The sequence below is a fragment of the Pteropus alecto genome, unplaced genomic scaffold (assembly GCF_000325575.1).
Source record: "Pteropus alecto unplaced genomic scaffold, ASM32557v1 scaffold237, whole genome shotgun sequence".
Lineage (NCBI taxonomy): Eukaryota > Metazoa > Chordata > Mammalia > Chiroptera > Pteropodidae > Pteropus > Pteropus alecto.
This window is the reverse complement of record NW_006440624.1, coordinates 1,320,647-1,392,735: the sequence shown is the minus strand read 5'-3', so window position 1 is coordinate 1,392,735 and position 72,089 is coordinate 1,320,647. Positions and strand designations below refer to the sequence as shown.

Genomic DNA, 72,089 nt, shown 5'->3' with positions numbered 1-72,089 from the left:
AGATGTAGAAATAGTAGTACTAAGGAAGTGGCCCTGAAGGGCATAACCTAAGGCCTGCTCTGGAAGTTACTCTTCAATCAGGGAAGCAGGTGATGTTTTCCATGCAAAATCCATGCATAATTGTTGAGGAAATCCTTAGTTTTCTAAAATTTCTCTTTAGAGGAATGCATCCACTTTGTCCTGTTCCTGTTCTCCCTTATCTATAGAATTGTTTAGAATTATTATTGTTTCTTCTCCTTCAAAATCAAGATTAGTTTTTTCTCCAAAGGATACAGGGGCTTTAGCTCAGAGATTTAGGTTTGTAAACTATTTCTACCAGACTGGATGTTTTTGAGACAATGTCAAGTTTTATGAGAATTGCAAGGATATATGTGCAGAATGCCAGGCTGTACTATCACTCTGAATTATACTTTCCTCACAACTTCTAACACCTCCACCCCCACCCATAATCATGCAGTTTGAAGACACTGTAAAGATTCCCTGGTGTTTGTCTTTATTACATCTCCCCAACCCCATGTATTAAAAGTTACAGTATGTTCACAAACTACTTTAAGACATATGGAAAAGCCCAATAATTTTGGAAATAGAGCATAAATATAATCCTAGACCAATGAAAATTCACTCTGTTAATGAAAACATCTTATTTTTTATCCTAATTGAGGAAAATTCAGTATTGGAGAGATTTCATTTAACTTAAATAATTTTTGTTGCAATTTTAAAGATTTTTATTATTTTCTAGCCTTAAAGTCTGCCATAGAATTTAAACTCTGGACAGATTATTAGATCTATCAATAGTTCATAATCCATTATTCCAGTGCCTCTAAGCCTTTACTTATCAACTACAAGGTCTACGTTCTTCATGATATTTTGCAAACTAGGATTTTTTTTTAAAAAGGAGCTATGCTTGGTGCTGTCTAAGCTTCCTTCAGATTTCTATATTCTGTGTCTCTTTTTCTACATTTAAACAAAGGGCGGTACTGATTATATACAATATGGCAAATATCCTAGGGGGACTGGGTAATATGTCGAAAGTCATACAACATATATCAATGGTAAAGCTAGGATTTAAACTCATAGTTTCACTACAGTATATATTTTTCTACCCTTAACATTATATCACTGTTTTCATTAAAATTTCCATATTTGAACTATTTTACTCCACTTTTTTTGTTTGCTCTGGACCATGGTAAATGTCATAATTTTATATACATATTATATATGAATGAATGTTTACACACATAAATCTGACATTTAAAATGATATATTCCGCCACTACTAGTAGTATTTATTTGGAAAAAACACACATAAAATACTTGACCAAAATTAAATAATGTTACCAAATTTCATTATTCTAAAATCATACAATTTGAATTATTAACAATTAATTCAAAATTCTGAATTCAAATTGTTTTACTTACTACAGAATGATTCCATACTTTCTAGTTTTAAGAACTTGCAATTTTTTCCTTTAAAGAGACTAGGTATTTCTTTTTAGTATTTTAAATCTCAGAATTACAATAATTATATATAGTTTTATTTCTGATAGTTTGAGATATTATTTCCATGCCTTAAAATTTGTATTAAAATGGTTCCATAATAGTTTGTTTGCTAAAGAATCTTCATGAAGATGACTTTTAATTGTTTGGTCTCCCTCAAAATTGTCTTCATTGAGTGCTTTAGAATATTTATCTAATGACATATACACTTCCTATAACTCATGAACTGTACCATCACAATGGAAAGTAATACATTTAGTCCAAGAAAAAAAAATCATCTGAAAATACCAAGAATAATTTCCTTTAGAGAACTGAAATTTCTTAAACGAAAAGGTGAAAATAATTTTTGAATATTATAAGATGAGATGTGTTCTAATAGAAACATGATTGATTTTAAGTACTTAAGACTAGAAAACATTTACTTAAGTTCCAGTAAGCCTACTTAAGGCTTTTAAATATTGACAGACTTAATGGACTCTGCACTAATGTCTCTGGTCTTTGGGCAAACATAATAAATTGTTACAGCCTTATGCACATACAAATTCAAATAACTTGAAATAATTTGCTTCTTATATTAACAATAGCCACAATTTTCTATATTTCTCAGATACTATTAGTCTCTATAAATAATGTAATATGTTATTTACTTTTCATCAGTAAGGAAAATGAGTCTTAGAATAGCTTAGTAAATTTCTCATTATTATGCACTAGCAAATTGCAGAGTTAAATCTCCAAAGCTTCAATCTCCAGTCTGTGCTCTTTATCTACACCAAACTACCTTGAATGAACATTAATGTTATTTTTAGTCTAGGAGATTTGTTTACCTGCAAACAAGAATTCTTAAAAGGATTTTAAAAAATAAACTGGTTATTTTCATGGATTTCAGCATTAGACACTCCAGAACTTAAATATTAGTTTCAAAATTATTTGTAGAGTGACTTTATTTGGTCTCTTTGGACTTCACTTTTCTTATATATGAAATACAGATAATATATTGCAGTTATTGTAAAGATTAAATGCAGTGATAAATATAAAGTACTTATCACATTACTTTTCACAGAGTAAGATCTTAATATAAAGTAACTATCCTCTCAGATTGGCCTTTCGGATTTTCTATTAAAAACAGCGTGATTTAGGAACATCTTCCTTCTATTGAATATAATTAAGCATTTAAAAAAATGTTCTTTAAAAATAAAGACTAACTCTCACAGAATACTATTTCTTAAATATTATCCCTAGATTGAAAATCAACTAAGGTAATATAGTTTATTAATTACTTAGAACATACTACCTAGCAATTCAGCCAGTCTAAATAAGTTGAATTGGAATCTTTGGAATAATAACAAGGATTCTGCCTCGTTTGCTTAAGAATTTCTCCCTTTGAAAAGCCAAAAGCATCTCAGTCTAGGTTGCTTTGTCCATTGGCTATGAAATTGGATATTGCCCACCTCATCCTTTTTAGCATTCTTTCAAAATTTCTAATACTTCCTCCCCGCAAATAAATATCCTCTGTAAGGAGGGAGATAGAACTATGCACACTGGTCTAGTAGCATTACAGAAGGGCCTCCGATGCATCTACACTGTCATTACTGATGGAAATATGAAAAATCAAATTTCTATTTCCATTAAATTTTCGTGTTTTATATTCCCATTAAAATAACTGGCTTCTGAGTTTATCCTCATTGGTATAGTACTCAGGAGGAATACTGGATAACGTGTGTATAAATGTGTATATAAGAACAAGAAGTACTATTTTTATATGGTAAATTATTCTTTACCATCTTCACTACCATTGAAGGAATATATTCCTAAGGGGCTTTGAGTATGAAGTTGCACACTGTAGAAGCTATGTGTCATAAGCATTTATTATTTGTGCCTATTCAGCATTAGCATTCATTTCTACTTTTCTAGCGGTAACATCACAAAATTTGGGGGTGTATGTGTAGTAGAAGGCATTCATTTTAAGACCATGTGGTTTGCATGGGAATAATCTCACTATTCAGGGATGCAAATGAAGCTATTGCTGGGGCTTTTAATATGTTTAATCTCCTGAGACAAAATGCTTTATCACAAGAAGAGTATCCCACACAATAAGACCTAATTCTGAGACTTCTGTTAAAACCATTGGAGAAGACACAAAGCTCTCTTTTTATTAATATTCCCAAGTTTTTAAGATATGAGTCTGGTACTGCCAGAATTCAGCTAACTTCTACAAGGAAATTATGTGCCTGAGAATTTGTAAACATGAAAAAAACAAAAGCAAAAACAAAGCCAAGAGACTACATCCCTTGAGCACCTGGATCAAGGTCAAATCTGAGCCTACATCCCTTGAGCACCTGGATCAAGGTCAAATCTGAGTTGCCTACCATTGGATATTCAGGTAATATGAAACAATAAATTTTCTACTTTCTTAAAGCAAGTTTTCAGTTCTGTTTCTATCACTTGAAACTTAAAGAGATCCGACTAATACAGAAACAAATTAGTAGAAGTAGTGCATTGCAAGTGACTCATTAAGCTGTGCTGGGAAAATGGAAAGAACCTATTACTAAAGGACTAAGAACCTTAACTTGAGAAGACCTATGGCTCTGGTCACTAGCCCAGGGAGTTATAAGAATGTAAATAGATTTTTTAAAAAAGTTCTGCCAAATAAACAATGAGCTGAAATTGTGAAACGAGTAACATAATTCCCAGAGTACTCTCTCCAACTCAAATCAATATGAATTAGGCTGTTTTTATCATGTATCTCCTTAATAATGGAAATTCTTCAGATTTGGCCATAGAATATACTATAAACCGGCAATCACTACATGTTTTTTCCTTTACCCAAAAAGTAATTTTATTGTGATTTATACTTTTCCTTTAATAATTCTATACTATATATATTGAATATTGTTGTTTATTAGCCATTGGTTACATGACATGAAGACCTAGGATTAAAAATGAATCAATAGCCTTTGGTGGAGTCTTTAGGGTTTTCTACATATAGAATCATGTCACCTTCAAATAGTGACAGTTTTACTCTTCATTCCCAGCGTGGATGCTTTATATTTATTTTTCTTGCCTGATCTGGCTAGGACTTCTAGTACTATGTTGAATAACAGTGGCAAGAGTGGGCATCCTTGCCTTCTTCCTCACTTTAAAGGAAGAGATTTCTATTTTTCACTATTGAGTATGATATTAGCAGATGGTTTTCATATATGGCATTTATTATAGTGAGGTACTTTCTGTCTATCCCCATTTTGCTGAGTTTTTAATCATAAATGGATGTTGTATCTTGTCAAATGCTTTTTCTGCATATAATCACATGATTTTTATCTTTTGTTAATGTGGTGTATCTCATTGATTATTTTGCATATGTTGAACCATTTTTGCACCCCTGGAATGTACCCCCACTTGATTGTGATGTATTATCTTTCTAATATATTGTTGTACTCAATTTGCTAGTATTTTGTTTTGGATTTTTACATCTGTGTTCATCAGAGATATCAGCCTATAACTTTGCGTGTGTTGTCTTGCCTGGTTTTGGTATGAAGATAATGTTGGCCTCATAAAATGAATTAGGAAGCATTCTCTCTTCTCTAATTTTTTGAGTTTGAGAAAGATAGGTATTAAATTTTTGAATGTTTGGTAGAATTCACCAGGGAAGCCATCTGGTCCTGAATTTTCATAATTGGGGAGGTTTTTAGTTACTGTTTAAATTTCTTTACTAGTGATAGGTCTATTTAGGTTTTTCAATTCTTCATGAAAATCCTAAAGACTCCACCGAAAGACCTCTAGAAACGACAAAGTTGCAGGATACAAATCAAGTATACAAAAATTTATTGTGTTCTTATATAATCACAACAAAATATAAGAAATGAAAAAATTCCATTTGTAATTCTAACAAAAAGGATAAAATACCTAGAAATAAACTTAACAAAGAAGATGAAAGAGCTGTACACTGAAAACTACAAGACATCATTGGAAAAAACTGAAGACACAAAGAAATGGAATGATATTCTTTGTTCGTGGATTAGAAGAATTAACATTGTTAAAATAGTCACATTACCTAAAGCAATATACAGTTTTCATGCAATCCTCATACAAATCCCCATGAGATTTTTCACAGAAATAGAACAAAAAAATCCTCAAATTTGTATGAAACCACAAAAGATCCTTAATAGCCAAAGCAATCATGGGGAAAAGAAAAAAAAAAAAGCTGGAGGTATCATACTCTTTAACTTCACATTATATACAAAGCTATACTAAACAAAACAGTATAGTATTGGCAGAAAAACAGACACGCGGACCAATGGAACAAAATTAAGAGCCCAGAGATAAATCCACATATATATGGGCAAGTAATTTTTGATAAAGGAGTCAAAAATATACAATGCAGAAAAGAAAGTCTCTTCAATAAACGGCATTAGGAAAACTGGAAAGCCACATGCAGAAGAATCAAACTAGACTATCTGACACTATATGCAAAAATTAACTCAAAAGGCATTAAAGACTCAAATATAAGACCTGAAACAATAAGATATATATATATATATCTTATTCAGTAAACTATGAATCTTGGTCTCAGAGTTGTCTTTGTGAACTTGACCCCAAAGGCAAGGGAAGAATAAGCAAAAATAAATGAATAGGCCTACATCAAAATAAAAATCTTCTGTACATAAAAAGAAACTATCAAAAAAACAAAAAGGCAACCAACAGAATGGAAAAAGATAATCTGCCAATGATACGTCTGATAAGGGGCTAATATACAAAATATAAAAAGAACTCATACAAGTCATCAAGGAAAAAACAAACTCATTTAAAAACAGGCAGACAATAATAGACACTTTTCCAAGGAAGATATTCAGATGGCCAAGAGATATATGAAAAAATGCTCAACATCACTAGTTACAAAGAAAATGCAAATCAAAACTATAATGAGATACCAACTCGCACCCATAAGAATGGCTATTATCAATAAGACAAAGAATAATAAGTGTTAGAGAGGATGTGGGAACATATATTGGTACAGTCACTATGGAAAACAGTAATGAGTTTCCTCAAAAGATTAAGAATAGAGCTACCATATGAACTGGCAAACCCAAAATGTTTGAAAACACTTATTTGTTAAGATATATGTACCCCTATGTTCATTGTGGCATTATTTACAATAGCCAAGACATAGAAACAACCCAAGTGTCCTTCAATGGATGATTGGATAAAGATGTAGTACATATATACAATGGAATACTATTCAGCCACAAAGGATAACATATTGCCATTTGCTACAACATGGATGGATCTTGAGAGTATTATGCTAAGTGAAATAAGTCAGACAGAAAAGGACAAGAACTGTATGATTTCACTCACATGTTGTATACAACACAAAAAGCAACAAGTGAACAAACAAAACTAACGACAATAACAAAAACCTCATAGACACAGACAACTGTATAATGGTTACCAGAGGGGAAGGTGGGTGGGAGGAAGTTGAACTGGGTACAGGGGGTCAAATATAAGGGGACAAAAGACTAGATTTTAGGTGGCTAGCATATAATAGAGTATACAGATGTTGTATTATAGAGTGTTCACCTGAAATTTGTTATTAGCCAATGTTAGCCCGATAAATTTAATAAATAAAATCACTCTTAAAAAACAAAGTTCATCACATCACTGTGAAATAAGAACCTAGAGCTAGAGTCAGTAACTGAACATGAATTTGTGTTGACTCATTGTGGAAGCGGTTTAAGGATGACTGTAATTGTACGTGCTAGGGCTGTTTTATTAGGTGGAGGAATTTCCATAATCAAGTGTTTGAGAAGACCGGCTTTGAATGTTGTGAAGCCGTGGCATAAACTGGTCTGCCTCATATCCGTTTCTCTCTTTTGGATAATAATAACTGTTTTCTTTTGAGGGATTCCTTATCTTAGCTCATGTGGTATGTGTAGAACATAAAAAGAAAAATATAGAGAGAGGCTTACCAAGTGGTAAATTGGAATAAGGGAAAGATTTACTCAGAGAAGCTGCATGGGGAAGAAAAGGCAAGCAATGATGAAACTCTGGACAATATGGTGAAACAGCTATCTAATGTTGATTTTTATAAAGTTTTGCTTTATGGCTTATGATGTTATCCCTTTTTCTGATCTATGTTTAAGATTTACATTTCACAGTAAAACCTATGGAGTGGATTTATTTTGCGGAATAAAGAAAAATTCTGAAATCGTCCTAAGGTTGGAATAAGACAAGAATAATGCAACGTTGTAATCAAGATATAACTACAAGGTCTTAATTATATCTGGGTTATAATCATATCAACTAGAACTCTAATAGAAAATCAAACACAGATATTATGTTTGATTCCCTAACATTAGGATCTGGAGGAAAAATCACCTTGAATGATGATGGAGGGAGAAATATTCTTGATAAATATTTGTGCAATGTCAGATGTTTCTAGAAACCTTTCTGATACACTGCTTTATTTGTTCATCACAACACCTGCGGTGCAAATGTCATTATCAAAACTAATCTGTACATGAGACAACTGAGGCTCAGAGAGGTAACCTTCCCAGAGGTGTCTATTTACTATGTGGAATTTGAATTCTGGTCTTTTGACTGAGGTCTGACTCCTTTTAAAAAATAATAATTGGTGTAATAATTATTAAAAAGTTACACATTTGGGAATAAAAACAACTAAAATGTGTAATGTCATTTGGAATTTTATATATTATTTTTAAATTATCTTAATATGTACTTTTACATTGTTGTATTTATTCAACACCTTGTTATTCTGCAATACCATTTCCATTATTTTCCCACTGTTCCTGAAAATATATACTTGAGAACTCTGTTCAAAGTCTTGAGTTCTTCAAAAGAGACTCGATAGATCTCACAGATTATCTACAGTTACCATGGAAAATCTGTGGAAGAAATAGGTATAGAATTTTTATTTTTATAATGAAGTAAGTATTCTTTTGGTAAAAGTACTGCTTGTAGAGGAAAGGTAGCTAGAAATATATTTTTTAAAGCAATGAAGTAAAAGAAAGTCATACTGCATATTTTTACTATCTTCTTTCACAGAGGTCATTTTAAGGTGTCTAATGCAAGCCAAAGACTAGGTAAACTGTAAACTAAGCAATGTATTTCGAGTATGTATATGGTATTCTGGACTTCAAATAGAAACAAATATTAAAAACTTATCATAAAATATTTTATATCTATTATCTTCATGAGTAGTTACCTCATTTTTGTAGAACATGATGCTAAAATAAACCATTTTTGCTTTGATAGTAAGGGTCTCTAACAGGGGAAATGGCTGTTAATCATTAAGTAGACTAAATGTTAGCTAACTAACTAGATCTGGCTGGCAGTTCCCCTTACTCTTTCTTTTGTGACAGCCATCTTTAACCATGAGACAATAAAGTAAATATATCAAGGATGTAAGAGTGTAAAGATACAAGGAACCTTTGATGCATTGTTGAATAGCTGCACCAAATGTTGCAACTATTATCGAAAAAGTAAACTGTGATATCCAGACTGTTTCACTGGTGTTTTTAAGGTGTAAGGGAGAAAAGATCTGTCACTTGCTACTCAGTATTGTTCAGCTCAGTATGGACTTATATGAAGGTTTCTTAATTAATCAGATAGTACCAAATTCCAGTAAAGAAATGAATATTGACATTATCATAAAGCAACAAAACCAGTTTGCCTGTGAAGCTTATGAAATCAGCTGTGTTACTTTAAAGATCATGTCTCTCGTATTACTGGAATAAAATTTTGTTTGTAAAAAGATATTAATTCTCAGGTATTTCTAACCACAAAATTGAAAATGCACCTAAATTTCTATTGTAATGCTACTTCTCTTTCTTTTGATTTTCTTTCATTTTTTTTCACTCTCTTTGTAGTCTTTGACAGATGGGGAATTGGTATATAAAAAAAGTGTTCTAAAAAGTATCTTTCTAAATGAAATGTCTGAATAACCTGAGATTGGTTATGTAGTGTTCTTCATTGTATTTCTCTCCTGAGATTTCGATATGAAAACACATTGCTTTTTTCCTTTTCCTGGTAACTCTGCTGCTGGTGGGTGTTTACAAGAGAAAGTAAGAGTTAAAAAATATGTTTGATGTTGGAACATTTAAGGAAGCTCCATGTAGAAGTACAGTCTGATAAAAGAACACAGGATTTAGAACTGCATGAACTTGTGTCCCATTCAGAGATTACTCAGTTTGGGCTGTACAGTTTTAGATAAGCTGCTTGATGTCTCTGAGTTCTAGTTTTAATATGTATAAAATGGGGATAAACAATACTTATCTAATAGTCTGAGGTCAAATACAAAATTATGTGAAATTTCTGGCACATAAGCTCAATAAAAGATCGAGTTTTTATTATCGTTACTATAATCCACATTATAGGGCATCTACGGACGAGTGAGGCCTAATTCATCATGCCCTTGAAATTTATGTTCTAGTTACAAGGATAAGACAAAAATTACAATACAATTGAGATTATCATATCAGAGGTATGCAATACTTAGAGGAGGGAGTAAACATCTCTGCTGTAAGAATACAAACAGACTTTCTGAGAGAGGTAGCTTTTTAACAGACCTAGGACAAAGGGTAAACGGGCAGAGAGAAGAATGAAGCAGAAGAGCACTCATAAATTAAAAAAACAAAAAACAAAAACAATAATTCAGTCTGACATCTCTGTGTGACTAGTGTTTAAAAATAATTTGTGTAGGAGGTACAACCAGGAGACAAGAGCCAGGCAGTGATGAGCTTTGAGTGTCTATATGTGTTTCAACAGACAGAAAGTTTCTGAAGGAATTTTTATAAAGAAGAACCCTCTGCTTCGGGAAGATGATTTTTCCAACTATAGAAAGAATCGAAAGACAGAAGACTGAGAGCCACGATGGGATTCCATGAAGAGAGTTTTACAACCATTAAAGAAAAGGTAATGAGGGGTTGAAGGTGATAAAAGGTGATAGTTAACAGATAAGGGTGAAAATCTGAGCCAGAATCCCTTCTCCACAACCCCAAACCCCATTTCTGCTTGCAACATATTAGACACAGTTCTTTTTTCTTACATTCACCTAAGTCAACTTTCTCAGACATAAAGCAGGATCTTGGGGCACTAGTTTCCCCTCTAGAATCACCAATAACATATTGGTGTATACCCTGAGTTGTTTTTACAGAAACAAAAAACCTCCACCAGATAAATGCTAACTCTCATTGACCACTGTCACGTAAACTCCAGACTAGCTGGCGTGAACGATTGATGACCAGAACTCCTAAAATATCTCTTTGTAACTCCAACTCCTACTAATCAGAAGATAACCATGAGCTGATCATGCATTGAATACCACTACCCCAAATTTCACCGTTTAAAACCAACTGTCAACAGTGGGTGGAGGGTTCCGGTCTTTCAGTGTTTTCACTGCCCGTTCTCCTCCCATCAGTACCCATGAAATAAAGCTTTTTTTTCTTTCATTGCACCCCCTAATTAGCTGTCTGCAGTGCCCTGAGAACTAACCCTTTATGTGGTAACAAGGGATTTAGTTATGATTTTCTGGTACTGGTTGAATGTGGGGATGCCCATCAGAAAGTCATAGTCTTTAACAAAATAGTCTTCAAAATTTAAATATATCAATTATAAATAGTATTTCAGTAAATCAGGGCAGAGGAATATAAAATCAAATTCTATACCTAAAAATTTCAAAAATTTGTCCACCTTATGGCAGGAAGTAACACTTGCATATTCGAATATCACATAGTTCAATTCAGTTATTTTCTCAAAGGTCTATAATGCTGAAAAACTTTTAGCTTGAACTACATAAATAATTGGAAAAACACAATTGTTCCAAGCCCAAAAATTTATTTGTATTTGCCAAACTTTCCTAATTTTCTAGGGACTTATCTCACCCTAGAACACAAGCTAGCATTTACAACTATTATCATTATGTAATTGTAAAACAGCAGAATCCTGGGGGTTGCAATTCTCTTTATAACAGTAGTGTTAATTTACTAACCGAGTAGCAGTGTTAGATTTAAATGCTGTGCTCAGTAGGAAATTTGGAATAATTGTTCTTGCTTTGTACAAATTTTATGGGAGTTTTATGATGATTGAACATCTCAGACTAAGCACTTCAAAAGAGAGCTGCCATTCTTCTGCCAACTGCTGCATTATTAAAAGATTACCTTTTTATGTCAGAGATTATATTAACAAGGGGTTTATATTGGGGTCCTAAACTACTTCTGTAAGAAACATGGGCTCAGCTAGGACATAAACTTCATTTATGAAAATATTAAATAGCCAGTTCCTATGGAACAATGTTATGATTTTACCAATTTTAACTATACTCTTTAAAAGAAAAAAAAATCAGCATTTAAATACAAAGAAATACAATATCCTTTTATTTGCTATTATAGTTCTTAGTTCTAAGAAAGCTAAATACATTTCAAAAGCATGAACATATAATTAAATCTAAAATTTCCAATTTCTAAAATTTCAGATTTCCAAGAGCAAAGGAGAGTTGATAAAATGTACTCTCATGCAGAGACCTGCCCATTTATCACCATATGGGGACTGTGTGTATCCATAGACATAATACACATGCTTGACTATACACAAATGGGTAAGTTGGAGAAGGTCAGGCTTTGAAATCTGTTACTAGAATATAGATTTATCCAGGTAAACTTGTATATTAGCTACTGTACATATTTTTAATAACGTAAAATTGGTTATGAACATGATTATTTTGTTTATTTTTTTTTTTCCAGAGAGGGCTTTCTATACATTTTTCCCCCTATGGAACATCCTTAAAAGAATTGAAATACGAAGTCATAGAAAGCAACAGTATTTCAATATATGACACATAGTTAAAATCATCACACAAGCTCTTCTTTAATCTCATTGCTATTGGTAGCTCCTCCTAATTCTTCAATCATTACTTCCTGTTTGGGGTTTTCAGCACTTTTTCTTAAGCAGATTTCCTCATGTGGAGTTTGAATTGTAGATTTCAAGGCTAACTGATAAGATGTATTTATGACCACATTGTTTTTAGCTCTTAGAGTGTAGGCTTCCTTGGGCTTTGCTCTTTTTTGGCAGAGCTGGAGGTGAAAAGCATCTTCAAAACCACGGTGAATATTCTCATGGAAGAAACCATAAATGATGGGGTTGATGCTGCTATTGCAAAAGGCCAACCAGTGTGCAAAAGGATAGACGTAGATGTTGATGATCTGCAGTTCATTTGGAGACAGGTCGGCATAGTCTGAAAGCATCATCAGAGTCCAGAGGGGCAGCCAGGAGAGAATAAAAAGCAGGGCCACGATCAGGAGCATCTTAATGACCTTCTGCTTCTTCTTAGATACCACTTGCCACTGCTTCTGGTTCTGTTTGCCCATGTGAGGCACTGTCATTTTGAAGAGTGAAACTCCAATCCTTCCATACATGATGACAATGAGGGACAAGGGAGCCAGGTAGATATTGGCAAACAACACTGTAGTATAAATCTTTCTCATTTCCCTACTTGGGCAATCTTCCCGGCACCAGTAGACTGGAATGGTTTTATTCTGGGAGTTGAGTCTCACTCGGTAATATTTTTCTTCTTGTACATGTAACATGATTGCTGATGGAGATATAATGGCAATGGCCAGGACCCAGATTATTATAATAATGACAAATGCTGTCTTGATAGTGAGCTTTGGTTTAAAAGAGTAAACGACACACCAAAACCTGCAATTAAAGGCAAATATCAGTGAGGCACTGCCTCAAAACTCCTGAATTGTGAATTAAATTCAAGTAATTCCCACATGCCTCTCAGAAACATAGAAAGCTACCATTAGTAGGAGAAAGGCATGCACTCCCACTTTCCATCACCGATATAACTTTTCATTCAAAATATGAATAAGTAGAGTACACCAGACACTATTATTAATAAAAGTAATAATAGTAACTAGTATATGTTGAAACCAAACATTTAATACTCTGTTCTAGGCTCCATTCCACTGGTTTGCATGGATTATCTCTTTAAGCGTCACCATTTAAAAACAGAAAAAAAAAAAACTTAGAAAAGATAAAAATCTTGCCCCTAATTATGTTTTTTTACACGAGTAGTTTGGCTTCAGAGCCCATATTCTTAAGCTCTTCGTCATGCCCTTCTGTGGTCCTCTCCCATATTATCGTGTGCTTGGCTACGTAACTTGCCCTGGCCAATGGGACATTAGCAAGCATGACAAAGAGAACTTTTTATGCACTTGCACATTGGAGCTTGTCTTTTCAGTATGCTTCCTCTTGAAAACCAGCTACCAGGTGGTAAAGAAGCTTGAATTCGATGAGAGGCCATGTGGAGAAAGACCTTGAGGATGAGAGGCTGGCCATCTAGGATGCTCCAGCCCTGTTTAGCTCCCAGGGTAGTGCTGCATGCAGCACGAGTGATGTCAGCTACAATAAGTGAGCAGGAGAAACACCCAGAGGCACTCAACCATCCATAGAATCATGAGAAATATTAAAGCATTATTGTTTTAAGACACTAAGTGTTTTGATGGTTTCTTTCAGAGCTAAGAGTCTAAGAGTTTCCATTATGAATTCTGATAATGTGTGTTCCCACCGGTCTGTGTCCTCTGGAAATTCAACATTAGTATATAGAGTAAGTCTGATTCATTTTACTTCCATCTTGTTATTGTGATTCTTGATGTTATTATTACTGATATTTACTATGTTAATTATAAGATAATCACACCATTATGTAACTGTATAACATTTTATATTTTTCAAATACTATCATCTATTTAATCTTTCTTGATTTTTATGATTACTCTATAAAACTGAAATGTTTTAAAAATTATTACTTTCCAGATCTGCAGGTAAGAAAACTTAGAGCTTCTAAGTGGTCCAGCAGCAACTACAAATTAATTTATCTGACATATCTTCATATAATGACCAGTTAGCTTGAACTCTGTTCTGTTGGCCTTCTTTGAAACTACTTAATTGCATGTATAAGGTCTTCTGTCTTAATTTCCAAGTTTTCATATAGTCTTCTGATCAGTGAATCCTCCCATTTATTCGCCCTTAAATTATGGGTAACTTCATCAGCACAATTCTAGGTATTTTGCTCTTTTTGTAAACCGACTATTAAGGACTCAAATTTTTACAATTTAATCATTCAACAAATATATGTATGTATATTCAGAAAGGCAAAGATGAACAAGATAGAAAATGCTCCCTGCCAGGAAATAGTCAATGGAAATATTATGTAATTATGCTAAAATTATGCTAGAGTTTGGAGTTGGTCAGTGCATTAGTCAGGATTCTCCAGGAAAACAGAACCAACAATATATATCAATATATATTGATATATATAAAAAGACATTTATTATAAGAAATTAACTTGTGCTATTATGGAGGTCGAGAAGTCCCAAGATCTGCAGTTGGCAAAATGGAGACTAAAAGCGGAGACTCAGGAGAACCATTGGTGTAGTTCCTGTTCAAGTCTGAAGGCCTGAGAACTGGCAGAGCCAATGATATAAGCTCTCGTCCGAAAGCCGCATGCTCGAGACCCAAGAAAAACTGATATTTCAGTTCAAGTCCAAAGGCATAAAATGACTGATATCCCAGATCAAAAATCAGGCAGGAGTTTTCTCTTACTTGCAGCTTTTTTGTTCTATTCAGGCCTTCAACTGATTGAATAAGGGCCACCTTTTTAGGGAAGACACTCTTCTTTACTCAGTCTGCTTACTTGATTCTTTTGGTTCAGTCTCATCAAAAACCCCTTCACAAATACCCAACTATAAAGTCTGACCAAAGTAAACCATAAAAACACCCTCACAAATACCCAACCATAAAGTTTGACCAAATATCTGGATATCTCGTGACTCAGTCAAATTCACACATAACATTAATCATCACAGCCAGTTAGGAAAAAAAATCTCAGTATTCTAGCTCAAGAACCAAAGGATGATGGCTGGTTTGGGACCAGTTAGCACCCAGAGCGATAAGATAGAAGTGAAAGAGAGATGGTTTCAAGAATAAATCTCAACATTTTCACTTGAATTGGGTAAGTGATCCTGACATTCACTGACTGGGGAACATGAGAAAAGGAGCTGATTTTTTTGTTCAGATTTTTATACGGGACTGGTAGTGAAGATGGATTCAACTCAGGGCATGTTTAGTTTGAGGTGCTTGTTATTGGATGTACAGATGAAGTCATCTAGCAAGTGTTTTAAACATAATTATGAAATTCAGGAGAAAGACTTAGTCTGGAGAAATAGGTTTGGAAGTTTGTTTGGAGTTTGGCTTCTTCTAAGAGCTGACTCTCAGAAAAGCACTCAAGTACAAGTAGTTTAGACAGAGATGAAGGTGTGGTGGCTTTAAAATATGTCCAAATTCTTTGACAGTCCTTCCAAATTCTAGTGCCTTACACTTGAATATGAACTGGCCTTAATGACTTGCTTCTAATAAATTGAACGTAGAAATGATACTGCATGACTTTCACTGGTGTTCTCTCTTAGGACACAGACATTCAGAGCCTTGGACTGACATGTAAGAAGTCCAGCCACCTTGAAGCTACCATGCCGTAGAGCCCATGTGGAGATATAGTACCTAAGAAGCCCCTATCTCCTAATTGTTCAAGTCTTCCCAGCCTAAACACCAAGAGACTGAGAGAGCCTTCAGCCCCAACCCTGGAGCACCCTTCCCCCTACCTGATGTCAAGTGGAGTAGAGACAAGCTGTATTGCTGAATCTGCCCACATCACAAATTCAAGAGCATAATAAATACCGTTGCCATTTTAAGGTACTAAGTGGTTTGTTTTGAAATGTGACTTGTTATTTAACAATAGATGACTGAAATTATAGACAAGTGATGTATGGGTGGGATGACGGGCAGTAATAGTGTGAATTAAACCATCAGTCACCGCATGGTCCATATTTTCATTAGTTTTTTGAAAACGTAAAATATTATCGATACAGTTAAAATTTTTTTGGTAGATTTATTTAATCCCAGTCATCTTCCTCTTTTCACAGAAATCCTGAAGTTGATGTATATCCCTCCTGTCACATTTTTTAATGCTTTTATAGTACTGGTCTGTATCTATAATATTTTAAATTTTATATAATGGCACTATATTATATTTATCATTATGTAACTTCTTTTTTGAGATTGTATGCTTTTGAGATGCATTTTGATATATTTCAACCTAGCTCACTAATTTTAACCATTTTATAGTTATTCAACAAATAAATATAACACAATTTATTTATTATTATAACCTCATTTACTTTTTAAAATGAAGAGCAATGTTGATTTCTAAATCTCTGTTTGGGAGGCATACTAGAAATAATAAAAAAAGGAATTTAGGGACATTTAATACTAAATGTAATATGGAAGTAAACCTGAAAAGCTCAAGATTCAAGTAGAAAATAAAAAAGGATTTTATAGGTTTTATTCACTGTAAAGATGACATGTATAATTATATGAGGATAAAATTTATTTTAAACATTCACATCAAAAAATGTATAGTTCTACTTACTAAAGTTAGCATAAGTATTATTATAAACAAATTAGTATATAAAAATAATTTAATAATAGTAACAAGATATAATAAATTTGTAAATTTAATGTAAAAATATATCTTTAGCATATAATGATTAGCATATGTTTAAATTCTATTTTTTACCTGTAAACCAAATAAACTAGATCTATATGATAAGTTCTTGGAAATAGATTAAAACATTATAAATAATGATGCAAATAGATTAATATTAAAAATAGAATCTACCAAGTTTTTTTGATGTCAACAATTCTATTACATTTCATATTTTTAATCTCTCTCTCCATATATATATATAAAATTTCAGATATATTTCAGCACATTGACACTTCTACTATTAGAAAATTCAAGATTCCAGTGTCAAAATAATAAAATTATACTGTTTTGGACTGCATATTTGTATCCCCCCCCACAAAAAAATCTATATGTTGAAACCCTAAACTCCACTGGGATGGTATATGGAAGCGGGACATTTGGGAGTAATTAGGTTTTTGATAGGGACATGTAGGTGGAGTCCTCATGATGGGATCGGTACACTTCTAAAAAGAGAGAAGAGGCTAGAGCTCTCTACCATGTGAGGATACAACAAGAAGAGGCTCTCCTGCCCATCCCCCACACCTCCACTGCAAACCAGGAAGAGGTCTCTCACCAGACACTGAATCTACTGGCATCCTGATCTTAGAATTCCCAGCCTTAGAACAGTGAGAAATAAATGTCTGCTGTTTAACCCATGCTATCTATAGTATCCTGGTATAGCAGATTGAATGAAGACACGTATCATTCCTGATTATTTAATTTTAAAATATAGACATTTAGTAATTTTCTTTTTTATTTATAGAAACTTTAGTGTATGTGTGTATGTGTGTCTGTGTGTACATGTGCACACCTTGCTGTGAAAGTAGATATTATGGATACAATAATTTTGGCATATATACCCACAATTTAGTAGATTATACAGTTTTCTCTGGTTAGGTGGATTAGTTGCAGACATGCCCATTTTTCTGGATTCAGATTTTGGTGCTGACTTACCTATCCACTGCTATTGCAACCAAAGTAAAGACTGAAGCTGCAACTGATATTCCCTGGATGAATCCACTGATTTTGCACATTGTGCTTCCAAATGGCCATCCTGACAAAGAAATGGAACAGTAAGTCTTTGAAAAGATTTTTTTAAATTTTACTGAAAATATAAACAGAAAGGCATGAAATCAAGACTGATACAACTTTCCTAAATGATATCCAGGGAATAATCAATGTTTCCCAATTATTTTTATTAATATCTCCAGAGATCTTTTTTCAGTATACTAGTAATAATATCAGAATCACATGGTGGCTACAAAATTCTAGGCTCTGTAATAAGTGCTTTGCATCTATTAACATCTCTAATTTCAATAGGCTTTTGAAGTCTTTATTATTCTCCTTAGGATACAGACTAGGTAACAAATACATATCACATGCCTTGTTAACATCATATTAAGAATTTGAACCCTAGCAGTGTTGTTCCACAGTTCAATAAACCTTATACAATAATGCCCTTTAAATGAATAAAATAGGAAGAAAATTAGAATTCTAATCACATGTTGAAGCTTTAACTTCCAACATGATGGTATTAGGAGATGCACCCTCCGGGAAATAATTTAGATGAGGTCATGAGGGTGTTGCTCACACAATGGGATTTATAAAAGAGGAAGAGAGAAAGATCTCTCTCCCATGCATGCACTGAGAAAAGGCCATGTGAACACACTGTAAGAAGCTGGCTACATACAAACCAGGAAAAGAACCCTCCCCAAGAACTTGACCATGCTGGCACCCTATTCTCAAACTTCTAGTCTCCAGAATGATGAGAACATAAATGCTGTTTAAGGCCCCCAGTCTATGATATTTTGTTATAATAGCCTGAGCTAAGACACTTTGAAAATAAAGAGCACTTTGCATGAACAAAAGTAGTCTATATGAATTACTTCTTAACTGAACCTCAGTTACTAGAATGTTTATGAGAGAAATTACTAAGATTATTATAACAGTTTAATATTCTAAATACTTATCTGCTATTATAGGAAAGTAACAATCTTCCACTGGCAAATATTCTAGTTTCCTAAAAGATGAATGCTGTATATTTCTGATTTTTAAAATTTATCTCTTAAACAATACTCTGCAATTTATTTTAAAAATATTCTTACCTAATTTAAAATATTCCCAGCAATCTAAATAATCCAAATATATGGTTTTTTTTTTAAAAAAAAAACATATTATTGATCCAGACCTTTCTGAAATAGGTGTTTGAGTGAATCTACTGAGTAAACCAAGAGAGCATGTCTTCTCAGTCCTAAAATTAGTTTTAGTATTATTTCAACAAAAATACAAAAAAATAAAATAAAAATTAAAAATAAAAAAATTAATTTAAAAAAAAGAATGTATATAGTCATTGGTTGAAATTGGAAGAAGAATCATACGATTTATCTCATGTCCCTCACCAAACTCCATTTGAAATGACAGCACAGCACTAGGGCAAAGGGAACATAAATCCATAGAAACTGAGGTGCCAGATACCAATGAATGGAAAGTTGGAAAAACAACATAATTCACTGAATTATGTATAAATGCTATCAGATGCCATTAGCTTTTCCCCAGGTGATCATAAGAATGGAAGGTACTCTCTAAGGAGTTGGAGCACAGTGGCTCTTGATTCTGAGTCACCAAATTCAAGTAGAATGAGCATCACAATGCAGAAGCATTAAGTGAAAGTACACGCTCTGTACGCAATATCGCTGGCCCACTTAATCTGGAATGCAACAGCCAGCCTTATATCCCTATGGCAGTAGATCAGAAAATTTCCATCTAGGGAAGGTGATCCTCTCAAGAACAGTGAGATGCAGATTTTAACAGTTATGGATTTCCCAATAAATAACCCAGACTAATGAAGCCAGGAGTAGTCCTAACCTCATCCCCAGGCATGCGGAGGTTCAAGGCAACCGCACAATGCCTCTTTTTGAAACACAAACAGCTAAGTAGCAGTTGATATTAGGGAAACCTCACAGAAAAAAGGAAGAGTTTAAAACAAATAAGAAAAAAGAAATTTAGGAGAAAACCAGTATGAATCATGTAAATGAAAAATGAAAAGCAAACAAAAATTAATACCAATAACCTCAGAGATATAACCAGTTTATTCACGAAATATGTGCATGAGAGTGTAAGAAATAGGGAGAAAATAAAATAGCTCAAAGAACTTAAAATATAATAACAGAAATGAGGAACGCAACATAGAGTCTGGAAGAAAAAGTTAAGAAAACCTCTAAAAGTAGAACAATAAGGAGAAGAAAAATAAAAAAGATTTTAAAAAGTAGCAATTCAGAATCTCCAATATCTAACTGAGTTAAAGAAAGGAAAATGAAAAGAACTCTATAAGAAAATTCCCCAGGATCAGAAGGCATTTATTTATTTTCTTGATTAGAAAAAAAAAATCTACTTTGTGTACAGCACAATAAAAAAAAAAAAACATTTCATAATTGTCTGAAATTCAGGACACTAAGGATAGAGAAAAGCCCTAAGATCTTTCAGGGGTGGGGGGGGAACAAAATGCAAATCATGAATAAATGAAGCAAAGTCAAATGGCATTAGATTTTTCAGGTTTCTAAGGAGTAACAGCAGAGCGATCTCTTTAAATATTTTTAGGGGGAAAGAAGTCCAGCCTAGAATACTTTATACAGCTAACTAATCAAGTGTGAGGACAGGGTAAAGACCTACAAGATCTCAAACATTTTATCTTAATGTACCCTTTCTTTGGCAGCTAACAGAGAAATAAACCAAGAAAAAAAGAAATGGCATTTAGAAAACATGATTGAGAGAAGCGAGATTATTCAGGTCTCAGTGAAGGGCCATCCCAGAGCAGTAACTGAGCTCCATGTCTGGATAGAAACAAGATGACCGAGAGCACCTGGAGGGCAACTTCAGGAAAAAGTTGCAATTTACAGATTACTTGCTATGTTTGAAGGTATTGATGAGAAATTAACACTCCTGGAAGAGAATCTGAGGATACATTACTGATAGATATGCACACAAATCTAAGCAAATCAAAATATAATGTCATTAAATCCAGAAAAACAAACAAAAAAACATTTTATAAGAGAAAATTTGCTGTCATTGCACTCTACTTTGTTCAACAGGAGTAAGAGACATATAATAACAGGGATGCAAACTCTGAATATTGATTTAACCAAAAACCATGATATAATTATTTTGAGAGAATGAGAGGAGGTAAGGAGTCTGAATGTATATTTGTGGCTCTGCATAAATCCATGTGACATCATTTACACTGAATTTCAGCCAATGTTGTTTTCCCAACTTCACATTCAGTAGCATCTGACACTCAGTTTTTATAGATTTATGTTCTTTTGTCCTAGTGTTGTCCTTTCAGTGGAGTTTGGTGAGGAAAACTGCCTCATGTGGTATAAGAAGATTATGAAAACTAAATTATATCTTATACAATTTGATAATAATATGATGAAAACATGTTATTTAGAAATATGATAGTAATTTCCAAAAATAAATGCAAAAAAGCTGCATGTGGCTTCCTCCTGGGAATGGGAATCAGAAGTAAGGAAGAGTAATGTATGTGAAAATGTTTTTCATGATAATTTAATTATAAATGTTTACAGGGAAACATTGAGAGCATTTCTTATTGGTGAAATAGGTTTCCTGAGAACAAGAACAATAATTTTTATTAATTCTTTCACTCTTTGGCTAACATAGTATCTTAAAATTGTACTTTCTTATCATTTTTTAATGCTAAACATTACTAAGACACTGAATCTATGAAGTACATAGTGATAGAACAGGCATTCTGAATTCTCTCTGGTTCTCACACCAGAGAAGGAAGGAAACTGGTAAATTCTATAGAGAAACCTCTTATTCTTCAGTATAGTGATGTTGAATGCTATGAAAGGATAAGAACTATGATATGGCTCACCCTGCTCTAAACATTTTTGAGATGTTGCTATTGCTTCATTTTTTCTTATAGATATGAAATACGATTATCTTAAGTACTGTTCATTAATTAATACAACAAATATTTGTTAAACAGGTACAATGTACCAAAACTTTACTAGGAGATGGACATATACTGTTCTTGTACTTCCAGAATATATAATGTAATGCAAAAGCAGTAGTAATACAGGCCCACAAGCACTCTCTGTTAGTACCGAGTCATTATTTACGCTGTAAGTTACCACTGATGAACTACCACTTTTTGATAAATCATTGGGACTGCTGCTCCACCTTCCATCAAAAACTGCTGGAAATCTCCCCAACTGACCACAAGAGGGCGTAATCATCTATTTATATTAGATTGAAGATACTGCCTCAGTTGAAACCAGACTTACCAGTTCCTGAACTTTATAGTCCATAATATTCTCAATAATATTTCTACCATATTATATGTGCCCTGAGCTGTATTAAGCAAATTCAAAGTCTTTGGTAATATATACTAGACCTCATTCACTGATGACCTTCTGTGAATACTATAAAAAAATAACAGCTTTCATTTCTCATCTCTGCCACTGGCTTTATTTTTCTCCATAATTCTTATTATTCTCTAACTACTTATATATTAGTTTATTTTCTTTCTCCTCCTTTAGATTCCAGACTCTAGGAGGGCAGGTACCTGGAGCAGTTCTTAGAATTCCATAAATATTTGTGAATGAATGGATGTCTGTGCCATGGCTGCAGGGAGAGGTGACATTTTCTCATATCATCTTTGCACCACACACAAATCAACATCTGCACTACACAGTCAACATACCTGCTATAATGTTGTCCAGCAGTGTGAGAGGCATGCAGAATATGCCAACTAGTAAATCACTGATCACCAGGTTCAAGATGAAGAGATTAGTGACTGTGTGCATATGTTTGTTCCTCATTACAATAAAGCAAACCACTGTATTTCCCACCATGCACAGGAAAAAGATCACAAAATAGGAAATAATGAAGATCGCTGCCACTTGAGCCCAGTGAAGATAGTAGGTCACATAGGTAATGTTGATGTCTGTTTACAGATAATGCTTTGTGTCATTGACAGTCCAAATATGATGCCAGTTTTCTGAAAAGTTTGAGTCCTGTTTCTCATTCATGATGGACCTGAACAAAGGAGAGGCCGAAAAGAAAGAGCATAATTAGAAACAAGTAGAACATAAATTCTGTTCCTGAGTTTAAGAGAGATAGTTTTAAAATTTTATACAATTTTGATGGGCCTTCTTTAATAATCCATGTTTTACATGAAAGTGAGCTATAAATAAGACATTTGAATTATTAGGATTTTAACCAAGAGCACTTGAAAATTCCACTTCGTGCCATAAGTAACACTTAGTATTCATTTTATTTTCTCAATATACTCTGTATTTCACTTCTTTATCATACTTTCTATCCATTTGCAGAGTTTCACAGGGAACTTTGGAAGAGAAATCTTCTAAAACTCCCCTTCCTCCTGCCTCCAGATATCATAACCTGCCCAAACTTCCTTGTTCCTTTAAGGCTAACTTACATGTCTTTAGCTTTACTGATAATTTAAACAAGATGAAGTGTCTACATCTTTAAAACACCATTGAAATAAGCATCTTCTGTCTCCTTTATTCTGCTTTGACTCAGTCAATTGAATATTCTTTTTATACACATCTATGTGCAGACAGAGGCGCCACTTGGTAAATTTCTTAAAATAGGTCCAGGCTACTTGTCTTGGTTTCACTGAGCATAATTCTATTCATATAGAATGTATTCAATAAATGTTTTTATTTAGAATCTATGTATCTTAATGTAGACGTTTCAATCCACCCTGTGTGTCAGAGGTCCCCAACAGCCCAGGTGTGGTGATTTACTAGAAGGACTCACAGGACTCAGCATATAGTGTATTTAAAGCTAAATATTTATGATAGCGAAAGGTTACAAAGCAAAATCAACAAATAAAAAGGCACATGATGTAAAATCTGCAGGAAACAGGCACAAGCTTCTGAGAGTTGTCTCCCAGTGGAGTTACACAGGACATGCTTTATTCCTCTAGCAATGAGTCTGACAACATATGCGAAGTGTTGTCTACCAGGGAAACTGCTTAGAGACTCAATGCCCAAGGTTTCTAATTAGAGATTGGCCACGTGGGCACCTTCTTCCTAGTACGTATCAAAATTTCAGACTCTCAGATGGAAAGTATGTGAGCAGCATGACCTATGTTGTTTGTACAAACAGATTAGGAATAGTTGGCCACTCCTATCATCTAAAGAAACTTTATATCAGTATGGGAGCCTGTTTATGGTTTAATTTCTAATCTCTAACCAAGAGTCAGCTTTGCATGCAGGCTTTTCTAAAGATAGCAGTCTGCATAGTAGATTTATACAGGTGAGCTCCCATATTCATTTTTTTGGAGTAGTTTCATCGACTTTAAATAGGTGAAGTTAAACCCAAATGGTTCTTTACATGTAGATAATCAGACCTCAGTTCTGGAGTAGTGCATTTAGTGACCTCATTATCACTTGCATTTTTCAGTCTTTAAATACGTTTTTATACCACCTTAAAGGAACATGATTATTTTTGCAAATACTACATAAGAATTAAGATATATATTATTTACTTCTGATACTTGACTTTGAATAGTTCTCACTTTGTATCATATGTACAGAGAAGAGTAAACAATGTAAATTACTATGATAAAATAAGTCAAAGCCTCTGATATAAAACATGTTGAAACTGACTATCCAGAGGAGGAAGTAAATTTGACTTTAGAAATATTACACATTCAATTAAATGTCTTCATCAAGTCATATAAAAATGTTCAAATAACAGGGCAAGGAAATTCTAGGATCTATCATGTCTAATATTTAATTTTAAACTAACTTCTGTATTACACACAAAACAGTACTCTCTGCCTATAAGCCTAAATTGTCAGCAAGAGTCTATTAAACAAAACTGCCATTGTGGGAGATATTTTTCCAATATCAAGGGAAATGCTCTGTTGTTTGGGTTGATATTGGTCAGAGAGAAAGAGCATTTATAAAAGACAGAAACAAGAATGTGTCATACATATCCAGAGAATTCTTGGTGATACTGTAGTGGAGGAGAATGGTGGATGCTGGATTTTCCAAAGCACGTGTGATGGAGACAATTTTAGTTGTATGTGAGAGCAACATTCAACAAGCATGACTTGTGGAATGTAATGTAAAAGCAACCATATTTTTATTTGAGGCTAACTTCTCCTTTACCCCTGGATGATATTTGGAAGAATTCTTATTAATTAAATCATTTTCTGATAATATGAAACAGTATACTAATTAATGTGTCTAGTCTAGTATAATAAGCAAAATCTTAAATTTCCACCAAGGATGCCCCTTTGCTTTTCTCTTTACTGACTAGCCCTTGCTCTTTGATATCTCTATGCCCATCTTGCCAATTTCAGTTCTGATCCTTGCCAGAGTTGTGGGTGGACAAGGTGGAAAGAGTCAAGACAAGTCCTACTTTTCTTTCTTTATGTTCCTTGGCCTGAACAGAGTTTTATAGCTGACCATTACTGGAACCAGGCCCGAATAGTTTAGTGTCTTACACGAAATAGTGGCAAGCCTCCTCACAGCACTCAGATGATCACCAGACCACTCCATATCAAACAGTTCCCAGGGGCTTAAATAGGCACAGAAATCCAACAAAAGAATTCAACTGACCGTAATGGATAGTCAGAATCAAAATTTGCCTATAGCAGGAAACTTTGTACACAGACCCAGTTCTCATGGACAGTATTCTGAAGTGAGGTATGCTTAATTAATTGCACTTGGCCAAGCACTTTGATCTAACCCAATCAGAAGTTAAAGCAATGTTTTACAAAATTTACTTTCTCTCTCTCTCAAAAGCTCTTTCCTCATCCAAGTTAGGGAGACCTATCTAAGCCTTGTCTCCAAGATCCTTGTCTCACTGCCTCCCAAATAAATCCTTTTCTCTATGAAAAATCTATTGTTTCAGACTTTGGCTTCCCTGTGTGCGATAGGCAATGAGCCCACAGACCCAAGAAGGTGACATCACTTTTGTGGGCACTTTACTGGCCATTTCAGAGACATTAAAACTATTGCTATGGATCTCTCATCTATACTTCTCTTGTGAGGAAATTCATCTCTAGCTGCTGCTGACTCTTTCTTCAGCCTCGAGAATCCTACAGGTCACACCACTATACACGTTCAAAGTTAACCTTCACTTGGGTGTGTCTATCACCTTTGGCCCACAGTTCACATTTGTGCATCTTTTGTCTGGAAAAATTCTAGCAGTGTAAGTTGGCCAATGACACCAACTCTCTGTTGCTTCACTACCAGAAAAACAAACCAGCCAGCCAGGTCCTGGCACTTTAGATGTCTCAGTATGAGGCAGACACGAGTCTACTGTGGTACAATCTTCCTCGTCACCCGAGCTGGGCGCTCTAGGGGTGTCCCTTGTGTGTGCCCTCTTGTTAGTTGAGTAGAAAGGATATAATAAAGATTAGAGTAAAAATAAATGAAACAGAGTCTAAAAATCCAAAAGATCAATAAAACCAGGAGCTGGTTCTTTGACAAGATATAGAAAATTAATAAATCTTTTATCTGACTCATTAAGAAAAAGAGAGAAAGGTCTCATATAAATAAAATCAGAAATAAAAGAGAAATGACAACCAATACCACAGAAATACAAAGGATTGTTAGGAAATACTATGAACAATTATATGCCAACAAGTTGGACAAGCTGAGAGAAATGAATAAAAACCTAGAAACGTACAATCTTCCAAGACTAAACCAGGAAGAAACAGAAAATCTGAGCAGATGGACAACTGCTAAAAAAAATTAAATCATTAATCAAAAAACTCCCAAAAAGTAATAGTCCAGGATCAAATGGTTTCCAAGGAGAATTTTTACCAAAGATTCAAAGAAGAATTAATACATATCTTTCTCAAACTATTCCTTAAAATTGATGAGAAGGGAAGGCTCCCAAACTTACTTCCCAAGTCCAGAATTACTGTGATACAAAAACTAGACAAAGATACTACAAAAAAAGGATGGATGGGGCAGAATTATAGGCCTGGATGGACATAGATGCAACAAATCCTCAACAAAATATTAGCAAACTGAATGCGGCAAAGATCAAGTGGCATTTATTTCCAAGATGCAAGTTTGATTTAACATCAGCAAATCTTTTAATGTGATATACCACATAAATGAAATAAAGAATAAAAATCATATGATCACATCAATAGATGCAGGAAAAGCATTTGACAAAATCCAACATCCATGCATGATAAAACTCAGCCAAGTGGGAATAGCAGGAACATACGTCAACATAATAAAGGCCTTATATGACAAATCCACAGCTAACATCATACTCAGAGGGGAAAAGCTAAAGTGTTTTTTTTTAAGATTAGGAATAAAATGAGGGTGTCCACTCTCACTACTTTTTTTCAACATAGTATTTGGAAGTCCTAGCCCTAGCAATCGGACAAGAAAAAGACATAAAAGGCATCTAAATTGGAAGGGAAAAGGTAAGACTATAATTATTTGCAGATGCCATGATACTATATAGAGAGAACCCTAAAAGTTCCACCAAAAAAAAACATTAGAATTAATAAATGAATTCAGTAAAGTCAGATATGAAATTAACATTCACGAATTGGTTGCATTTTTATACATCAATAATAAACTATCAGAAAAAAATTAAGAAAACAATTTCAATTTTAACTGCATCAAAAAATTAATACCTAGGAAAAAATTAACCAAGGAGATAAAGGATTTGTACTCAGAAAACTATAACACATTGAAAAAAGAAATTGAAAGAGATGGAAAGATATATTGTGCCCACGGATAGGAAGAATTAACACCATTAAAATGTCCATACTACCCCACCCCAGAATCTACAGATTGGATGCAATCTTTATCAAAATATCAATGGCATTTTTCACAGAATTGGAACAAAAAAATCCTAAAATTTATATGGACGCACAAAAGACCCCAAATAGCCAAAGCAATCATGAGAAAGAAGAAGTTTGAAGGTATCACACCACATGATATTCAACTATACAAGGGTATAGTAATCAAAACAGCATGGTACTGGCATAAAAACAGACACAGGAATCAATGAAACAGAATAGAGAACTCAGAAATAAACCTGGATCTATATGATCAATGAATCTATGACAGGAGGCAAGAATATACAAAGGGATAAAGACCGTCTCTTCAATAAATAGTGTTGGGAAAACTGGACAGATGCATGCAAAAGAATGAAACTGGATCTCTTTTATACCATGTACAAGAATAAACTCAGAATGGATTAAAGACTTAAATATAAAATCTGAAAACATAAAACTCATAGAAGAAAACATAGGCAGTAAACTCTTTGACATCACTCAGTAATTTGTTTAGAATATGTCTCCTTGGGAAAGGGGCAAAAGAAAAAATAAACAACACTACGTCAAACTAAAAAGTTTGCACAGCAAAGAGCTATCAACAAAATGAAGACAACTTACTGAATGGGAGAAGATATTCACCAACTATATATCCAATAAGGAGTTAATACTCAAGATCTATAATGAACTCATATAACTTAACACCAAAACAAAACGAAACATAAAAAATGACAAAGGACCTGAATAGACATTTTTCCAAAGAGGACATACAGATGGTTAGTAGAAATAAGATGCTCATTGTCACTAATCATCATATATACTTATTTTATCTTTGAAATCTTAGATTGCATGGACTTAGGTATATCTTGTTCAAGAAGTAATGTACAAAAATCGGTGAATTCTATGGTATGTAAATTATCTTAATAAATTTGTTAAAATGAAGTAACGTTCAGAACAACAGATTCTTGCAACCAAGAATTTATTTTTCTTAATGGAACTTTATTATTTATGTGAAAGTGTGAAAATACTATCATTAACAAAAAATAGAACCATTTCTCTTAATATGAAGCTATGAGAATGGAAAATGCATAGGAAGGTACTTCCCAAACCTCTGAGTTCTGCCTATATGATTTAATGTTACAGACCTAAAATGAACTGTGTTCTTGCCAGTCGTTTTCTAACAACACAGGAAATTTCTGAATTGACATGCTTAATTATAACCTGTGTTCAGATAGTATATTTTACTATAATTGTAAAATAAATTTAAGAAATTATATTAATAGGAAACCTACTTGCCAAAACTCAGTCTACTAATAATGGTACACAAAGGAAAAAAATACCAGCAAACCTTCCTATACTATCTTAGTTTTAAGGTGATTTGATAAGTCCTCAAATTAGAAATATTTTATTATTATCATCATCAGAGACAGGAATTTGCTACTATTAACTAAAATTTTATTAAGTCATATATTAACTATTTATTAACTATTATGTATTGAGTCATATATTAGCTATTTATTTCATTTAATCATCACGGCGACTCTGAAATGCACGTAGTATTATCCCTATTTTATAAATAAAAAGATTGAAAGGAAAATTAAGTAACATATATTGCTATATAGAAATTAAGCAAAAGAACCAAATTTGAATTCAAGTGTGTCTGAATCCAAGCCTATAGTTTTATTTATAATTCTTAAATTATTGACTCAATTCTTGAGTTGCTGACTGATCTTAGCCAGTTTTAAGCGGTTCCCTGAATTGTAAAATATGGAGACAAAATTCTAAGTGCTTTTATTCTGTGTTTCTCTAGTATTGCTTGTTACAGTTGTATTTGGAATGAAAAACTACTAATTATTTGAGGCACAGAATGTTGAATGTGGAAAATACATTCTCTGAGCAGCAGCAGAATTATCAAATTTTAAGTTAAATATCAAATTTATCAAATACAAAATTAGAATTTAATAGTAAATAACCTAAAATTATTAGAAATAAAAATATTTCTAAAGGCACAAATTCAAATATTAGGTTTGTGCTAAGATCATTAATGTTTATTTATGTAATCAAACATTATGTTATCAAAGATTAAGTCTGTGGTAAGATCACTAATGTTTCTTTTTGTGTAGACATGTGTCCATTTGTATGTTTTTGTGTATGTCTCATATATACACAACACACATGTCTGTTCTCTAGGAATAGTAGTATAAAGAGTTATTCCAACAAACCTGGTTAAAGTAATGAACTGTAGAGGTTTTTAAAAAAGGAATAATTCTAATGGTATTTCCTAAAAAGGTAAAATAATGATGAAGTGTATATCTCTCTTTAAATCAATTTTTAACGGATGTATCATGCTGATGCTAACTGATATTGATACAATATTTATAAACAGCAATTTATCAGAAGGTGAATGGAATAAGAGCTCAGCAGTACTAAATGTATGTGATTATTGTGATATGCTTTCTTTCCTGGAGAGAGTTTTTAAACTTGTAGCTTAAAGATACATGAAGAAAATATTTTAGAGTATAGTGATAAGGATAAAATTAAAGAACTGTACAGTAAACTCTTTTTTAAGTTGACTATATGAATTGACTTAATACTTATTATACTTGGCAATTAGCCTAGAGATAATACATTATGCTAATCAGTACAGGAAGGCATCTCTAAGGCTCTTGCATCTAGATAGAGTAATAAGATGAGTTTTGTCCAAATGAATGTGACAGGAAGTGACAAATGTCTCTTCCAAACCATACCCTGAAAAATATTTTTGTGCTATTTCCTGCTTTCTCTCTTTCTTTCATCCATATTTGTAGGTCAGGCCTCTGAGTTGACTGAAATGCATGAAGGAAGAAGCCCAGATCTCTGGGATACAATCTGGAGAAAATTCACCCAGTAAAGTTGCCAGGTCCACCTCTGACGTGGATAAACAAGAAATAAAATCCTACTGTGGTAAGCCACTTAGATTTGAGGATTTATGTGTTACCAGAGCATATTCCACTTTTCCTGAACTGATTAAGTACCATAGTTATTTGTTTACTATTTTATCTCTTTTTCTACATATTTACCTTCTTGACAATAAGGGCTACTTCTACTCTTTGCATGCCCTTCAGCACATACCACGGTGTCTTATATATTATTTGTTTAAATTAATTCCATGAAATTCACAAAACATCATGTAATTTTGATAATTGTTACAAGTAATATTCGTTTATTTAATACACATTCATTGAGCTTCTACATGTTAGCACTTAAATCCTTCTATTTGTCGTCAGAAAAATTACAATCTAGAAAGCAAGATAGGCATGTAAACAAATACGTGCAAGTATATTTGTCCTAGAGATAAATTCAAGAGTGCAGAATAATGGAAGAAATTGTCAGCTTTCTCTGAAAGGTCAGAAACAAGTTCCAAGAAGACAAGTGATTTGAGCCCGATTTTAAGAATATATTGGAGTTCATTAACTGACATCACGAACCAAAAAGTGAAGGATTTGAAAATTTGCTCACTTGGGGATTATATATTATTCACAATCCTATAAATCTAAAAGTCCATTACATACCCCTCAAAGGTATTTTGGTCTTTTCCAGATCTAAGCTTTATTACTCTATGCTTGAGTATGGTTTATACATGTGATTTTTCTTCTAGATGTGGCAATACTGTTAAAATGTAAAATGTCAAAGAACAATTTCAATTCAAGAATCCAGAAGCAAGATAAAAAGAAAATCTTCCAACAGATAAAAAGGCTACAGTAAAGCCTTTATTATAAAGTCCATGTTTTAAGTTCATGCTTTATTAGAATGAGGAAGTTAGCTGAAGATGACAGAATCACTACAGAAGAAAAAGGGCTTCTTGAAAGATTTAGAGTGAAAGAAGAAAGAAAAAAACTACAAAAAACAGTAATATATTTATAAAGGCACAGAAGGTTGGGAAATTTTCATGTTAAGACCATCAACTTCAGATGAACTTCTAAAAATATTAATGTATTATAGTCATAAAATACTTGATGATTCAAATGTTGGCACTGAATTATTAATTTAAAGACAAGCCTGCTCTATTTAAGAAAATTTACAAAATATATTTTAGGAAATTATAAGGTAAATAAGTAATTCTTTTGCTAAATATTAACACTATTTAGAGAAAATTCCAATTATCTGGAAAACTGATATGGAGATTATTAATCTTCTATGACATCTGATAAAAGGGAATATATATATTACTATTAATAGTATTATATTTGTTCTAAGTTTTTTACAGAACAGCTTAAATATTTTACAGTGTGATTTATTATGGCAAAACCCATTAGCATAATATAAAATATATTTGTTCAATAAGTGAATATACAAGTGAATGAACAAAAATACGTAATGTGTATAAAAGTGATGCTAATTAATTCTTGCAGAATTCCCAGAGATTAATAAATTTCATTAAGGGCATACATTTCTAAAGAAAAAAGACTTAGTAAACATTAATGCGGTTCTCTTTCAACAAGATATGGTCAAGAATTTTAATTGTGATGTGTTCTCACAACTGTATATGAATTCACTAATATACAATTCTCAAACTTGTACATTAATTTGACAATATTTATTATCTTTTATTTACTAAACACTATGCTTGATGATGAATATACATCATGAATAGGATGTACAGTATTGTTGTACTAATAGACATAAAGGATTGTACACTCCATGAATGCTAATACAAAAGCAGTAGAAGCCTTACAGTGTTCAGCTTTAGATTTAAAAGGACAAGTGCAGATATCATAGCCTATTCTAAAACCAGAACAGATGCGTACCACAAACTACAAATCGTTTTCTGAAAATTACCAATATTTAGTTGGCACCTTTATTTTATCAAGACTTCACCAACTAATACTTTATTTAATGTCTCAATTATTACTTTAGGAGGTAGAGAATTAATGAAACAATTAGAAATTATGCTAAACTATCTATAGTATCAACATGATTTGAAAAAGATCTATATTTGCATACATATCGTGATGGAATTCCTGCTTCTAGCCAAGATAGAACAACAGAGACCAGATTTACAGTCCCAGCTGACACAACCAAATAATGGACAAAATAGATAGAAACAATGGTTTGAAATACACTGGACATCAGGCAATAAGGGCAGTCATCACTGAGATGGGTAAAATGAGGAGAGTCCTATAATTGCCTGCCCCCAGCTTACTGCTTTGAAGGGATTTTGAGGCTACCAAGCAGAGAATGGAAACTCAGGCAGAACTCTCTGGACTTCCTGAGTTAAAGAAATGGAGTTGAAAAATCCAAGAAGACCATGAATTCTCAAGACAGACTACTGGAAGAACTCTCTCTCCTCTCCTTCCCCAAAGAATAAGAACTCCCTTGGGGTTACATAGGGTCTGGAATAGCACTTCTTCTTGCAAATCAGACTAGAAAGTGTCAGCAATTCCTTCAGTTTCATTTCCATTTCTTTTCCTTCTAAAATTTAATAATAATTTTTGATTGAATACATTTTTAATATTATGTATACCATGAAGTATTTTTTTGTCTGTCTCTATACGGAAACGCCTGTCTGTCTTTCCATATGTGTTTAGTACGATATGTATGTATGTTGTGTGCTGTGTGTATGTTTGTAATTGTTTAATAACTAGCTTTCAAAACAACAACAACCAAAATACAACAGAAGCCCTGGAATGAAGCCTACATCAAAGATGTAAATAATCCCACCTTGGCTGATTTCAGTCTACCAATATAACATTCTGGAATACAGAATTGGGAAGATATGCTCACAGTTAGTTTTTGCGAGCCAGTACAAGCCAGACCCAGCACACCATAGGATATATGAAGCTATAGCTGTCCAGTATTAATAGTTGTTGCTTCTCAGTATTGGAATTTTGGATTTACTTTCTTCTTAGTACCCTTCTGAAAATTAATTTATGGCTTCATTCGTTTTTTATTATTTATTAAAAGAGAAGAAAGGGGAGAGGAAAACCCCTAGAAAAAGAAGGTAGAGATACAATTCTTAAAAATTATAATTGTTTTATCCGCTTTGGTATAAAAGATAAGTAGATGAATAAATTAATGAATAAATATACTGCTTCTAATATATACGAACCAATACATTTATAAGAATACGTCTTCTTAAATTTCCTTAAACTTCATCTTCCCTTAAATGTCAAAAACTAGATATTTTCACTAAAATGTTAAAGACACTTAAAAAATAAAAATAGGATGTTGTAGAAATAAAGACAAATAAATATGCAATTCAGTTTACAAATTAGGCAGGCAATCCAAGAAATTCACTTACTAACTACTTGACTGACTAATAATCAAACAAAAAAACATGTGCTTTATTTTCACCCATACTTTAGAGATAACCCTTTACGTTAATGCTCACTTTAAATGGCTAGAGCCCTGGACCAAGGACTGTGGTAAATCCAGTTCTCCCTCTTGGACTTTTAGGGATGTTAAAAACAAACAGACTTAAATGGAGTTGCTTATGTTAAGTCTCACATCAGCAAAACGAGACTTGATTACATTTTCAGCTCTCCCAGAAATGGAATTTTACACCAATCAATCAGAAATTGTCTAGTCAGCACTAATTAGGTAATCAGCCTGATCTACCCGCTCCATTCTCTAAAGGAAAATAACTTTTCCATAACCAGTCTACTTTTGTTTAGTATAATTTCCTTATTCCTGCTCCCTTCTGCCTAGAACAGTTTCTTGCCATGGATAGCTCTTTGTAATGCCTTTCTGTCTGCTAAATTGGATGCTGCCCTGATTCCTGAATCACTGAATAAAGCCAATAAAATCTTTAAATTTTACTCAGTTGAATTTTGTTTCTAACAGGGGATAAAATGATGAAATGGGCATCTGGTTCCTTTTTGTCCCAGATTCTGGCTTTCATTAAATTCTCCATTCCTTTTGCCTTCTTGGCCTGTCTCCTTTCATTTTTTTTTTTTTTTTAATACTCTTATGTTAGGTTATGTGATTGAGGATGATGTTGGGAAATTGCAGCAGAATCATGAATGGAAACAACCTTAAAATGAACTTTAGACATAGTTTTTCCTGGATTCTCACAGTTATGCCTAACATGAAGAGATGCTTTCCTCTGGGGGAAATTCCTTTGCTTTAACTTCAGTGGGAACAACTCTTACACTCTCATTCAGTCCTTTAATTTTCTCTCTTCCATGAATCTCAACCACCCATTTCCAGAAAGCAAATAAATCACCTTTTATTCTCAGCTTAGGGAAAATTCTCAAATTCTTGCTAATTTATTAGTCAGAAAGTTAGCTTTTCTCTCGGAATCATTTTCTAGATCCTTTAAAGAAGTCTTCACTTGTTCAGCTAAAAAAAAGTTTATGTAAACAAGAGAATCATTTTTACTAATGCTTAAATCCTAGCCACCCAAATAACCAGCAAAATTTCAAGTTTTGGTATAACTTTTCCTAGATTATATTTTTAGCTCAGTCTGTCTGCTTTTGCAATAATCAGTTAGTAGAGGGCAGTAGAAACTGTATTATCCATCTTTCTAGTGAAAACACCAGGCTCATGGATTTCTTTTTGTGTGTTATATTGTTTTGATTTTCTTCCCAGTACATGAGCAACAGCGGCAAATAACAAAGCTTTTAGCAAAGCAATTCACAAAATCTCTAGTGGGTCTTAAACGTATTTCTAGAAAGCTGCTGTGTGAACCATAACTCAGATTTTTCAGTGCTCAGAAGTGAGTGTTAAAAATTGAGTTCAAACAATTTGTCATATACCTTGAGGGCCTAATCTATACATCAAAATACTGGAATAGTTAGCATGACATAGCATTTCAACTCCAGTAGGTATTTCTGGTGGAGTCTAACACTCTTCTAATGCTAAAATTTTTTTTATTGTTTTCTATTTTTCTCCCATTTTTTTTCTAAAAAAGTTTATAAGGAAAATACAGACTTGTAAAAATATTTGCTAATTTTCTTGTCATTAAATATCCATGTCAAAGTTTCCCAACAGTTTAGTCACCTAAAAGACATATTTTCATTTTCTCACAAGATGCATAACTCTTTCTTAAGCACTGTGCCATTTTATACTGTTTATATTTAACTCAGTATCTACTAAAAATTATTTTCTATTTTTTCTTCATTAGCAATAAACTCAATAGTCTTCCAAAATATCTGTCTTTAAGAGGATCTTCTTCTGAAGAACAACATATAATATGAGCAATGTGATTTTAATGTAATCTGAATAATAAACATAACTAATGCAATCCATTAATTTCATTTTTTCTCTGCTAACCAGTTTTAAATATTTAAATAGACGTAAAGTTATTTCCTTATAATCAGTAAGAAAATCAGAAAAAAAAATGTAGACCATTTCTCTGTATCTGAATTTCCAAAATGAACTTAAGACCTAATTTTTAATTGTCAGTTTATCAACTTACATGCAAGAGGCCTAAATAGAACATGACAGGTGGTAAGAAAAGCTTAAAATAATGTGGCCTGCCTAGTTTGACAGAAATACAGAGTTGTTAATGATATCTGTGATCTGGACTATCAGAGCAGTAATTACTTAGAAGACTTAGAGGTCTTCAAAAAGCTGAAACTTTTTCCGTATTGCAAAACAAAAGGAGTCTAAATCTTTGTATCCTGTCTAAGCTAGTTCATGTTTTTTTTTTTTTAATATTACTTTAAACCTCAACAGAGAAAATGATTGATACTTTGATCACCAAGCAAGAACAGGCGATAGATACCAAGAAAAAGATATTTATTTTACACTTACTATGTGCTTGATACTAAATAATCTTATAGGTATTATTTCATATAAAGAATGCTCTCACATTGACCCTGTGAGGGCATATTGATAATTTGCAGTCAATAATGAGCATCTTCTTAGTATATATCAAACAAGTCAGACACAGCCTCTGCCCTCTTCCAGTTTATAAAATGAGGAAATCCACCTTTCCACTCCATTCTTTCCTCACTTAGATTTCAGCTTGCTGTGGCAATATGCATGTATGTCTAAACTAGTACCCTTAGGAATTACCAAAAGGTCATTTGATTTATACCTATGAATTTCATCTTAAAGTTTTAGTTTTCTCAACTAAGAAATCATGTATTGCAGAGTTCAGTGCAAAGGTAGTCAGTGTAAGAGGGTTTTAGAGGCTTTTTAAAAATTAGATAACAATGAACATTTCTTTACATCTGAATTATCTTATGGACCTAATATATTGAACTTGATATAATTCAGTTGCTTTCCTTAATCAGTAATTATGCCAATAAAAAGTGAAAAAAAATGTAATAGAACTATATTTGCCCAGCCAATCATGCAGAAACAATTCTAAAATTGAAAGACATGTTTTACCCTATCATAATCTCAACATAAAATATACATGGTTAAACAAAAGAAGAAAATAGAGTAAAGCATGTAAGGGAAGGGGAAGAGAGGTTAAAAATGCTGGGAGGAAAAACTTGGGCTGAATCTTAAAATGCAAAATATAAAAAAGAAAAAAATCCAAGTTATAAACCCCTTTTCCCACTAGACTTTTTATAGCTGAAGATTATTTAGGATTTATGTAAGTTTGAGATAGCAATGACATAAGAAATAAGCAGGGAGAAAATAATACTAACTTTGTTTAACTGAGAGCCATCTTATGTCAGTTGTAAAAACTGGGGGAAAACTGATAAGGCTGTAGAATGTGGAAAACATTAACATTGTTGGTGTTCCTTTTTTGTCCTGTAGGTTTCTAATTACACTCAGAAAACTTACCGCTGTTATATAACAACTTTGTTTTCTCAACACCTTGCACAACATTCTCAATGAATAATTCTTGAATAAAGGAGTGATCGCCAATTTTGGATTCCACCTAAAGCAGAGTCTAAGACAGAGTAATTTATTTGTAAGTCAAGTCCAATACATAAGAGAGAATGAGCAGGGTGAACAAGAAAGTGAAAGAAGAATAACCAATAGAATTATCAAACTGGTTACCATTGTGGACAAAGAAAGATCTCTGATAAAATGTGTGGAAAGCATAACAGATGGCCAGGACGTTTGTCTACTGATTCCAGATTCTTCCTACTTGAGGGCTGCCTGTCAGGGCATTAAGTGTCCCATGTTCCAGCCTGAGAAACCTGCTGCTTCCAGGAAAGCATGAAGCAGAAAATCCAGAGAGCGGGCTGCAGACTTCAGAGATGGGAAGCTGTCTTGTAAGTGGGAACTGTCCACCTCAACAGTTGCTGAAATTGGAAGAGGGCTGAGAGAATGAGTGAATTACCTAAAACATCTGCAGCAAAGACGAATCAGAACTTTTGTTTAAAATATCATTGTTTAGGATGAGAAAATTTTGGTTAGTGACAGTCTTAAAAATGCCAATGTAATTTTTGGTCTAGTCATGTATTGTTCAAATTCTTCAAAGACTATCTGAACTTCTAAGTTCGTAAGTCCTCCTCAGTTGAACCCTTCGTAATATTTCCAGTGTCATCACCTTCTGAATTTCCACATGTCTACTATTTTCCTCATCCATATTGAACTATTTGCAGTTTCCCAGCTGCAGCATGCCATTTTCTTCTCTTTTGTGGAATTGAGACAAGAGGGCAAAGATAAAATCAGGTAAATCTTTATAAACTCTAATAAAGAGAATAAATTTAATATAATTGAAAGCATTTTAAGCTAATGAAAAAATTATCTAGTTTACATTTTAAAACTATTTTTTTTTCTAGTTGTTACATGTAGAATGCAGAGGAGAGGGGCAAGAGCAGAAGCAGTAAAGAAATAATTCCAGTAGTTCACTTGCAAAATGCTGATAGCTTAGATTAGGTGACAGCAGTGAATATGTAGAAAGGAGGATGGATTGGTTATCTTTGTTGGTGGTAGTACTAACTTTATTTGCCAATGAATTGAATATCAGTTGAGTAGAAAGGAAGAGAAGAAGCAAACAGATTCTGGGTTTGGTTTGAGAACTGAATAGGATGGAATGACATTCATTTAGATTAGGAAGCCTTTCTGTTTTGAACATATATAAGATGCCTTTTAGAAAGCCAAATAAAGATATAAAGTACTTGGTTATATGAGTTGGGAACTCAGAAGAGAGATAATAGCTAATGAGATCAATTTGAGAATTATTAGTATATTGATGGCATTTTAACTTATGGAATCTGGTGAAGTCACATAGGGAAAGCTGGTAAATATGAAAGAGAGGTCAAACTCAAGGTCCTCCATTATTTAGAGTTTGGGCAGAAGAGTTCAAACTAACAAAGCAGGTTGGAAAGGGGCAGTTAGTGAGGTAACAAAAAACCAAGAGACTGTAGTGGTACTGAGAAAAGATAGGAAATTATGTCAAAAAGGAGAAAGTAGTTGACAACGCTGCTAAGAAATTGAGTAAGATGAGAAAAAGAGTGGTCATTAGATTTGTCAAAATAAATATTCTGGATAAACTAGACAAGATCATCTTTGCTAGAGTGGGTAGGAAGAAAGTGTGACTGGGATGAAATAAGAACTGACTCTGAGGGAAGTCACTCTCCTCCTTTGGCTTAGTCATTGGATGAAACACTTCTGATCGTTTTGCAGAGTGCCTTCTACTCCTTGAGGAAAGCTATTTTGGAAGGTGTTATTTCTAAATCGATCCCTCATTGCTGTCTCTATATGTTTCTATATCTGTTCCATGTGAAGCATCCATCCTCACTGAAGTGGCACTGGGAGTGTAGTTACTTCCCAAACACAGTTGCCAATTTACTACCACAAGTAGCATCAGACAGCCTCTTTCTTGCCTATTAAGTCCAAATCAGTTACAAGTCTTTAGTCTCAAAGTCACGGTGGTCTTCTTAAATCTACTCCCATTTTACTCTGCTCCTAAACTAGGCTTGATGTTAATAGAAATATCCCTGTCTCCTGCTTATGAAGTATGTGTATATCTAGTAGTGGAATGCGGGAAGAGTGGGCAAAGAAAAATGCCACAGCCCTTCGCCAGTTTTCTCCAGTGAGATTCTCTCCAATCATTCACTGTACTCTTGGCCTCTCCAAAGGGAGGCAACTAAGAATTACTAAATAAATTATTAGCTACGTGCTTTATATGTCCTGGTTAGATAGTGTAGCATTAAGGGATCAGTCAGGAAGGACCGTATGGGACATGGCATCTATAATAAGAATTATACTTTATACCAGAGGTCAGCAAACTTTTCTTGAAAGAGCCAGATAAAGACTTGACTTTGTGGGCCAAAAGGTCTCTGTCACAACTACTCAAGTTGGCTGTATAACACAGAACAGCCAGAGACTATACATAAACAAATAGGCATGATATGTTCCAATAAAATTTTTTTTAAAAGGTGGTAGGGCTGTAGTTTATCTGTCCCTGCTTTACATAAAAGTGGGAGTTGCTTGGAAGTGAATTTGCAGAGGAGAGTGTTGGAGGATCACAGAAAAAGTCACTAATCAATCATTCTGAAGCTGTGCTGCAGAATGGTAGAGAGGTCTATAAGAAGTTGTTGTCTCCATGTGGCTACTATTTGTTGGTCCTCAAGGTCAGCAGCTGGGAAGAAGAATGTGATGTGGAGCAGAGGGGAGTGAGGAAAAGCTGAGTACCTCTTTATCAACTTGTCACTGCCTCTTATCCATAAGTCCTTCCAAGGGTAATGGCTACGGGTTTCCTTTAACGTCTCTAAGTTCTTAAGATTTCTTCTCTTATCCAAGTGTTTAGGTTAAGGATATTCTAGGAAACATAGTTAGTTCCCAGTTTAATAAAGTTTACACTACAATAAATTGGTACTTTCTATCTTTGGATGACTGATGAAAGTAACATGGAAAGAGTCCTATTTAGCATAAAGTAACTGTGGGAAAACAAATTTTCCCTGAATGTCTCAGTGTTCCTACACACACAAAAAAAAGTCTCAAGTCTCTGAAATATAAAATATATATTTATTTATCTATCTATCATCTATCTGCCTACCTATCTTCTTACCTACCTAGAAACATATTTGAACAAATGGGTAACATCTCAGGTCATTTATAGTTTCTGATATCACAGTAATATATTATGTTTCATCAAATGTGAAATGTCATAAATTATAAGATGCAACCTTATTTTATATACTGCTAAGAAAAAAATGTTGACCATTAAAAACTCAACACTTTTTTTCTTATAATTTTATTTTGAACTTATTAACTGTACACTTTTAGATTTAGACAGAGAAATGACCACAGTATCAATAGCTAAGACTGTCTGTCCAATGTAAATAATCACAACTATGTCACGACTATAACCTTTCTGATGGTGATTGTTAGGTACCACTAATTCTAAGACATGCCCTCAATTATGGATATTCTTAGATATTTATAGTTATTCTTAGAATGGATAAAATAGATTATGGGTGAAAGAAAGTCATCAGTTGAGAATGAAGTATGGAAGAGTTTACTAGAAATTCAAAGGAGAAAGAGGAGTTACAAAATTATTATCTGAAAAAAAGAAAATAGAACTTATCAGAGAAATGTAGAATTAAAGGCAAAGATTGAGTCTACCTGCAGAATCTAGGTTAATGAAATTAAAAGATCAGTTGGTTATATGACTGTGATTTTCTCCAGCACAATCAGGCTACTCCACGCAAGCACAAATTTAAAAGACATTGGGTTTTAGCTCTAGTCAGAGTTTTTCCCAAGAGAATAAGAGAAAACTTCTGCTTCTGGAAGGACAGAGTAGATATCTTCCCCCTAATTTTCCCACTATGTACAGCTAAAAACCCTACACATTACATAAAGCAAATATATGAAGATTCTGAATAATAGAGAGAAGGCAGACAAGCTAAAGATATTGAGACTAGTAATAACATAGTAGAGAGTTCCCTGAATCTTCCTTTTGCTTCACACATTTTAGTCTTATGGCTGAAGGAGGAGGCAATCTGGAAATGTCAATGGGTGCTCAAAATCTGCTCCAAATAAAGAACCAGAAATGGCACAGAATGGTGAAGCAGCAAACTTTTAAACAATAACTACCATACTCCAAAAAAGCACCTCACAAAAAACTGTAGCACCATCTATACCCATGCCAGCAAAGACCAAGAAAATGGATTACACTTCCACTCTCATGATTCTCTGGAAAGGTACCCGAGTCCTCACCACAGTAGTGTCAGAGAAAACCAAGTGGAATTGGGACCTTCATCACTGCAGGGCAGTAACAAGCCCTTTCCCTCCAGTGCCAGTGATGGCTCCTGGGAAGAAGTAATGTCGTATCAATAGCGGGCTACGGAGAACCAGGATCCCACTGCTACTCAGCAATAATCACCACCCATTTACCCGCCTAGATATAAACAGAAGCTGAGAAGCCTGGACTGCTATGTCTACCTGGTAGTAGAGAGTAAATGGTTAAAAAAACTGTAGTACATCTATATCATGGAATACTACCTAGCAACAAAAAGAAAGGAATTATTGATATATACAACATGGATAAATCACAAGGGTATTATGCTGTGTTAAAAAAAAAAAAAGCCAATCCCAAAAGACCATATATTATAGGTTTCCATTTTTTTTTAACATTCTTCAAATACATGGTTATAAAATGAGAACGAATTAGTGAATGCCAGAGGTTGGAGGGGTGCAGATGAGAGCAAAGTGAATGTGGTTACCAAACTGAAAATGAGAGATCTTTTTGGGTGAAAACACTCTGTATCTTGACTCTATCAATTGTACTATAGATATTACAAGAGAAGCTGTGTGAAGGGAATACAGAATGTCTTTGTGGAGCGATCTTAAAACTGCAAGTGAATTTATAACTATCCCAAAATAAGAAGTTTAATTTAAAAAATAGAAGAGATAGTAAATGAGTTAGGAATATTTACAAGGAACTAATGATAACCCATGACATCTCTAATGGAACAAATGTTTAGAGATAACACATCAATAATAGATTGTAAAAGATCAGATACCATTTTTTCCCTACTATTTATGCATATTTTTAAGAATGGTTCTATTATTGAAGAGAGGAAACATCACTACCATACCACCTTAACAACACATACGCACAACATAAATGACCTTCAAAATCTCTATGTGGAGATTGAAAACTAAACTTAATTTACAGTCACTTTGAGTAAAACATCTTCTGAGGCAAATCTAGTTTTTATAAGAAAATGTCAGTTAATGCTGGCTCCCTAAGAGCTAAAATGTGTGAAAGAACTGCCATAGCAAAATAGGCAAATGGAATCAAGTGAAAAATTAAAGCACTATGGAAACTTTGACTTAAAAATTAGAACACATCTGTGCTAGGAGAGTTGATGGTTGCTGATGAAGTTCTTATCTGAGGAGTAAGCTCCTTCAAATGAGGGTTTCAAGTGGGTGCCTTTCAAGATCTGTTGCACTTCCAGTTTTGGTATAAAAGACTGATAAACAACATTTTAGGGATGCTAATCGATAAACTCCTTTTAAAAAAGAAAACTTCATTTACTCCAAGGCTTAAATCTTGGATGAAATACAAGTTATATATTTCCCTCATTGAAGGTCATCTGGAATGAGGGTACCTATGGTGTGCCATTCTGTTCGAGGTACTTGGGATAAGGCGGTAACCAAACAGAAAAGGCCCTGATATTAGAGGTGGGGAGAGAAAACAAACAAGTAAAAGCATAATATAAAAGGAAATAAATCAAGTAGGGTAAGAGGAAATAGGAATTGCAGGGGAGGTGGTGATTGCTATCTCATGTAGGGTGATCAGAGAAGCTTTTAAGCTGATGCTTGAGCAGAGTCCCGAAGACTGTGCAATGGTGAGCCTCCTGGAGATTTGGTAGAGTGATCACAGGGCCAGGTTTGCCTGGGATGATTCCAGTATCCTGATGCTGCCTTGGTATAACAGAGTACTCCCTTTTGCCCTCCAATACAAACCACCTAGCCCATCTATTACTGGAGAAATAATACTCCCAGCAGAAGGAAATGAGACTGTGAATGGTGGCATGATGCATTCAGTGAACAGCAAATACACCACTTTGGCTGGATGGAGTAGAGTGCATTAGAGAAAAGTGTGTAACTTCTTAGATCATTTTTTATTATTTATAATAGGATATTTTTTTATTCAAATTCCATAATTATATTAACACATGACCAGGAGTTTCTTTAAAAAATTAATATTGGAGATATTATTTAAAAAGTACTTAGTACTATTATTGTGCAAATTGCTTCTATCATATCCAGTAGTTTAGTGTTTCTGAGACACCCATGTAGTCATTTTGTTTCAGATTTCTCTTTGCGGCCACTGGCACCTTAGATATATCGATACTGCTCTCTATCATTTGCCTGCTCATATCCCTTTCCTATTTGGTGGGCAGGTGAGGCTGTGAGCCTCTGTGAGCAGCATGCTGTGAGGTATGAGTAGGGAGCAAGAGCCCCACCACTGTGGTTAGTGCTATATACATCTGCCAGCTGTCAGGCCTTTGGGGAGGCATCTGAGGCCATTTTGCTCCTAGATTCCTCTAGTGACAAACATTAGCATTACTTAGTCTCAAGCACAGGGGTCAATGCATCCTCTCCTATGCAAGTTCTCTATTGTTCCACTAGGACACTAAAATGTCTCCCACAATTTGCCACTTGCCTACTTCATCAATTTTATATTTTCCTATCACTCACCTCTTTTGCAGAGTACTGTTATTCCTGGATGGATGGAATTATTTTTCCTATCTTTTGGAGGCTGTTTCTAAAATAGCTCTCAATGATCTCTGCCTCCCAGTATCTATGCCCTTGTATAATCATCTCTCTCCTTAAATGGGGGTGGGATCTAATGACTTGTTTTTAATGAATAGAATGTGACAAAAGTCATGGAAATCACTTCTGAGATTAGGTTATAAAGAACTGTGACTTCCTTCTTGCTCATAGTCTTGGGCTCTTCTTGCTTGCTTACCGTGATGAAGCAAGCTGACAAGTTGTGAGCTGCCTAGGAAGAGTGGCAAGGAACTGAGGGGGACTCCAAGCCAATAGTCCACAAGAAACCATATCTTCCCCACAAGCACAGAAGTAGATCCTTTCCTTGTTGACTCCAGATGAGACTAATATAGGAAAGAGGCATGAGAACTACACAAATTGACTAATTATTAAACTAGGTTGTATTTAGAACTTGCTACATGCTGCCGGACATGGGAACCTGGCTAATCAGCCATATGGCCAGAAAACAGGGACCTACAGGAAGATTCATGCTGAGATGACTAATATCTATTCTCTCATTCCTTTATTGCTACATACCCAGATCATGAAAGGAAAACTAATATAACCCCAGTTCCTCAAACACTCAGGATCTCATTCTCCAATTTTGAGAGGAGACCATGTTTCTGTCTGTGGAGTTATTTCTTCTCTAATAAACTTTCCTTTGTATCTAAGTCTGGCTTGCTCTTGAAATCTTCCCTGGGCCAAGCCAAAGAGCTTCACTCTGCAAATGTAGTGCTTGAGTCCCAACTTGGGAGGATTTGCCCCATCTTGCATCAAGACCATGCCTCTGTTATTTCCCTTTGCTGCAGGATGGTAAGCAGAGGACACAGTTAAACCATGCCCTGAGATAAATGTTTTAAGCAACTAAGTTTTGGGTTAGGTTGTCTACAGCAATAGATAACTAATATATCATCTTGACTATCATATTTTATGTCCATCCTCTTCTGTCCCAGAGCACGTCTATGTTTCTTTCCTGGTGAATGGAGCTTTTCCATTATGACTCACGTATTCACATCTCCATGCCTTTGCATATGCTATTCCTTTTTACTACTGTCACCCCTTTTTTTCTATTTGATAAACTATAAACATAATTCAAGACCCAGTCACTTAGCTCCTCCTCTAGGATTCATTCTCTGACCATGTAGGCAAATTTTATTGCTCACATCTTGTATATACTTTTATTCTGCATTTCACACAGACTAATAGTAACCATTTCCTTTGGCCAAGACTATCTTCAGCACCTAATAGAGCGACTAGCACATCATATGTGAAAGAAGGGGATTTCCTGAACTTGAAATTCCTCTTCTCATAGATTTTTCCATGTCCTGTTTGCCCCAGCTGGAAAACATTGCTTGGTCCTGTGTTAAAGTGGGGTTACTGAGAAATAACCACTCTTGCCTCTTTGAAACAATACTGCAGAATGCTTTTATTTTTATTTATGCCAACTAGTATTTTGTTTTGACAACTTGCATGTCAAATGCTTGAAACTGCATTGCTTTCCACTCATAACATTTTTCTCTTGCTTATCTTCAGAGTATCTCCACACCCCCAAAATACATTTAAAAGTTTTTTTCTCCTTAGTTGTTTCAAAGCAATTATTTTAGATGCTAACTTTCCTGCTTCATAGCAGTATTAAAAATAAACCATTTATTTCTTCAAATTGCCTTGTTTATTTCAACATGGGCAGCAAGTAAGTGTAGAATGTAAAAATGTAAGGAATGAATAAATTCTTCTGGTTTTTATGTGTTGCCTAAAGATTTTTGGAAGAAAAAAAATACAAATATGCTTTTTGTAATAAAAGCAAATGTTCTGAATTTTCCCTAAATTATAATGTTTTTGAAAGCTTTGCACTGTGTATTCAGAAAAAGGATCAAAGACATGGAACACTGCTTTTCTGAATTTGCTAAATAAAAATACTTTTTGAGTTTAAGTATAATTACTATGCAGTTTTTAATTTTTGTGTCATTGTGTGTACTTATCAATTGCTACAGAAATGCTCTGTAACCAATAACTATACAACCACAGAGATCTATAATACTGTCTTCTTTGCTCTAAAAGCTATTGGAAATGCTGCTAATCTGAACTGGCTTGCAGTTCACCCATGCATCTTTGGTCAGCAATAGGCTGGCTCTGCTAATTTTGACTGGGCTTTCTCACATGCCTGAGGATTCTAGTAGGACAGTGGGGCTAAGTCAATTCTGCTCCATGTGTCTCTACAAGTGTCATCCTCTAGCTGGGGCATAGGCATGTTCTCAAGATAAAGGCAGAGGAGCAAGAGAGAGTCAAAGTCATAAGGCCTCTAGTCCTGGAATACCACCACTTCCTGTTAACAAAGACACAAGTCATGAGCACAACCTAGATTCAAGGGATAGGGGAAATCTTTACCTCTTTATGGGAGAATCTATAATTTCATATAGAAAGGGGTGTAGAGAGAAGGAGAAAGAATTCTAATCATATTCTGCAGCCAATCTATTACAGTATGTCTACTTTTGAAGGGATTGAAAACATTAAGAAATTACAAACTGAGCTTGTGAAATATTTAATTGATTACATTGCAATTAATGTTAGTTACTAGAGAAATATTTTAAAGAAATCGAAGTTGTAAGATCATGTTTTTTTGTTTTATTAATTTATAGATAGGAAGCATACCTTTAGAGGTATTTTAATTATTTAAAAATCCCTAACATGAAAACACACACACACTTGTGATCTTACCCAGAAGAGAAAAAAAAAGTGTGAAAACATTAAAATTTTTTCCTAGGCCTTCATGAAAAAGTTAAAATAATGACTAGGGTATATTAAGTATATTACCCTGAACCTGCAGAAAATAGAGGATCTCTTACCTAAAAGCAGTGCTAATTAAATGTAAACTAGCTGCTAGAATATGTAGCTTTAAACATAAAGTACTGAAGAAGTTAAATTATTGTAAGTCATATGGGAAATATCTAAATTAAAAAAGAAAAAAAAGAAAACAAAAATCTCAGGCACCAAACAGTTCCAAATAAATTATCCAATGCCTAGTCATTGTGTTTGGATTATGGCACAACTATATTCTGCACTTATAGATTTTAATAATCATTCCTTAATGCATTGAGCTTTACTATATGCCAGGCATTGCCATTGTTATACATAGTCCACATATATTAACTCTCAATATGTCTCCGAGGTAGGGAGATTATCTACATTTCATAGCTGGCACAGCTGAGGCACAGAGAAGTTAGGTGGCCTGCCAAAAGTTCATAGAACTAGCAGGTGGTGGAATCCAGATCTGAACCCGGGTAGTCTGGCTCATACTCTTAACCACTATGTCAGTTTGTCTGGTGATAGATTACTACCATTCTCATCCTCTATTATACACTCCCTGTATCGTAAAGGCTAGAAAACAAGAAATATCTTTTGCTCTAGGCCATATCCAGCAGTAAAGACAGTTATATAAGATTTTGGAAGGTGGAGGAGAGGCAGAAATCATATTTTGCTCCTCCAGCAGTGACAACTATATGAGCTTAAGCAGACATAAAAGTCTTTTGCTAAGTACCTACAGGTACTCTCTAAATCCTGGATTTGAATACTGAAGGCAGATAGGATCACTGATTCCACATCTTCCTAATTTTCTAAAACCTGATACATAACTTTAGATACAGCAGTAGCTTTCCCAGATCACTGAACCTTCAGTACTCGCAATGCTTTTGTGAGTATATAATTCCCTGAATTAAAAGCCTTCCTGCTACTGAAAGCCTCTTCATCTGATAGAATTCTGACTGATATTGTATTCAGTACCTAAATGGTTAGGGGAAAAAGAAGCTAAAAAATGGCAATTGGGGATTGGTTATTTTAATTAGTTTGATTTAACGCACTGATGACCTCACCACAAATGGAAAATGGAATACTTATAAGCCATGGCATGCAGTGTCAAACAAAAGTTACTTAAATTGTCACAGGAGTTTGAATGAAATAAAGTGCCTATTTAAAGAGAAGTTTAGAAGGGCCAGGCAGCTGCTGTGTTAGAGCTTTGTGGTGGGAGTGATGATTACAGAACGCAGACTTCCCAAATAATGACAAGCTCATGGCTTTAAATTCTCAGCTCGAGGTATCAATAGAGAAGACATGAGATGCTATCTTATACATTTTTTTTCAGAGGTTCTGAATTCAATATATTAGTTGGAGCTGCTAGAGCAAAACTGTTTTCTTGATTAAACTCAATATTAGCTGACATTAATTGAAGTTACATTTTTTTATATACTTTTGTTATAATACTAAGGAAGGAGTCCGTCTCTTTGCTGTACCCTAGGAGAGCCCAAAAAACTTTCCATTCATCAAATAATTGAGAAATCCATCGGTTGGGAAAGTACTAGCATCCTTAAAAATTTCTGTAGTAGGGGTATACTCTGAAAGCAGAGGATATGTGATGACTGCAAATACTGTAACTACACTGACCTCCCCGACTACAGCACGTAGTAAGGATTCTGGAGGGGCGGAGAACGAAGGGCAGCACTTAAATTCCAGACGAAAGTGAGTGTGCTCATTCCAATGAAAAGCACGTTCAAAAAGGTAGTAAGAGCTACTGACCCATAAAGACCAGTGCAAAATGCTATTAACTTGAAATGAAGTAAGTCAACTTCTTATTAAATTCATACTTTAGAAATAAAGATTGAACACCTGCCTCAAGTCACTGCCATGGAATACCATAGTCTCTCACCCAATTTTCAGATCAGAACCAGTTCACAGACCTAAAGTCTCTTGAATATGTGGATGAAAAAGGGGCTACACCTGACAAGTGGGTCCCACAAAGTCAGAGACCGAAGAGTAACCACATAGGATGGTCTGAACATAAATATTCCTAACTAAAACCCAGTCATGGCAGGTAGTCAGATCCTGATCCTGTAGCTTTCTTGACAAAGGTCAGTCTTTACCATAAGTAAGCCTGTCTATTGCTTTTTTTCTTTCTTTCTTTTTTTTTTGCATCTAAGATAACACATCCTTGGAATGTCAGAGTAATCCCTTTTTCCAGGCTATTCAGGGCACACCTACTACACTGGAGCAAGAAACCACAGAATCCCTCACTGTTTTCTTGTTCCCCACATGCCATCTCTATGTGCTATAAATGTTAATTATTAACTATCCTGTACCCATCAATGTAAAAGAAGCATGTATCTCTTCATTTTACTTTTTATCCAGAAACTTCCCCACTTTGTTTTCTTCAATCCCCTTAGTCTATCACTAGTGGAAGTCATGTAACCCTCCTTAGGTCTCCTCCTTTGATTCTAATCATAAAATAAACTGCAAAACTGCCATTCTCCAGAACGTGTTCTTAATCCGTTGAGATTTTGGTTCCTGACCATTGTCATCAGTTTGGCTCAAATAAACTCATTAAAATTCTCTACAGCTTTGTATGTTTCTTATGTTGACAAACAAATGGAAAGTTAGATTTATATGAGGAAGCATCATGCATCACTGCCTCAAACAGTTTTATAAATTTTTTAATAAAAGAAACTGCAGTTAATTGTCAAGTTGATGATTTTTTTGTGGGGGAAAATAACCAGATATTATAGGATTTCTGGCATTATTAATATGCAGTTTCCCTAAATGACATTGTGGACAACAGGTCATAGCAGAGTCATAAAGATCAGGTTATAAATGGAATTTCAGCCTAAGTCTGTCTTACAATGAACCCAGTGGGTTTGCAAACACACCATGACCCCTTTCTTCCCTCAATTACTAAATATAAATTTAGAATAGCCATACTTAACAAGAAGAATTCCCACTTTAGTTCCCTGACCCATAGAATTAGTGCTATTAGAGTAGAAAGAGCCAAGTTAAAGATCTTGTAACTTCTGCATCTTTATATTCACTGTAGCGCTATTTACAATAGCCAAGATATGGAAACAACCTAAGTGCCTATCGATAGACAATTAGATAAAAAAGAAGTGGTACATATATACAAGGAACTCAGCCATAAAAAATAAAATAAAATTTTACTATTTGTAACAACATGAATGGACCTAGAGGGTATTATGCTAAGTGAAATAAGTGACAGAGAAAGACAAAAATCATATAACTTCACTTATATGAGGAATCTAAACAAAATAAATGAATAAAACAAAGAAACTCATAGATATAGAGAACAAACCAGTGATTACCAGATGGGAGGGGGGTTGAAGGGCTGGGTGAAAAAGATGAAAAGATGAAGAATAAATTAGAAATAGTCATGGGGATGTAAAATACAGCGTAGGGAATATAGTCAATAATACTGAAATAACTATGTTTACTACCAGGTGGGTCCTTGGCTAACTGGGAGGATCACTTCATAAATTACTATGCTGTATACCTGAAACTTTATTTTTTATTTTTTATTTTTTATTTTTTTTTTTATTTTTTTAGGCAAGGCAACCCTTGGTTGACCTCACAGATTGCAAGGACTTTGTCAGCTTACAATTCCTTATTTTTAAAAGATTATTTACACCTACAGCACCTGGTCTTTCTAGGTGGTTTCCCATTCAAGTACTAACCAGGCCCGATCCTGCTTAGCTTCTGAGATCAGATGGGATCGGGCTTGTTCAGTGTGGCATGACCGTAGACTCAACTGAAACTAAAATAAAATAATATTGAATGTCAACTCTAATTGAAAAATAAAAATTCTGCTACTTCTCCCCACCAGGATAGTAAACCAAAAGCAATTATCGTATCCTTGGAGGCATTATAGAGATTGATACCACCATCAAAGACTTCAAAAACACAGAATTGCTGAGTCTTTTTCATCCAAGTTTACTTATTTGTAATATAAAGAAGACAGACAGCTATTATTTTTTTAAAAGATAAGTGCTGGTGAAGATGTGGAGAAACTGGAACATTTGCACATTCTTGGTGGTCATGTAAAATGCTGCAGCAGCTGTGGAAGCAGTATAGAGATGCGTCAAAAAATTAACCATAGAACTACCATATGATCCAGCAATTCTACTTCTGGGTTTATATCTTCAAGAACTGAAATTAGAATCTTAAAGTGATATTTGCACTCCTATGTTTAGTGCAGTACTTATTTAAATAACTGAAACATAGTGTTCGTCAACAGATGGAAAGATAAAAAATGTGGTATATCCATATAATGGAATATTATTCAGCTTTTAAAAAGAAGGAAATCCTGCCATTTTTGACAAGATGCATTGATTAGGGGACATTATGATAAATGAAATAAACCAGTCACAGGACAAATATTGCATGATTCCACTTATATGAAGTATCGACAATAGTCAAACTCATAGAAGCAGTGAGTAAAATAGTAGTTGCCAGGAGCTAGGGAGGGGGGGGAATGTAGAGCTGTAGTTCCGTGGGTATAAAGCTTCAGTTATAGTAAATGAATACATTCTAGAGATCATTTATACAGTCATGAGCTGCTTAACTACAGGTGTTATGTAGCTAGTCAGACATGAGCAACAGGGGCAACAAAGGAATAGGGGCCCAGTCCATAGACTGCCCAAAGAACACCCTATTGGTAGAGAATCCCTCTGCATCCCCAGAGACAAAGGACAGGAAGGTCATAGTCTTAACTGGCCTAATCCAGCTACAGACACCTGTGCAGAAAGTACTACCATAATTTGTCTACAATTTAAGCTTCATTATAACTCTATGTTTATGCCTGGAAGGTCATGAATCTAATTATAGCAGACCGTATTCTGGGTAAGCACATGTGCACTGGACAAAGTTATATAGCAGCCAGGTGTCAATCAAAATGACCTCACTTGCCAATCACCTAGGAATGCCTTTGGAACCACCCACCATGGCCCAAATATAAGGCAGACATTCCCACTACTGGGTCCTCTTCTTTTTGGTAGCCTTTTGTGGCCTTTGTGCCTTTTTGTGGCCCTTTTGGCCCCATTGTGTTGGTTATTGTGCTGGGACCATAAGCCTCCTTGGGGCATTCTTTGTCTTTCTAAAATATACTTTTAATAAAACTATTAAATCTCAACAATGTGATTCTTCACTGTGTCACTTGTGGAAGAACCAAGGGAAAATGCTAACTATACCCCTGCACCGTTGTCCCTATCCCTTTCTCTCCCCTCTGCCGTTGGGGCAACACCGAACTCTGAACAGTCCCAAAGGGGACACAGGGATATATTCTGAGAAATGTGTCATTGTGTGAACATCATAGTGCAACTTACAGGAACTTAGATGGCATATCCTACGACTGTATTTGTATGTGTTGCACTTTTATAGTTTATACCAGCATTACCACAAACAGGAGAGTAATTGTAGTGTAAGCCCAAACAGTTAACTCATCTTTTCGTAATGCCTGACTTAACTGCCAAGGCATCCACTTCAAAAAGGCATCCATTACAAAGAGGCATCCCCTTCGTAAAAAAGCTGCCTCAAATAAACACATTGCCAGCCACACACTAGATGAAAAACCCCAGGGAGGCTCTTTTGTTCTAGAGATCTTGGTTGATTTCAATAACTGACCATTTGGGCTACATTTTTTTTCTTCCAACTCTTTAAATTCCAGTTCTTAGGTTTGAAATTCACAAATAAAGCATGAGGTAGCAAAAACCTAGGCCCCAACCCTTGACCCTAATAAAAGCACAACCCCAGGCCCCTGTTCACTATTAGGAGAGCCTCCTCTCTCCCAGTCTCTCTGTCTCTATCTTTCTCTCTCGCCACCCCAGGACCTCACTGTGGACCTCCTGGCTTGCCTTTGTAGGCTCCAGGGCCTGTAAGAAATAAATATTTTTTTAATGCAAGGTTTCCTAATGGTTATTGCTGAAGGGCATCTTGCAGTCATAAGAATCACAAGGGCCCATCCAGTCTAATAGTGGTTTAGAAAGGGGAGACTGTTGTTGGAAGTTCACAGGGCCCAGGTGAGCGTCCCTAGGCATTTCTAGCCATTAGACTGAGCCCTGAACCAAACAGTAATACTCGGTGCTAAGATGTTAACATGGCTATGACACACACTATGCAATAGGAGTTTTTCAGCTTCATCATCATCTTATGAGACAACTGTCATTATACACGGTCCATCAATGACCGAAAAATATTGTTATGCTGCACATAACTGCACAACATAGCACCACAGTTAACATTATAACACTGCTCACTTCAAAATTTGTTGAGGGCAGACTTCATGTTAAGTGTTCTTACTGCAAAACAAAACAAAAACAATGGTGTCACCGCTGAGGTGAGGTGAAATCTGGCGTCACCTCAGCGGCGTAGGGGAGGCGGAGGAGAGCGGTGGGATGTAGCGGAGTACCGTGGCGTTGTGTGTTGTTCCTCAGTTCTTCCCTGCCGACAGAGCAAAGAATTACAGGTCGGAGAAATTGAGAAAAAGTAAGATGTAGTGAAAGTACATTTTAGAAGAGCAGAGCTAAGGAAGGCTGAAGCCTTGTGGAATCTAGAAGATAAAGAGATAAGATAGTACACCCCAAAGAAAGGGATGGGCTTCCAGCCAGGAGAGTTGTAACAATGCAGAAATAAGAAGGTCTGTTCATATCTGGGCTGTGATGGGAGGGCCTAGATGATCCCTATGTGAGGTCACCTTGACTGACAGTTGGCTGCTATGTAACTCTTTGCCTACTGTGCACGTGTTTACCCAGAATTCAGTCTGTTATAAATTTATGAACTTCCAGGCACAGTCATGAGATTCTAATGGTATAATGAGGCTGAAGTTATGGGCAGTACTTTCTGCACATGCATTTGTAGCTGATTTAGCCAGCAGCTTTTATGGCCTTTGTGCTCTAGGATTTGGGCTAATTTATAACCCTAAAAGGGAGGTGTTTCTGGGAGGTCCTTAAGGAAGGTCTTCAAGGGAAGTTTCTGTGCTTACAGAGCTAGGCCTTGGCTCCTGTTGCTCATGCCTAACTACCTAACAATGGGATGGGAAACTTTGGGAGATGCTGGATGTAACTGTTACCTTGAGTGTGATAATGGTATCATAAGATTTACATATATCTAAACTCATCCGACTATACTCAATGAAAATATGTGCAATTCTTCATGTAGCAATTACACATAAATCAATAAAGCTGTTTAAAGTAAGTAAAATTTTTTAAAGTGGAAGCAAAAAACGTCTTGGAGAATGACAGTCTTATAAATTAAAATGGGTATTGATTCCATTGACCCTGCTATTCCTGAAATTCTGCTTTTGTAGGAGAAAATCAACAGAACCCCTGGAACACAGTATGCAGCCCTTTGTCTGAAAAAAAAAAATAGCCTTCTCCTGCAAACTGTCTAAAACACAAGGACTAGTTTCCTTTCACTCTGCAGGGACAGCAGTATATCTTCATTCCTTTACCTCAGGGCTACGTCAAACTATGTCGGTTCTTTTTAGCTCTCTTTCATAATCTCGCTTGCAGGGATCTTGCTCACGTTCCTATTACTAGTCTACCATAATGATAAAATCATATTAACTAGATTCAGGAACCTGCAAACTTGATGAAGTTTCCAGGGGAGTAATGGTCTAAGGCATGAATAGGTATCCCTGCTATAGATAGCCGGTTTCTATATCTTGTATCCCTCAACAATAAAGAGGCACAGCACTTAAGGAGCTTTTGACTACCATAAACAATATTTACTAATGGATTACCGATCTATTTGCTAAATAGCCCTTACAGCTGTTGAATGTAGTAGATCCCAGAGCAAGAGGTTTTCCAGCAGATTCAGGCTGTGGTGTGAACTGCTCTGCCACTTGGGCCTTAAGATTGTAATGTCCAATGAGCTTAAAAGATTGTGACAGAGAGATAATGAATGGAAATTCTGGCGACCAAAGGGTTTGAAAAATAGAGCCAATCCCACGTGCTTTACAGCAAATCTATATTCTCTTACGAAAATGGAAAATTTCCTTTTCAAAACAGTTTATAGCTTCTGACTTACTGTGCTTAAGCCGAGACAAATTGCTGAATATATGTATATGTATATATACACATATGAATTTTATATATTAATAAATCAGTAAATATTATTGGACAATGACAACTTTATCATTATCTACACAATACATTAGCAGTAGGAAGAAGAAATAGAACTTAACAACAATTTTAAGCAAATGCATTAGCTTTGTGACAGCACATATTTAAACTGACTTTAAAATTAACATATTGCTCTAGAATGCCTGAGGGTGACAACAACAAACAGGAAAAACAGGTTTGAGCATCTGAAGTAACCTGCCTCTGTCCCAGGACCCTAGTGCCTTGGAGTACAGGCAACCAGTATTTCATCACATATTGCTGACACCTATTAGTTATCTTAATCTTATCATATACAAGTTCAGCTTTTCTTTCCCAAAATTTCCACACAACATTCTCCCTAATTTAATCTGGCAACTGCATTGTATCCAAAGAATACCTTAGTCAGATTATACCGGCATACCGGCTGTTTATAACAACTCTCACTGCCATAAAGTAACAAGAAAAATGGAACTATGGTATATTGTGTGACATTATTTGTTCTTGTTGGTCTGTATAGTTTAGAGATTCAGACTTACACACAGAACCCTTAACTCCACTACCCTGCATATAACTTAGATATTGTTTTTAAAAATAAGTAGCCTTTCTAAAGGGAAAAAAAATGTGCTTTAACATAGAGTTTAACTTCAGTTTTGTGTGCAACGATAACACACTAGATGGCATAGTTGGGAGAAAAAAACTTGTTATATCTTAGATTACTGCAGTACAAATGACTACTGCATTTTAATTGAACATAGTACTCTTTTAAATCTTTTCTTATGACTTGACTTATGGTCATGAGATTTATCACTAATCTAATGATATCAAATTTTTTCTTCTGCAGCTGGTGTATTCACACTCGGTCAGCTTTTACCAGTACCATTTTTCTTTCTTATACCGTTAACAATTTTTCTCTTCTATGAAAAATGTCTTCTACAGATGGTAGAAGAAAGCTCGCCATGGTAAGTGATTTTCCAGCTAAGGAGGTGATAATGTCAGAATAACTTTATGTCTATAAAATAATTATTTTCATTGAAAATGGACCAAAAATGTAAAGGACTTTTTCTCCCCAACTGCTTGGTATTTTATTTATATTTAGATAAATCCCACCAAGAAATGTTTGACTATAATTTTATTCTAAAGTGAGCTTGGATCTAATTGACCTGAAAGGCTAGATGTTGTCTCTAAGGTAAAATCTGCAATATCCAATAACTGATATTTGGAATTGTTGATATAAACATGAACTTATAATACCTAAGAGAACGTTGCTTGTGGATTGCAGTTTCATAAGGTGAATCTCTTAGTTATCAAATCCTATCATGTCCAAGACTACAACTGCAGATTTTAAAAATTCTCTCACTAAACATTTCCCAACTGTTTAAAATAAACATCAAACATATTCTGCAAATCAGAGACAGTCTGTTTTCTACAGCTATAGCTAAAAGATCATTTCCTAAGCCCCTTTACCCACTTTTACCAAAATAACCACCCTCAAAATATTCCATTGTGTTATACTTTGGCAAGCTAAATTAAATTGCTGTTCATACTGAATGCATTGGAACATGCATGTAATTCTTTCTCAGGATGCTAAGTTGAAGACATCTCTTTAGGTCTAACATAAGGCAACTAAAGAAACAACCCAGCTTTGAAATTAAGTAAGATTCTATTTAATAAATATACTTTGGCTCCTCTTTCCAAATAGTAATTTTAAGAGGACATGTACTAAGTTCAAACAGTTCTATTTTTGAAGCTTTATCCTTGTTTCTCACTTGCATAGGAAACAATCTATGCTGTGCAATAGAGCACTAAAACCAAGGTTAAACGGTAGGTTTTAAAATTATTTGAACATAATAGATAAGTACTTTCAATTTTAATAAAATGTTCCACAGAGAACAAGGCAGATGACCTAGTATAACTATCCATAATTGTTTACTCAAAGTTTTCAGAGGAATGAGAACTTTCTTCCTTTTCTTTATATTGCTATGACTTCCCTGTATTCCTTTACAAGGTCTTCAAAAGTTGTGAGCAATGGTGGATGGCAGTATTCTAAAGCAGAAAATAGATCAAGTTAGAGGGCAAAAAATTTGACGCCTCATCTTGGCTCTCCCTAAGCTATATGACTTAATATTTGTACATTTTAGTTTGGTAATCTATAAACTTAAGGGGGAAAATAAAAATTAATTCTAATATTCTTTCTAGCTCTAAAACTTCACAATAATGCCAATAAAACTCATGATTACAGGTTGCTAGTGGAAAAATATTAGAAAAAGAGATTATGGAAGACAATAATTTTTTCACATTTTGGCTTCATTATGAAAGTATTGTAATAAAAGTCTCAGTATTCATATCTCTTGGCACCGAACATTTCATTTAAAACACAACTTGCTAACATAAGAGCCAACCCTCTTGTAGTTATAAATATAAACATTTTTCTTTGATATATTTTTAAGAAACATGTTTATTTCTCCATTATGTACTTCTTTCATTCACTCACACAAAAATCTACAATTTTGCTCATAGACATAAATATAATGCCAAAACCTAATAATAGTAATGTAAGTATGAATAGATCATCAATCTCATTTATATAGATTCAGAGAATACAGAGGTGGAATTTTTTTTTTTAATTATCAAATAGAACACAGCAATATACTGACTCTGCTAGACACTTCTAACAAGTATGCTTCTAGATAAACCCCAGATTAAATAAGACATTAAAAAAGGATCAAAAATTATTTATTCTAGGAATGCAAGTATGATTAAATGTTAGAAAATCTATCAACATAATCTATTACAGTGACAAATTTTAAAAAATTATATGATTATATTAATAGATTAAAATTTCTTTGGCATTACTAATAAAAATACATACACAAAAAAGGACGAAAAACAAATGTTAAAAATGACTATTTGCCCCAAACCAAACTCAAACTATTCTAAACTAAATGTTCTAAGACTCATTTTAACCAAAAATTTGATAGTCCTGCCTGATAGCATTATTATTGTTGGTCATTGTTCAATTTTGTCTCAGGAATCATAATGAGTGTAAATAAAAAAAATAGTGTATATTTGGTAGAAATGTTGAAGAGACAAAATCATCTTCTTGTTGCTGACAATATGATTTTATTATAAGAAAATCAATAATCTCTAGTAAATAGCTATTATAATTAATTGCAGAAATTGGTTAACTGGTAACTCAAAAGAGGTTACATTAAAAAAAAAAAACTTGGTGTTCTTAATATTAGCAGTAAGCACCTGGAAATTAAAGTGAGAAAAAAAAAGTCAATTTTAGAGCAGTGACTAAAATATAGAGTATGCAAAGATTAAAAGAAAAAATATAATATAAAAAGTAAATGACAAGAAATTAAATTACATTAAAAGATTTTAAAAGTTCTAAAAATTGGATAATATACCATATATTTGGATGAGAAATTTTAATCATTTAAAGATCAAGTCTACCCAAATTAATATATAAACTTAATAAAAGTGCATTTAAAACATTGGTAGCATATAGCTCATTTGCTGAAAATATTAGCAAAACAGATGACAGGATTTATTTTGGAATATGAGTTCAGAGGGAAAAATAAATGCCCATGAACAGTCAAAAAAAAAAAAAAAAACCATGAGGAAGAAGAATATTGAGGAGACATGTTTTTTTTAAATATCAGAAAAAAATATTCTATGGCAAACATAATCAAAGCAATTTGGAATTGCCATAGAAATGGAAAAATAGAGCAGTGAAACACAATGAAGAATATTAAAATAGATTGCATTATATATCAAATTTTAATATATGACAAAGGTACTATTTCAATTTGGTGGGGAAGAATAAAATGTTTAATAATCCATTTGGAAAAAATTGGAAGTTGGCCCACTATCTTAACAGCATATTGAGTTTTTGAGCAAAATTTTAAAATTCACTTGAATTAAGTACAAATATTCAAAACTTAAAAGTAAGAAACTTTCATTAAAGTCTAGAAGACCACGTGCATCATCTAGGAGTAGGGAAAACCATATTAATCAGCTCTGAAATCTTAAAACCTAAATAATAAAAATTAAATATATTAACTATGAAAATATTTCGAATGTGCCTAGTAAAAGTTATTCTGAACAAAGATAGTACTTAAAATAGAAAATATTTATTATATGAGTTAATATTGAAAATATCAAAGAACACATTTTCACAAAGAACCCAGCAGAAAAATGAGAAAAGATATCGATAAATAAGAGACCATCAAAATAACTGAAAAGAATGAAATGATTCAACTTCATAAATTAAATGATTAAATTAATATAGAAATTAAATAGTTATAACATTTATATCCATGGCGACATGAGTAAAGAGTAATTTCATAATTTTCTGGTAAAAATGTGAATATTTATAACACTTTAGAAGCAACATGGCAATACATACATTAAAATTTGAAAATATTTTACTCCTGAACTTAAAAGAATTTATAAGCTATTTTTATTACAGCCTTGTTTTGTGGTAAAACTGAATAAAATAAAAACCTCGGGAAGCAAACTAAATGTTTATTAAGTAAGGATTGGTTGAATTTATTGTTTCTTATTAATATCACAAGATATTATATAGATTATTTAAAATTCTAGTTTTATCTATAATAGTTGACATAAAGGACTTTACACAAGGTATTGACTAAGAAAAAAAGATGTATATTTTTCAAAAATTTTCAAAAATGGTGACGAAAAGATTGATGTGCCTGTGTGTATACACAAGCATGTTTGCATCTGTATATATGTGGATAGTTACAAAAACATAAGAAAATCTATAATAGAATTCAGTTGCTTAATGGGTTACCTGTGATATAGAAGCAGAGGAGAAAAAGGAATGGGCAGAGGCAATTAGGAAAGGAAACTGAATAATAAAAAATTCAAAGCAACTTGGGCATTATAACTTGGGCATTTATGTAAAATTACGTATGCATATATTTTTAAATAAAATATTTTGAAAGATGAATAATTCTCATGCCAGTGAAAACAGAATGGGTGGATTTAATTTAACCAAAATGTAAAGGTTGTGCCATTTTATATTTTAGTCTTTCCTAGTACTCAGACTCAGATTATTCTTAAAAATCAACATACATAGATAAGGAATCTAAATGTATATTAAAATAGCGCAGTCAATGGTAAATAGCTTTTTCTAATTTTTTTCTCCCACATGAAAGGGAAAAATATATACAGATTGGTCTTTTAGCTAAGGTAGGAATGGTGTAAAGGAGAGAAAAAAACAGCAGAAAGGAAAAAGCCTAATGCTGAAGTGTTAGCAACTTGACAAGACCTGCAAAAAGAGGCAGGAGAAGCTGATAAAGAAATGAAAATAAAATTTTCACTGAGCAAATATTTGTTGTGTATCTACTACATGCCAGGCTGTAGTAGATACTCAACAGGCCAGTCCACTAGTAAAAATGAAATCATAGAGTTGTCACATGGAGCTTCAATTTTCCTTCTGGAGAGTAAGATCAAAAACAAACATACAGATGGAAGTAGTGTCAAATAGCACAAGGGCTCAGGCACAAAGCAGAAAACTGACGACGAGTGGCGTGGGGAGGCACACCAGACCTGAGATTGAAAGGACGAAAAGAATCCCTCCCTGTGCAGCTCTGAGAAGCTAGCTTCCCAGGCAGCGAGATCAGCAAGTGCAAAAGCTGTAAGTAGGTATGTTCTGGACTGGAGGGACCAGATGAAGACAAGATGGGTGAAAGCTAAGGATGAAGTCAAAGAGAATGAAATGGGTAAGGCTTTGCATACTACAGAGCCTTCAAGCCCTACTTCTGTAGGAAAAAATGAATAGAAGTTACTATAACCTGAATAATCAAAATATAAAGAAAAACGCGCTCAGGTAAGGGTATTTGGGCAAGCTAGGGTGGGTCTTCAGTGAGCCTCTAGCACTGCTAGTTTGGGAAGAAGCATAAAATGCACTGCAGGTCAGAAATCATTTGTGGTAGTTTTTCCAGCTGAAATAAATGGGGACTAAGGGAAACTCCTCAAAGAGTTGGGATTCTAGACAAAACTTTCAAGCTTGAAGTAGCACTGTGATATAAAGATATTAATGCATACCCACGAACAAAGAAACTTTGCAAACCTGTTGAGTGTGGGGAATTCCACAGAGAAGACCAGGAGATTGCGAGTAAGGGCCAAGGGATATGCAAAGCTATAAACTCTGCTGAGAGAACGCCTACATGAATGTGATACACTGCTAACAGAAAGAATTGGAAGCTGTGTTCCTCGAGAGAGCTCACATTTACTTTAGTGCTGATGTGCCAAGAATGCAGGGACAGGAGGTAAAATGGAAAGGAAAATTTAGAAACATTAAATAGGTACTTTTTTATAGATCCCCTATAAAGTAAGGAAGTCTAGAGAAATCCTAGGTATTATAGGTGACACCTCTTTAAATGTCTACATTTTGCAAGGAGACAAGGGTTTTTGATATGACACTCTCTGAAAGAGGGAATAGTTTATATAAGTGACCTGATCCCTGCCAGCCACCACCCACGCCCCATGCCCCTTATGAGAATCATAAGGTCATGAGTAAACTCTTTATTTGAAATTTTTCTTTACTAAGTTTAATAATTACAGATGATAAACTCTAATATAGACAACTATTTGATTTAACTGGTGTTCTGGTGAGGCTGAATTCAAGAAATGTTTGTCTGCTTATGTTTATCTAAATAGCCCCTTTCCCAGACAAAATTTAATTTTTTTTCTATAACTGCAAAAGAACAATGTGAGTCGAGACCAGTATTTTTCACTATGAGAAATCATGAAGATTACTTTCTCTCAGAATCATGAAAATATATATACCCAGACCAGACTCCAGATCACTGGTCTGCAGTGTTGCGACTCAAGTGTGGAGACTTGGAAAAGGTTCACAAGTGACTGATGCTTCCTACTTCTTTATAAGAACCTTTGTCAAGATTGTAATATTTAGTTCTTCCTAAGTATGCAGGTTTGCTTGAAAAGTCTTGGCATATACAGAAATCAGTACTTAAACTGCTATTTAAGCATGTAGACATGAGTTCATTATCCTGATTCCTCAGCCTAGTGAATTCGTTTACTTTGGATAAATTCTTTCCAAGCCTCAGTTTCCTTATCAACAAAACAGGGATTGTGGTTGTATTTGATTTCTAAAATCATGACAATTAAATGAAATAATGCATATAAAGTTATAGCTCACTAAAGGTTAGCTATTACTATCTCATTTGGCTTTGGGAAATTGTTGTTTTCTAAATTGTGTGGGAATGCAACCAGCACTGTAATAGTCTAATGTGTTTGGTAGGCCCTCAGGAGTTTTGAAAATATCGGTCAACTGACCTTTCTGTGGGGAACTAGAAAAAGGTGCATCAGTCCTAGGAGAAGATGCTTTAGTCTACAACGGCCACAATGGAACCAAGACTCCATGCAAGAATTTAAATGAAATGAAACCCTTTCCACAGCCCGAGAAGAAAATAAAGTAAGAAATATATTTGGTAATATTTGGAAATATTAAATATTCAGTGGCAACAGCTAAGGGAGAACCAATTTCTTGGATTTCAGTGATTATTTTGTTTGTGGTATTTTCTTGCTTTTCTTTAAATTACTGGTATGGTGTGATTTGAGTTGTGCTGCTGGTCTCCTTGTGTAATGTAATGAGTTGTGCTGCTGATCTCCTTGGCTATAAGAGAGAGTCAAATCTAGTTAGACAAGGTTAATGGAAGAGGGCATGCCCTTTCAGTCTTGTGTGGCATTGAAATAAATTTAATTTTGGTGCTGTCCTGACTGACTTTGACTTTTTTTTGTGGGTAGGGAGGGGTTAAAGTGATATCAAAAAGGAATTCTTAACGTACTTGAGATTCCGATCATCCCATCTCCTAGTCCTGTTGGATGCTATAAGAGCTATAGTGGTAATGTCCTCCTGAACAAGCAAGAGGGGCTTCTCGGTACTTTGCTCATCTCCTCCCATGCCAGAGCCAGAAGAACCTTAGATTTGTCAGAGATAGGTACCCTAGAAAACATTACTGTGCATCTCTTAAGTGCCAGATGCTGCACCCAGCAGTCACATAGACCATTGTTCATGTGTTCTAATAGCTCCTTTTACACAGGAGACACTGATGTCATAGAATCTTCAGGGCCTTGCCTAGGGTTGCTGCTCTCAAGTGGCAAAATGAGTATATATCTAAGCTCTCTCTCCCCCTGGATCCTCTGCCCTTTGACCATAGAAACAGGGACACCAGAGTAGTGAAAAGATTTTAGAAAGCGTATTCTAACTCATCCTTTTATGTTTGAGAAATCTTAGACTCCCAGAAGTTAATTGTTTTGCCTCAGGCACAGAACCAGTTAGAAGCCTGACTAAGAAGAGAATCTGATCTATTCACTTTTAGAAGTCTTGTTTCTCAAAATTCCACAAGGCACTTGAAGGACTCAGCCTTATTCAAAAGAGTTATCTGTTGCGGTGACTGATGTAACTCATTGCTGGGGGAGTATATTGACGTCCGCCTTAGGTTCTATAGTGAGAGACTCTCTGAACCCTTAATGTTCAGTTTCAAGGCAATTGCAAAATTCATTTAAGAGCCAGCTTATGCTACAGAGCTAGAAATTAAAACTAAAATAAAATGGAAAGAAAAGAAAATCCAGCTATCAATATCTGGCTAATGGCAAGCAGAAAATTCATGTGGTTAAGAGAACAATTTGGTAAGATTATTAAAAAATACATAGATATATTTTAAAATGCGAAGTTATATTTATCTCACTTTCTTTTAATATGTATGAAGGTTGTGAAATATTCACCTCAAATCAATTCCCTCTCTTCACAATAGAGAGGGTAATATTTTACAAAGTGATTATTTTTAAATATATGAAGCTTTGAGGAATAAAATTCTCCTTGAGCATCCCTATTACAACTGGAAATCCATTTTCGTGCAATACAGTGAAAACATTCATGAATATATATTAGAGGTATTTGCATGGAATTTTCATAAAAACCATATATACAAAAGCCAACAACAATAAATGAACTAATTTTCCAGGAGCAAATCACTCACTGGGTAATAGTGAACTTATAACTACATTTTCTACAGCCTTCGACATCTGTAAAAAAAATCATTGATGAATAGAGTAATTAACAAGAGCTATGAGGTAAAAGAATTATAAAAATAAAAATTTCTTACATATACCTTAAATAGTTTGTAATGTATTCACTAAATGCTCAAGAATAAAAATGCCAGGTAAAATAGATACATGATAGATGAAGAAAAATATAACAACAAAAAAACCAGACTGAGAAATTCAAACTCCTGAAGATACCTATAGACATCAAGAAAAACGGCTAGTAAGAAAGACATTAGATTATATGGATCTTAGAAAAATGTATACAATAATAAAAAGCATAGAATAATGATATATTAGTAATGCCCATGTAATTATCAAACAGTAATAAAAGCACACTTGAGAGTATTACAATCTCCTCTTTTAATAATATTAATACACACCTTTAAAGTGGGAAGCTGTTTTCTTAAATGATTAATCTATAGCAGCTTTTACCAGATGAAAGACTCTGATTGAAAACTCTGCATACACTTGCCACTCAACTTTCTGTTCATGAAATTTTTTCTTTGAGCATTTCATAGAAATTTTGCAAATTCGACATAACTTAAAATATCAGCATTAAGATACTTTTACAAGCTATTTTGGTTTAATTATTATTCCAGTTGAAAACAACAATATACCCAGTTAACAAACCATGATTTGCTCATACTCCCCTTCATTAGTTATCACTTGAAAATAATTTGGATGTATAATGGAAAGAGAAATTTAGACACGTGTTAAAATAACTTTGAATACTTTGATCAGAAAAAAAATCCAAGCATCTTATTTTATATCATCTTATAGTTATAAAATTCTTTAAAATTAATCTTTGAAATATCTAGATGAGGGGATATGGGGAGATAAATCAACATATCTTCGTTTCTTAGAGTTGTCTTTAACAAAATCACAGCACATAGCAAACAATTTTCCTGCCCTCCAACACCAGACCCTAACTTTGACCCAGGGCTGCATTGTTATTGGAAAATGCTTGGAGGTTTGGCAGAGGAGAGGTTAAACTTAGTATTGTCTGGAAACCGCTCTCTCACCTCCGGAGAGCTAAAACTCCCTTCAGTTGTCTTCACTGAGGGTTCGGTAGTGTCCTGGATTCGGGTAAGGATTTCTTCCAGGAAGGTAGAAACGCACAATATGCAGCCTTACATGCACAAAAATACACAAAGCTCAGAATCATCGCGGATGAAGAGAACCGTTTAGAAAACTCTACGTTCTCCAAGGACATTCAACAAAGTTATAACAATACGGCCCCAGAGAGGGTATTTGGAGAACTTTATGGTTAAGAAAGGGCCCCCGTCCCAGCTCTGCGAGCAGCCATCAAGGATCCCAAGAGCCCGACCTGAGAAGCCCCCCGGAAATCCGGCTGGTGACTAAAGTGATGCCCTCCTGTACTGTGACTCCACAGAGGAGCCCCCAAGGAACTAGGAAGGGATTGGGGAAAGGTAGAAAGAGTAAAGTCGCAAAATCTAAGGTAACAAGTCCCCAGTTGCTAACACGAAATCATCCAAGCCAGGTGCTGGGGACCCCAGCCCAGCCTAACCACACCCTTACCTGCACAACGCGCTATAGCCGAGCCCTGACGGCTTCGGGAACCAGAAGCGCCCACGCGGAGCTTCAGCAACAGGTTCCTCCTCTGCCTGATTCAAGCCATCTGCCACCTCAAGGCTGTTCAGCCCCAGCCAGATGTCTGTTCAAAGGCTGGGCACTCGGTGCTCTGCAAGCGCTCGCGCCTCCCTGCCCCCTTCAGAGGAAACGTCACTCCCCAGGGGGCACCAGCCAGCTGCTTGGATTCCAGACAAGCAATTCATATTCCGCTAAGGGCCACCCGGATACCTTCTAGTGAAATTCAGAATCTCCAAGTGCAGCAAAGAAAAGGAAGCATCACTGACTAGTATTGCATCATCGGTTGCCTGGCTCCACACGTTGGGCCAGTGATCTAGCCTAACTGTGCCTCTGTTTCCTCCTTTGTAAAACAGACATAATGATTATAGTAACTGGATAATCTGAGAATTAAATGAGGGTAGGAGCAAAATGCCTGGAATGGTGCCTGCTACATATTAAGTATTCAATAAATATTAGCTATTTTTTTAAAGTTCTCTTGCGAATGAGGAATGAGGACTGCAGACTGGGACTCCAAATACCTCCAAATACCCACTTCAGGGCCTTCTATGAAGTGGGCTGTGATCTATTAGTCCTTGCAAAGGCCTTTTTGCTTACAAGAAAACCTCTCTGGAATTCTTGAAATGTGTATTCACATCATAATTAGGAGGGTAAAGCAGAAAGCCAGGGGGAAATGCCCAGTGATCCCAAGGAAAAAATCTATTTAGCTGAAGTGCTAATAGACAGCTCATACCTAAAATTGAATGTATTAACTTAGAGGTTTATACAGCTACTGAGAACGAGATAAAGGTGCTTTATGAGAGTAATGCAGATAGGGTCACATGTGGGTAAAGTCTTTTAATATGTTATCAGGTCTGATTCTCACAGTGGAATGTTAGATTTGCCCAGCAATAGTGTATAATTTTTCCCAGTCTATGCAAAGGCACTGAGGTTTATTGGTTTGTCTAAGATCACAGAGCTAGTTTTTAAATGACAAAGCAGTCTCTGGAAGCTGAATTCAGTTCTCTTGCTATTGTATTTCTCTGCCTAAATCACTGGTAATTGTGTGGATTAAAATTGTAGATTCAAATGTGTGTGTTTAAACATGGACTATGATTATATGGAAGGTCTAGAAAGGGGACCCTCAAGTTCAGGATAGAAATACTGCTCCCACTTCTCTGAAGTTTATCAGGATATGCAAGATAGAAAGTCACAGAGGGGAAAAAAAAGACATTAAGCAGGTAAACAGATAACTAATTAGAGGCAAGGCTTAGAAGAATAAGGTACTTTAGAAAAATAAAACTGAGAAAGGCATTCTGTATTTAATCTGAGATTCTCAAATCAAAGTACAAAAAATATATGAACTATCACCCCACATAATCCCTCTTATCACTGAATAATAGATTATCAAAATGAATAGGAATAACATGCTTTTGATAAAAGAATGAGGTAATGTCTAGCTCATAAGAATTCTATTATAAATCAGAAGAAATACAAAACTCATCATTATAATAATCATTAAGTTATGAGTCATTTGCTGTATCCTATAAAACAACACACCATGAGAACTATTGTTCTGATTCTCCTCCCCATCACCCACCCCCACTGGAAACGTCCCTAGGCAAGAGAAAATTATATAAAACCAGAGAGGGACCTGGAATGTATCTTTTCCTCTCCACTTCCCCTTAAACACCCACACATGCTGCTTTACCTTCCATCTTTTCATTTATCCTGCTTTGCCTTAGTTTGTTCCAATATTTCTCGTGGCTAATGCCTATCTCTACAACTATAAGCTTTGTTTCTCACTCTGTCTCATATTTTCAGGATTCTCTCTCTCTCTCTCTCTCTCTCTCCTCGCCCCCTCATATATTTCTCCCTTTCCTCTCAAATGAATTATTCACACTGGCTTTTAACTATGTTCAATCTCTCCCATTTAAAAAAAACTCCCCACGAGTCCTTATATACACATACCTACATCATTCCTTCCCTTGTACAGCCACAGTGGAAACTGCAGTCCAGTTCTGCTGTTGGTATTTCCTCACTTCTCACTCACTCATCGACCCACTCCAATCAAGCTTGTGACTATTTCATCTGACTGTCTCATCTCTGCAACAACCTTGCAAAAATCATCGATATCTTCCATGTTGATAAATATATTGGATTTTCTCAGCCCATATTTTATTTGCCCTTTGAGTGCCTGACTTCCTTCTAGAACAGTTCTCCTGGTATTTATTTCACAATACTCCCCTTTTTTTTTGTTTATTTTGTTTACCCTGCATCTCCGGATAATTATTTTTTAAATCCTTTACAGGCTTCCTGTTTCCTACACAGCCACATATTTTATTTGCCCTTTGAGTGCCTGACTTCCTTTTAGAACAGTTCTCCTGGTATTTATTTCACAATACTTCCCTATTTTTTGTTTATTTTGTTTACCCTGCGTCTCTGGATAATTATTTTTTAAATCCTTTACAGGCTTCTTGTTTCCTACACAGCCGATTAATACATTTGTTACCTAAGGCTCAGTGCTATGCTTGCTCCTCTTCTGATTATGAACGAAATATCTAAACATTCTCATCCACACCAGTGGCCTTAATTACCACGTTTATGCAGGAGATCCAAACATTTGTATCTTCAGTCTAGACATCTCTTTGGAGTTCCTGACTCTTAACATTTCCAAGTGTTGTCTCTACATCAATCTTAAATTCAATATGTCTGAAAGATAGTCACGGTCTTCCTCCTAAACCACTGTTCCCTAGCTCAGTTAATGGCGTTTCCATCTACCCTTCTCTGTGCTAACTTAAATATCGTGGAACCCAAGACACCATCTTGCACAGTGGGTGGAAACCACAGTCTGAGGATAGCAGAGAAACAGCACAAAAAGAGCCTGAGTCCTTGACAGCTCTGGAAAATGTTCTTTCCAGTTTTTACTGGCCTACCTCTGACTTTTTTTATTTTACATGTGAGAGAAATAGAAGTTCGCCTTTTAAGAAAAAGATATACATATTTACATATCATTATATATTACTTAATATATTCCTCACATAAGTGCAAAATCGGTGTAACTTGATATTGATAGAAGGTGGCTATTAATATGCATTAGAATAAAAAATAAGAATTAAACTTTAAAATTGTTGGCATACCATTTAAAATTATCGAATGTATCCCACTCTGGACCCCAACTTTGGAAACACTGCCTTACACAATATGAAAACAAACTGATTGTTATGGTTATGTTATAGTGCAGAAGGAAGGATCATACACTGCTGACCATACGGAAGCTTTGGGAGAAGACATCCAAGAAGGCACGACAGTGAAGACATAAAGAATCTGCACTCCAGAAAGGAGCAGAAATGAACCAAGTGACACGTGGGAAAGTAATATAAGGGAAAGCAGGTAGAAAAGAACATAACTTTAATTTTGGTAATTTCTGATCTAATATTTTCTCATCCTATTGTTTTTGACCTAGTTTTTTGATGGGCATAAAAATGAATCGATTAAAAATAATATTTGCATCAAAAATAACAGAGGCTTGTATTTGTATTAAAAAAACTAAAGGTAAAAGACATGGATAACAAATTCATAAAACTAGCAGAATTATAGTGTGAAAAAATGGACATTGCAAATAATCACAAAAATACATATTTAAGCAACATTCAAGCACAATTTTCCCATTGAAATAACAACAATATGTGCTTGTCAGGTTGCTATGAAAGTAGCATAATTGACATAATTTTTTTAAAAAACAGTATGTATAAATACCAATAAAAATGTTCATAGACTTTGATTTAGCAAACTAATATATGGAAATATATCTGTCAGAAATACTTCAAAAACAATAAATGCTTCAAACAGAAAGCTATTCATCCATATTAACTAAATTATGGAAAACCAGAGGTAATTTGGTACAAAAACTTAATGAAATTTATGTGACTATGAGACATTTTAATTATGATAACAATGTACCAACATAGAGAAAAGAGTATAGAATATTAAATGAAATAAATTAGACATTGTAGGTAAATTAGGGTTATATCTGTATAAAGATATGAATTCTTATAATGTCTAAATGAGCCTCTGAATAAGGCAGCAGTCCATATATCATGGTAGTATGATTGTGGAGTAATTTTTTTTAGAATTTTCATTAATTATTTTATAGCAGTGTTTGTAAAATTTAAAAAATAAATATATTTTTTCATTAGATAACACACCAGAGTGAAAATCAGGAGTCCCAGAACTGATTTAGTTTGGTCATTTTAGTTCCTCGGGAGTTTCAGTTTTCATGTACAGTATAAAGGGATTCGGCTAGTGTTTTTAAAGTTGTAAGAGCCTATGATTCTAATTCCCAATTCAAACTAGTTACCTAGTTATTCATTAGTTACCCCAGAAAAGCAATCTACCTTGCTCTCCAAATTAGCCAAATTGGCTTCCTTGTCTTTCTAGATGTCTGATTCATTAACCTAATAATATTCATTGGCTTTCCACCATTGAGTCAAGTCATATGCTAATGATTCGAAACGGTGGGGGTAAATGACTAGGAATTAGATAAATACATAAAACGCTATTTCTAAACTCAGGAAACTTCCATTTTTGCCTATTAGAGAGGGGCAAGACACAAGGTAAACATAAAATTAAGAAAGAGAATTGGAGTCAAAGAGGAAAGATTCTCACGGATGGAAGCATCAGGGACAAGACGTTTGTGGAGTGGATTAGGTACTAGACAAAGGAAAAGGCATGAGAAAAGTATGGAGCTAGGGAACTCTGAGGGATATGTGGAAACAGTTCTTTGCCAGGATGTATGAGGGCAGCCTAGGCTGTATAAGAGAGCAGAGAATGCTAGACTTGTTAGGACCAGGACCACCAGGTAATTTAATAGTCTGCACTGTGGCTCACAGAAGTAATGGGAGGGGCTTTCTTTGATGCTTAATAACACAGCCAACACAAATAGAAGGGATAGAGCCTTCATGAGGGAGTGAGAGCAAAACAGATGGGTCCAAAGCCTTGTTCCTAATTCCCCACAAGTTGTGTGTGGAATGCAGCAGAACCAAACAAATCCATATTCTCTACTGAAGAAACGGAGAGGTGCTGAGAGAGTCTGGGTCAGGATAAGAAATCTCTGTGCATAGGAATTATGCAATCTGAAAAAAGTCAGGACTTGACAATGGGAGACAGCGTATTTCTCTAAAAGGCCAGGCGATGTTGTTTTTAGCTCAAGGAGCCAGGCCTGACCCATCGTTGCCTGGCAGAGAGGCCCTTCCTGTTTTACCTCGAAAGGACAGATACCACCTTAACAGAAAGCACAGAAGAGAGAAGACTGCCTTTTCCATGAGATTTTGATTTATCCAAACAAGAAGTGATTGCGAGATTATGAATTCACAAGTGTTAAAGTTCTGTCTCTTTACAATTCTCCCACTATGAAGAATATCATAGCAGTTATCAAAAATTTAAAAACTACATTTGTGTTGCGCATTGGAGTATAGTATTTAAATGTATGACCCTGTTATGGAGATTTAAAGTCTGGAGGCTTCATTTACTAGCATACAACCACAAATAAATTATTAAACTTTAAACATTCTTTCCCTTAAAATCAGATAATATCCCTTTAAATGGGAAAATTTCAAAGGGTGCTTTTGAAAAGTATTAATAATAAATATTAATTTTACCCTTCATAATCATTACCCCATGTAATCCTGACAAGAGCCCTAAGAAGAATTCTTGTTTATACTATTTAATCCTACTTTTACAGATGAAAAAACTGTGGCTTAGAACAATGATTCTCAAATTTTAATGGAGAATATTTTTAAGCACAGATTCTGGTTCTAGTTCTGGGTAGGACTAAAAATCTACATTTCTAACAAGCTTTTAGGTGATGCAAATGCTGCTGGCCCAGGGACCACACTTTGAGTAGCAAGGTCTTACAGAAGTTAGTAATTAACCATTCACACAGCTAG

At 34.6% G+C, this 72,089-nt stretch overlaps 1 protein-coding gene and 1 pseudogene across 1 annotated transcript; both read right to left on the bottom strand.

Moving 5' to 3' along the window:
* Window positions 1-12,019: 12,019 nt before the first annotated feature.
* Window positions 12,020-66,237, bottom strand: NPFFR2 (neuropeptide FF receptor 2). The gene is made up of 4 exons (XM_006926968.3): window positions 66,094-66,237; window positions 22,814-23,148; window positions 18,046-18,145; window positions 12,020-13,202 (listed from the first exon to the last, which is right to left on the bottom strand). Exons 2-4 carry the CDS (start codon window positions 22,962-22,964, stop codon window positions 12,356-12,358), a joined length of 1,098 nt encoding a protein of 365 aa, XP_006927030.2. The 5' UTR covers window positions 22,965-23,148; window positions 66,094-66,237; the 3' UTR covers window positions 12,020-12,355.
* LOC112484205 lies at window positions 50,982-51,100 on the bottom strand (annotated as a pseudogene).
* Window positions 66,238-72,089: the final 5,852 nt, after the last annotated feature.

Excerpts from the sequence above, each read along its gene's own strand:
- NPFFR2 (XM_006926968.3), bottom strand. The coding sequence starts at position 22,964 with ATGGTGGGAAATACAGTGGTTTGCTTTATTGTAATGAGGAACAAACAT. Across the intron at positions 18,146-22,813 it reads GCTGGACAACATTATAGCAG|GATGGCCATTTGGAAGCACA; the intron begins GTATGTTGACTG and ends TTTCTTTGTCAG. Across the intron at positions 13,203-18,045 it reads GTTGCAATAGCAGTGGATAG|GTTTTGGTGTGTCGTTTACT; the intron begins GTAAGTCAGCAC and ends CTTTAATTGCAG.